General features: G+C 37.2%; 4 protein-coding genes across 4 annotated transcripts; all 4 read left to right on the top strand.

Annotated features, from left to right (window-relative positions):
• The first annotated feature begins 23,492 nt into the window (after positions 1-23,492).
• Positions 23,493-24,473, top strand: LOC121476111 (putative olfactory receptor 52P1). Its single transcript, XM_041729853.1, has one exon. It carries the CDS (start codon positions 23,493-23,495, stop codon positions 24,471-24,473), a length of 981 nt encoding a protein of 326 aa, XP_041585787.1.
• Positions 24,474-28,873: 4,400 nt separating this feature from the next.
• Positions 28,874-29,838, top strand: LOC121476608 (olfactory receptor 52N4-like). Its single transcript, XM_041730705.1, is given in 2 exon segments — positions 28,874-29,186; positions 29,189-29,838. Coding segments are annotated over 2 exon segments (963 nt in total).
• A 17,715-nt stretch (positions 29,839-47,553) lies between these two features.
• On the top strand, positions 47,554-49,313 carry LOC121476110 (olfactory receptor 56B1-like). The gene is made up of 2 exons (XM_041729852.1): positions 47,554-47,562; positions 48,342-49,313. Exons 1-2 carry the CDS (start codon positions 47,554-47,556, stop codon positions 49,311-49,313), a joined length of 981 nt encoding a protein of 326 aa, XP_041585786.1.
• A 16,225-nt stretch (positions 49,314-65,538) lies between these two features.
• LOC121476614 (olfactory receptor 52N4) lies at positions 65,539-66,504 on the top strand. The gene has a single exon (XM_041730715.1). It carries the CDS (start codon positions 65,539-65,541, stop codon positions 66,502-66,504), a length of 966 nt encoding a protein of 321 aa, XP_041586649.1.
• The last annotated feature ends 5,585 nt before the right edge of the window (positions 66,505-72,089 follow it).

The following is a 72,089-nucleotide window of genomic DNA, read 5'->3' as shown; positions in this document are numbered from 1 at the left end:
AATTCCCCTTTAAGAAGAAGTTCAGTGGAACAATCCACAAAAACAAGGACTGAATAGATATGATGACACTAAACTCATATCTATCAATAGTAACTCTGAACCTGAACGGACTTAATGACCCCATCAAAAGGCGCAGGGTTTCAGACTGGATAAAAAAGCAGGACCCATCTATTTGCTGTCTACAAGAGACTCATTTTAGACAGAAGGACACCTACAACCTGAAAATAAAAGGTTGGAGAACCATTTACCATTCAAATGGTCCTCAAAAGAAAGCAGGGGTTGCCATCCTTATATCAGATAAATTAAAATTTACCCCAAAGACTATAGTGAGAGATGAAGAGGGACACTATCTCACACTCAAAGGATCTATCCAACAAGAGGACTTAACAATCCTCAATATATATGCCCCGAATGTGGGAGCTGCCAAATATTTAAACCAATTAATAACCAAACTGAAGAAATACTTTGATAATAATACACTTATACTTGGTGACTTCAATCTAGCTCTCTCTATACTAGTTAGGTCTTCTAAGCACAACATCTCCAAAGAAACGAGAGCTTTAAATGATACACTGGACCAGATGGATTTCACAGATATCTACAGAACTTTACATCCAAACTCAACTGAATACACATTCTTCTCAAGTGCACATGGAACTTTCTCCAGAATAGACCACATACTGGGTCACAAATCGGGTCTGAACCGATACCAAAAGATCGGGATAGTCCCCTGTATATTCTCAGACCATAATGCCTTGAAATTAGAACTTAATCACAACAAGAAGTTTGGAAGGACCACAAACACGTGGAGGTTAAGGACCATCCTGCTAAAAGATGAAAAGGTCAACCAGGAAATTAAGGAAGAATTAAAAAGATTCATGGAAACTAATGAGAATGAATATACAACTGTTCAAAATCTTTGGGATGCAGCAAAAGCAGTCCTGAGGGGGAAATACATCGCAATACAAGCATCCATTCAAAAACTGGAAAGATCTCAAATTCAAAAGCTCACCTTACACATAAAGGAACTAGAGAAAAAGCAACAAATAGACCCACCCCCAGCAGAAGAAGACAGTTAATTAAAATTCGAGCAGAACTCAATGATATCGAGACCAAAAGAACTGTGGAACAGATCAACAGAACCAGGAGTTGGTTCTTTGAAAGAATTAATAAGATAGATAAACCATTAGCCAACCTTATTAAAAAGAAGAGAGAGAAGACTCAAATTAATAAAATCATGAATGAGAAAGGAGAGATCACTACCAACACCAAGGAAATACAAACGATTTTAAAAACATATTATGAACACCTGTACGCCAATAAATTAGGAAATCTAGAAGAAATGGACGCATTCCTGGAAAGCCACAAACTACCAAAACTGGAGCAGGAAGAAATAGAAAACCTGAACAGGCCAATAACCAGGGAGGAAATTGAAGCAGTCATCAAAAACCTCCCAAGACACAAGAGTCCAAGGCCAGATGGCTTCCCAGGGGAATTCTATCAAACGTTTAAAGAAGAAATCATACCTATTCTACTAAAGCTGTTTGGAAAGATAGAAAGAGATGGAGTACTTCCAAATTCGTTCTATGAGGCCAGCATCACCTTAATTCCAAAACCAGACAAAGACCCCACCAAAAAGGAGAATTACAGACCAATATCCCTGATGAACATGGATGCAAAAATTCTCAACAAGATACTAGCCAATAGGATCCAACAACACATTAAGAAAATTATTCACCATGACCAAGTAGGATTTATCCCTGGGACACAAGGCTGGTTCAACACTCGTAAAACCATCAATGTGATTCATCATATCAGCAAGAGAAAAACCAAGAACCATATGATCCTCTCATTAGATGCAGAGAAAGCATTTGACAAAATACAGCATCCATTCCTGATCAAAACCCTTCAGAGTGTTGGGATAGAGGGAACTTTCCTCGACATCTTAAAGGCCATTTACGAAAAGCCCACAGCAAATATCATTCTCAATGGGGAAGCACTGGGAGCCTTTCCCCTAAGATCAGGAACAAGACAGGGATGTCCACTCTCACCACTGCTGTTCAACATAGTTCTGGAAGTCCTCGCCTCAGCAATCAGACAACAAAAAGACATTAAAGGCATTCAAATTGGCAAAGAAGAAGTCAAACTCTCCCTCTTCGCCGATGACATGATACTCTACATAGAAAACCCAAAAGCCTCCACCCCAAGATTGCTAGAACACATACAGCAATTTGGTAGCGTAGCAGGATACAAAATCAATGCCCAGAAATCAATGGCATTTCTATACACTAACAATGAGACTGAAGAAAGAGAAATTAAGGAGTCAATCCCATTTACAATTGCACCCAAAAGCATAAGATACCTAGGAATAAACCTAACCAAAGAGGTAAAAGATCTATACCCTAAAAACTACAGAACACTTCTGAAAGAAATTGAGGAAGACACAAAGAGATGGAAAAATATTCCATGCTCATGGATTGGCAGAATTAATATTGTAAAAATGTCAATGTTACCCAGGGCAATTTATACGTTTAATGCAATCCCTATCAAAATACCATGGACTTTCTTCAGAGAGTTAGAACAAATTATTTTAAGATTTGTGTGGAATCAGAAAAGAACCCGAATAGCCAGGGGAATTTCAAAAAAGAAAACCATAGCTGGGGGCATCACAATGCCAGATTTCAGGTTGTACTACAAAGCTGTGGTCATCAAGACAGTGTGGTACTGGCACAAAAACAGACACATAGATCAATGGAACAGAATAGAGAACCCAGAAGTGGACCCTCAACTTTATGGTCAACTAATATTAGGCAAAGCAGGAAAGACTATCCACTGGAAGAAAGACAGTCTCTTCAATAAATAGTGCTGGGACAATTGGACATCCACATGCAGAAGAATGAAACTGGACCACTCTCTTTCACCATACACAAAGATAAACTCAAAATGGATGAGAGATCTAAATGTGAGACAAGAGTCCATCAAAATCATAGAAGAGAACACAGGCAACACCCTCTTTGAGCTCGGCCACAGTAACTTCTTGCAAGATACATCCACAAAGGCAAAAGAAACAAAAGCAAAAATGAACTATTGGGACTTCATCAAGATAAGAAGCTTTTTCACAGCAAAGGATACAGTCAACAAAACTAAAAGACAACCTACAGAATGGGAGAAGATATTTGCAAATGACATATCAGATAAAGGGCTAGTTTCCAAAATCTATAAAGAACTTATTAAACTCAACACCAAAGAAACAAACAATCCAATCATGAAATGGGCAAAAGACATGAAGAGAAATCTCACAGAGGAAGACATGGACATGGCCAACATGCACATGAGAAAATGCTCTGCATCACTGGCCATCAGGGAGATACAAATCAAAACCACAATGAGATACCACCTCACACCAGTGAGAATGGGGAAAATTAACAAGGCAGGAAACCACAAATGTTGGAGAGGATGCAGAGAAAAGGGAACCCTCTTACACAGTTGGTGGGAATGTGAACTGGTGCAGCCACTCTGGAAAACTGTGTGGAGGTTCCTCAAAGAGTTAAAAATAGACCTGCCCTACGACCCAGCAATTGCACTGTTGGGGATTTACCCCAAAGATTCAGATGCAATGAAACGTCGGGACACCTGCACCCCGATGTTTCTATCAGCAATGTCCACAATAGCCAAACTGTGGAAGGAGCCTCGGTGTCCATCGAAAGATGAATGGATAAAGAAGATGTGGTTTATGTATACAATGGAATATTACTCAGCAATTAGAAACGACAAATACCCACCATTTGCTTCGACGTGGATGGAACTGGAGGGTATTATGCTGAGTGAAATAAGTCAATCGGAGAAGGACAAACAGTGTATGTTCTTATTCATTTGGGGAACATGAATAATAGTGAAAGGGAATATAAAGGAAGGGAGAAGAAATGTTGGGAAATATCAGGAAGGGAGACAGAACATAAAGACTCCTAACTCGGGGAAACGAACTAGGGGTGGTGGAAGGGGAGGAGGGCGGGTGTTGGAGGGGAATGTGTGACGGGCACTGAGGTGGACACTTGACGGGATGAGCACTGGGTGTTTTTCTGTATGTTGGTAAATGAACACCAATAAAAATGAATTTAAAAAAAGTTCTTCTTTAGAATAGAAGAAAATATTCTTATCTTTGATTAAAGGATGAAAGAATCTGATATAAGATCCATGGTCTTCTTCTTGGGAAGCTTCTCAATTAAATAAGAAATAGACTTACTTACCCCTTGTTGCAGGAGGGCTGAGCTATTGGGGCAAATTTCCTTTGAGTTTCTTTGCTTTTACATGCTGTCCCTCTTTCAGAGATCTACTCTCTGGTCATGAAAATGTTTCTCCTTCTGGGGTCCTCTGCTTTTCAGATAATATATTAAGGAAATATTATCCAAATAAGGACGCCATCAGATGGCTGCTTCTGACTAGCTCTCAAGTATTTATGTACTAGATGAACAGTCCTTTGAGTTTTTTGCATGAATTGTGCATTTGTCTTTCATTTACAACTGACCCTCATTCATTAATAGATTGAATTGCCTTTAATCATGAGGCATTTACTTCAAATTAGAGCTCACTGTCTCTTTCATTCTTCAGTTCCTATCATGAATTAGCAGGATTTATCTTTATTTCCAAAGACCTGTACGCAATAAAGAAAGAACATCTTCCACAAATACCTGCCTGTATTTTATCTATTTTTTCATTTCTCACATGTTGTCCATTTCATCTATTTTTTAGGTTATGTATATCCAATTTGTGCCTATAGCCTCTGCTCATAGTCTTATATTTTAGGGAACTTAACATTATATAAAATAATATTTAAAGTCCCTTGAGCTGTTGAAGTCATGGAGATGATTAGTGATTCCTATATGAAATATGTGTGCATATGTTTGCATTGTGGTGGAAATTTGTATTAAACTTAGGCATCTAAAAGGAAGCTAATCTTTTTAAGAGTGTATATGGGGGCAGGAAGGAAATCAGGATCAATAACACAAATAGAAGAATTTTTGTCCAAATGAGGTTAACACTGTCACTAGCATTTTGTAAAATATACTAGATAGAATAATTCTCCTTGGAAAGTAGTCATACAAGGTGCACTTTTTTTTTTTTTTTTTTTTTTTTTTACAGAAGGAGAGGAGCAGAGGGGAGGGAGAGAGAGCATTTTAAGCAGGGTCCAGAACCTGTACAGAACCTGACACAGGACTAAAATTCATAACCCTGAGATTATGGCCTGAACCACAACCAAGACTCTGACAGTTAACGGATTGGGCCACCCAGACATTCCATTCAGGGTGCACTTTAAAGGGACTTTGCGCTCCTGCCTGTGAAGATACAAGAGAGAAGCATCCCAGATGGGGTTTGTTGAAGAGGGTCTGTAGATCCTGTACAACACAAGGAGAAGAGCTTAAGATGAAAATAAAGACATTTCTCTAGTCATAATGCTAGGGGCTTCTTAGAAGCTCACTGTAGGGAACATACCTGAGAATTGTGTGATGTTACTGATTAATGCTATTGCAGGATACCACTTTTATTACACAATTCGGGGGGAATTTCTGGATATTTGAGGTACTCCTTTTTATAATGATTCTAGAAATATATGTCTCAGGTTATCTAAAGGATTATTAAAATGCTTAAAATTCTCCACTTAAGTCTTTATCACACACCAGGATCCCAGTTTTGCCTAAATGTAGTAGGGACATAATTAAATATGCTTATACTTGTAGTGCCTGGGTGGCTTAGTAAGTTAAGCATCCAACTCCTGATTTAGGATCAGGTCGTGATCTCAGGGATGGTGAGACTGAGCCCTGAGTGGCGCTCTATGCTCAGTATGGAGTCTATTTGAAATTCTCTCTCTCTCTCTCTCTTTCTCTCATCCCCTCCTCCCATTCACTAAATAAATAAATAAGTAAAATCCTTTAAAAAAAACTGCTTATACTAAATATTATATGCATGATTTAAAAAACAATAGACCTGCCTTATTCTGGTTCCATTCCTAAAATTCGAGTTCATTATTATTACTCTTGTTTTTATACAATTATTCGTTAAAGATTTCCTTTGCTTTTCATGTAGTTATCTAATCCTAACTGAATACAATTTATTCCTGCAATTATTCTACCCCTTTTGTCAATTGACTTTCCTTTTTCTAGTGAGACTTCTGACTATTCTCATTTATACCACCACCATTCTAGCCAATACACATTTTGTTTTCACTTGGATCACTAAAATAATCTCCTCACTGATCCTTCTGCTTCTCTTTCACAAACTACATATTGTTTATTGCCCGTAGAGTATTATCTATGGGAAATATCTATTATCTTTAAAAACACAACATGATATTACAATCCTCAATAGCTTCCTATTATATGAGGAATAAAATCAAAAGTCTTTGCCATGATGTACAAGGCACTCTAAAGTAGTCCGATCATGAATACTCATGGCACTCATGATACACAAAGTGTCCTTTGGCCTCATCTCATCTCTTCAGCTCCAAGCTTCTATCACTCCCTCCCCTGCCTCACTTGATCATTTGGTTCTTCCTAAAAAATCCTAAGTTTGTTCTTGCCTTTTGGTGTTTCCTCTTGCTGTTTCATCTCCCCACACGCCTTCGTATCACTCACTCCCTACCTTTATGTGCATCTGTGAAGAAAAAAACTCTTCTTCAACTTCTATTTTTATTTTATTTTTTAATTGAAGTTTGATTTGCCAACATATAGCATAACACCCAGTGCTAATCTCATCAAGTGTCTTCCTCAGTGCCGGTCACCCAGTTATACCATCCGACACCCGCCCTCCCCCCCACTCCCCTTCCACTACCCTTTTTTCATTTCCTAGAGTTAGGAATCTCTCATGCTTTGTCATTCTCTCTAAATTTTCCCACTCATTTTCCTTCCTTTCCCTTATAATCCTTTTCACTGGAACTTCTATTTTTAATCATACTTCTATTATTATCAACTTCTATTTTTAATAAATGTCTATTTTATCAACAGCTATTTTAATTGACTTCTATTTTTAGTCTCCCTGAACAAAATGTAGGCCGTTTTTCTTTTTCTCCCTCTCTTCATACTTCATAGATGACTGGCTCAGAGTCCTAGGTTCATATTAGAAATATCTCAGGAGTTTAAAAATTACCAATATTTAGAAAACTTAGGTATATTTAAGTAATAGTGAGAATTTCAGTGTGATCTTGATGTCAAGTACATGGAATTCTGGAGACATGACTAACAGTTCCTTTTGTATAAAATGATTTCCATATTCCTTTCTTCTTTTCTTGGCAAACTCTTATCCTCACTTCTCTGTTCTTGTGCACATTGTGGCTCTGCTCATATCTGTGTTCTATTTCATAGCACAACTAAATTTCCTTTCTTTAGGCAACTCTTCATTTAACTCGCATTTATTTAGTACCCACTATTACCCAGGTTTTTTTTTTTTTAAGATTTTTAGGGATCCCTGGGTGGCATAGTGGTTTGGCGCCTGCCTTTGGCCCAGGGTGCGATCCTGGAGACCCGGGATCGAATCCCACATCGGGCTCCCGGTGCATGGAGCCTGCTTCTCCCTCTGCCTGTGTCTCTGCCTCTCTCTTTCTCTCTCTCTCTCTCTCTCTCTCTGTAAGACTCTCATAAATAAATAAAAAAAATTAAAGATTTTTATTTATTTATTCATCAGAGACACAGAGACAGAGAGAGGCAGAGACACAGGCAGAGGGAGAAGCAGGCTCCATTCAGGGAGCCCAATGTGGGACTCGATCCCGGGTCCCCAGGATCACACCCTGGGCTGAAGGTAGCGCTAAACTGCTGGGCCATCAGGGCTGCCCTATTACCCAGGTTTTGTAAATCAACTCATATCTGACAGTGTTTCTACATTATTTCAAAACCTTTTTATTCTTGAATATTTAGTCCTTCACCCCTTACATCCTCTGTAAACTTGCACAATTTTCAGAAGCAGGGCAGTATTTTTAGGTATCTGGGATAGAGGTTGCAGCTGGAAAATTAATGCCAGTTAAATAGAATTAGTGAGGGCTACAGATAGAGGGCATTTGGGGAAAATACTCTAATTGAAAGAAGATGTAGGGGTAGTTTTAATGATTAAAATCAGAACTTACCTAGAAATGTTCTACTATATTCTTCTTACCCCTCTTCTCTTCTGATAACCAGAGCCTAATTATTCTAAGTCACAACTTGCATCTGCCTATTTCATGTTTAATGGCACACTATTTTTCCTTTTTTTGCTGAGCTGATCTTAGCTCCTGGGAAGGGACTTCCTGTCCACCCTGGCTCTCCTCTTGAAATTATTCCCAGGACACAACTGAACAAGCTTTTTGTTGCAGGGGACCAAAACTCTCACACTATATGAGGTAAATTTTGAACTCTAATATTTCATCACCCAAGACCTCTGGGCACAACTACGATTCTCCAGGAGCCACATAAAAATGAAAGGTAAAAGAAACAGTTCATTAGGAGATCCCATTGGGCCCAGTACTCAACAACAGTACCTGAAAAGCAGTTCTCAGAGGAAAAGGGACAATTGTGACCACTCCCAGTTTTCACATAATGATGGTGTTATGTGACTTCCCTCTGTTTGGTGGATGCCTATAGAAAGAGCTTTAACCCTTCACATAGGGGTTTCTGAATAAAGTTGTCTTTCAAATAGATGATAGTTTATAATCCTCATGCAAAACAATACCTCTTTTGAGGAAATTCAGGTACCTCTGTGTCATTATAATAGGTGCACAAGTGCTGATTTAGCAAACGTTAATTTCCTATCAAAAAGAGAATAGAATTCTTTAAATGGACACTAACTTTAGAAGACACAAAGATAAGCATTTTGGTACTCAAATGCCTCTGTAATGACTTTCTCTACTGCTGGAAGAATATAGCCGTGGTTCTCAAATTTCCAAAGGGCTTTTAAAAACACAGGTTGGGTATGTCTAGGTGGCTCAGTTGGTTAAGCATCTGACTTCATCTGACTTCAGTTCAGGTCATGACCTCAGGGCCCTGGAATAAAGCCCCATGTCAGGCTCCCTGCTCAGCAGAGTCTGCTTGTCCCTCAGCCCCTCCCCGTGCTTATGCACTCTTTCTCTCTCTCTCTTAAATAAATAAATAAAACCTTAAACACACACACACACACACACACACACACACACACACACGCACCAGATTGTTGAGCTTCATCCCCAGTATTTCTGTTCAGTGGGTCTGGGGTAGGACCCAGTAATTTGCATGTCTATCAAGTCCCTAGGTGATGTTGATACTACTGTTCTGAGGACTTCATCTTGAGAAGCACTGGGTTAATGTATGGTCAGTTGTGTTCCAGGAACTGCACATGGAGAATATTTACAAATTTTATCTGATAACACACTTGTGGTTAGTTGCAACTGATCGCAGATTCTGAGCAAGCTCTCAAGATTAACATTTTAAAAATATAAGTCTTCACATTTATTAAGTTGTGTTTCTTCCGACTTCTGTCAAAATAAGAACAGTTTTTGGTAATGCCTTTACTCTAAGAAGCTAAAGATTCCTTAGAAAGTGGATTCTGCAGTTAAACTATTTTCCTCTTTGATAAAGATGCAAGGTAATATTGTTTTCTATTTTGAGATGATGCAGGCAGGGTGTAATTCTTGGTGGAAATCTTGAAGGTATGGAGAAGATGTTGCCCTATTTGTATTAATGTGTGTTTTACTCTAGGGTAGTTGTTGTATCCCTCTCAAACCAAGCATGTCCTTACACAATTCTTAATTATGAAATTATATGAATAATCTTCCTAATAGATCTAAAATCTATATAATATCCCAATTGTAATACAAAGGATAAAAATACTTTGCAATAGATGTAAACAATTGTACATATATTATGTGATACATACATATAAGTGATAAGTGTATGTATAATACACACAAGTATGTATAATACATGTATGTAATAAGGACAAATGTCTTCTAATATAAATATTCAGGAATGACAAGAAATAGAAATCTAATGAAGTTCAAAATTAGTGTTTCATGGGGAAGAAAAATAATTTTCCCTTCACACTACTAGGTTCTTGGCTGAATACACCCCTGAAACAAAAAGAATTACAGGAGGAAAACAGAAGTTTGATAACATGTATATCTCCTGTATACATGGGAGAGACTGAAGAAACTGATTAATTCCCTGAAATGACCTAAACCACCCACCGTCTTAGATAATATCTCTAGCTAAAGACAAAAGAGGTTGTTCGTGGGTGGTCAGAGGAGAGAAGAAGCAATTATGGGAGAATATTAGCAAAAGCACAGTAAACAAGAGTAAGGTTTTTTTGGTGTTTTCTTTTCTTTTTTTTTAGGTAAACTTTGCACCCAATATGGGGCTCAAACTTATGACATTGAGACATAAAGATCACCTGCTCTACTAACTGAGCCAACCATATGCCCCAAGAAAGTTAAAGTTTTTAATGGAGATTTAAAACATTTTTTTCTCTACTGATAAGAATGTCCAGTGAAATAGGCTCTTCCTTCTCTTCCTGGAACAGAGAGGGAGACCCTAAAACAAATATTTCCCTTACAAGTACATAAGTCTCTTACAAGAGGCTAACTTCTATTCAGTTTTCAGAGCTTATCTTCTGTCTGAATTATCAAGCTAAAGTAATTCCTAGGACAAAGAGGCATATTTTGGAGTGACGAATTTTGTTTCCCTTTGGTTGCAAATATAGATGGATAGCAGTCAGTGGTGTAAGGCACTCAAATACAACATGCTTTATTGCCATCAATAAAATCAGTTCTAGGTAAAGTCCTAAATAAATTGAAGTAGAAGCAATTTTCAATTACTTCTCAGAGAAATTGAAATTTTGTGTTTGTGTTGTTGAGCATGGCTCTTTGTGTGCTAGGGATCTATTCTGAGAAAAGCATGCCCCAGGGGGCTTCTATCTCAGCCTGGGTTCTAGGATGAAAACACTTGGAGTTGTCATGACTTCCCATGAATTCAGTTTGATTCTTAAAACCAAGCTAATATAACCTGCCTAATGTACAGAACCATCCAGCTGTGCCCAGTTTAGAATCTGCCTAACTTTAGAAGTGAAACAAAATTCATGTTGCTTTAAACTGTATTAGTTTCCTACTGCTATAACTTGTACCAAGTTATCAAACACTTATAGGCTCAAGACAACACAAATCTATTACTTTACAATTCAAGTGGTCAGGTGTCCAAAAGGATCTCAGTGGGTGAAAATCAAGATGCCATCAGGGCTATGTTCCTTCTGGAAAATCTAGGCAAGAATCTGTTTCCTTGATTTCTCCAGATCCTAGAGGTTACTCTCATTTCTTGGCTTTTAACCTTCTTTCTCCATCTTCAAAGCCAGTAAGAGCAGGTCCTTGTAATCCTACAATCTTTCTGAGTCTCTCTCTTTGGCTTTTCTTTCACTTATAAAAAGACCCTTTTGATTACATTGAGCCCACTTGAATAATCCAGAATAATCTCCTCATCTCAAGGTCAGCTGTTGACCAAATTTTTTTTTTAAAGATTTTTATTTATTTATTCATGATAGTCACAGAGAGAGAGAGAGAGAGAGAGAGAGAGAGAGGCAGAGGCACAGGCAGAGGGAGAAGCAGGCTCCCTGCGGGACTCGATCCCGGGTCTCCAGGATCGCGCCCTGGGCCGAAGGCAGGCGCTGAACTGCTGCGCCACCCAGGGATCCCTGTTGACCAAATTTAATATCACTTTTTTATTTTATATTTTATTGTTTTTATTTAATACATTTAATTCAGTTTTTCATTAAACCATACCATGTACTCCAGGCAGAGGTAAAGGAGCAAGAAGCATATAGAGTTATGGGGTTTTATAGGCTTGTAATTCCAATTTGAAATTAAAAACAAAAACAACCCAGGATTCTCTGTGATAAGAAAGAGGTTTTCACTTAAGAAAGGAAAGGAAAACTGTTAGTCCCCATGGATTTAGGTACTTGAAGACATCTGTCCCCTTAGAACCCACATGTGTCTTAGGTTTCTAGCTACAGTGCCTTTGTGTCTCTTGGAATCTCTGTGAACCTCACTCTCCTAACACATCCATCCATACCCCCTGGGCTGAGATGTTGTTTGCTTGGTGTTTTGTTTCCTGGGTGCTTCTGCCATCTGGACGGTGCTTTGTTGGCTGCACCTAGACTATACAGTTGGGTTGTTTTTTGTTTTTTGTTTTTGTTTTTCAAATAACTATTGCTTCAAGGCTCCATCCACCTTCACTAGCCTACTCTTCCCTGGTAATTGTGGTCCTAATATGAGCTCTGAGCACCACACAGGGGTTCACTCATGTGATCCTCATGCTAGACTTGGAAGTTGTGTCAAAGGTCTTCTTGTCTTATGAAGATAAGGCAGTGAAACTGGACAGGTCTCATCCACTAGGTTAGATGGGGTTGGCATAGCATCGGCTTCATGGCCTTATCTTATCTTCATGGCCATTTATAACTTCTTCTCCTTCTCGTCAGCTTCCCCTTGCCTTCTTCCATTTTCTTTCTCCTCCTCCTCACTCCTTATTTCCTTGTCTACTTTTTCTCCTCTTCTTTCTCACCAACATAATTATAGTTGCTCATTTCTGCATCCATTCACCCCATTAGTGTTTGACTCTTGAAGGCTAGAGGCCAAGTCTTGTCACTGTGCCAGTTCTAGGCTGTCCACATGGAGGGAGAGGTGATGGAGGCTTGGTGAAGAGAATGGGCTCCAGAGTCCAAGACCAAACTTAATATCACTTATAACCTTAATTGCCCCTTGCCATGTAACCTAACAGATTCCAGGTATTAGGACTTGGAAGATTTTGAAGGGTCTGGGGGCATTATTCTGCCTACCACATAAACCATTAAGTTTTGGGTTGCTTTGTTCTGCAGCATTATCATGAAAAAAGGCATCTAAAGCTAATATACTTTGTTTCATATTTCAATTTTGGCCTAGATAATCAAGAGATTTTTATGGTTTCTCATTCTGTAGAACTCCATCATCTCTGCCTTCCATCCATTAAATACCAGAAGGCCACAGTCCTCATTCTCACTTGAGACTCAATTGATGATGTAAATTTAGCATATATTCTTCTCACACACTTTGTTTCTTTAATAATTATGAATAAGTTATCAAAATGTATTGTCTGACTTTATATGCATGTTTAAACATAGAAGACTTACTCTACAACTTTCTCATGCAGTATTTTGCATAATCTAGCTCTATATTTTATCTGTGAAATAGTATTCTATCTTTTTAATGTAATGCAATTTAAAAAAATTTTCATGTGAATATTTTAACTTTTGCTATCACAGATAAAGAACATCCTTTTTCTGTTTCCTTTTACAAGAGGTTTTCTGGGACACCTGGGTGTCTCAGTGGTTGAGTGTCTGCCTTGGGCTCAGGGTGTGATCCCATAGTCCTAGGATGGAGTCCTGCATCAAGCTCCCCCGCCCCGCGCCCCGCCCCCCCCAAGGAGGCTGCTTCTCCTTCTACCCAAGTCTGTCTTTCTCTCTCTATGTCTCTCATGAATAAATGAGAGACATATTTAGTTTTCATGAAATAAAGACAATTAAAAGCAGAAAAAAAACCACAAGAGATTTTCTGCATTAGTATCCTAATTGACCTGCTATCCTGTTATAATATGCCTTTTGTGATAATAAATGAGTTACAGATACGCTGAGCTATTGATCTCCTCAGTCCTAATGGCAGCTGGAAGTGGGGTGGGGTGGGAGTGGGGTGAGAGTAGGAGTGAGGGGGTTAGGATTGGGAGTGGGAGTAGGAGTGGAACATTTTTATGGAGGTGGGCTGCCTCCAGTTACGAGGAGCCTCATTTCTTTATAATGTAATGCCATCGTTTTTCCTTTCTTTGAAGTTCCATCTTGTTGTGATGTTGGAAATATCCTATAATATAATATATACAAAGAAACAGAATTGCTTTACTCAGGTTTATGCATACTTTCACCTTTACTTCATATTGTTAAATTTCTCTCCGAAATATTTCTATCATCTTGCACATTTTTATATACTATTTGAGAGGGTTCATTCCCTGTATTCTTATTAGCACTTGGTGTGACTTGCTTTTCTTAATCTGATGCATATGAAATGGCATCTTATTATTATTTACAGTTGCATTTTTCTTCTAAATTTATTAACCATATAAACTTTATTTCTTTGTATGTTTCCTATTTTCTTAAATGGTTATTAGTCTCTTTAAAAACTGGTTGAGTTATTTTTATTTTATGTTTATAAATATATTGTCAATTATATCTGTTTCAATAGTTTTCTCCTAACCTATTGAAGGTTATTATTCCATATCACACTAACATCAATCATGAAAAAGTGAAATGTATCAATTGCTCTGTAGGAGCAAAGGCGGGTTGCGCCCAAGATGTGCCATTTCAGAATGCAGATTATGCTGATCTGAAAACAATGAAAGCCTGGAAGACTTAAGAAGAAACTTTGACTTTCCCCTATGAAACTTAGACATTCGCCTAAAAGAATTTAGGTAGAACACCTTCTCTAAGGAGAGATATCACCATAGATTATAATCACATTATAATATGAATTATGTGTGGCACACAGGGAGGAACCTAGCAAGGCCTGTTTGATTAAAATCTTTCAATGTTGTTTTTTTTTCTTTTTTTCCTGAGTGGTCCAGCAAACCTTTGTTTATCAAACATTTACTCTTCAATCTTCCTATGAATTGCATTCTTTCCCTTTTAAGTCCCAGACTGCTATCCTGTTCTTCTTACTTCAGGATGACATATATATCTCATTTTACCAAATATCTTTGATATTTCAAGTCTGTGTATTTCCCATATGCACAAAATTAAATTTGATTTCTCCTGTTAATTTGTCTCATATCAGTTGAATTTTTAATCCAGCTGGAAGAATCTTGAAAGTTAAATTTGTTCCTTCCCCACCACCCAGTGTCATTTATGACAACAAATGCACATATATGTACTTTTTAAAAAAGATTTTATGTATTTATTCATGAGAGACACAGAGAGAGAGAAAGAGAGAAACAGGCAGAGAGAGAAGCAGGCTCCATGCAAGGAGCCCAATGTGGGACTCGATCCCAGGACTCCAGGATCATTCCCTGGGCCAGAGGCAGGGGCTCAACTGCTGAGCCACCCAGGTGTCCCTGATATGTACATTTTTGCCTTACTTTTCTTAATTGTCCAGGATCATCAAGCAATAAGTCTGCAATATTTTAAGAATTTAATCCATCTAGAATGTTTATTATCCATGGATCATGAAATGATCATATTATGTTTTAAAACTGGAGGGTAGGGGATCCCTGGGTGGCGCAGCGGTTTGGCGCCTGCCTTTGGCCCAGGGCGCGATCCTGGAGACCTGGGATCGAATCCCACGTCGGGCTCCCGGTGCATGGAGCCTGCTTCTCCCTCTGCCTGTGTCTCTGCCTCTCTCTCTCTCTCTCTCTCTCTCTCTCTGTGTGTGTGTGTGACTATCATAAATAAAATTTAAAAAAAAAAAATAAATAAAACTGGAGGGTATTATGCTGAGTGAAATAAGTCAATCAGAGAAGGACAAACATTATATGGTCTCATTCATTTGGGGAATATAAAAAATAGTGAAAGGGAATAAAGGGGAAAGGAGAAAAAATGAGTGGGAAATATCAGAAAAGGATACAGAACATGAGAGACTCCTAACTCTGAGAAATGAACAAGGGGTGGTAGAAAGACAGGTGGGCGGGGGGTGGGGGTGACTGGGTGACGGGCACTGAGGGGGCACTTGATGGGATGGACACTGGATGTTATGCTATATGTTGGCAAATTGAACTCCAATAAAAAATAAATAAATAAATAAATAAATAATACATATCTTTTTATTAAAAATTTTATTTATTTATTTGAGAGATAAAGAAAACACAGGGGGAGGGACAGAGGGAGAAACAGACTCCCCACTGAGCAGGAAGCCAGATGGAAGGCCAGATCCCAGGACCCAAGATCATGACCTGAGCTAAAGGCAGATACTTAACTGACTGAGCCACCCAGATGCCTTTGTTTTAAAATATATTAATATCCCACTACTGATTAGTACATCCTGTCCTTTCTGGTTATTAATGGCATATATGTCAAAGAAATGTCCAGGCCTGTTTCCGGGCTTTTCATTATTTTGCAATTGTTATTTAATAATTTTTAATATTTGGTAGAGCAAGTCTCCTCATCTTGCTTTTGCAAACTTGGCTATTACTAAATTTTTATTTTTTCATAAAAATGTCACTGACAATTTCTACAGAGTTCCTTTTGGAATTTTAAGTGGGCTTTCATCTAATTTATAGATCTATTTGAAGAGATTAGACATCTCTAGGGTGTCAGGTCTTTCATCCAAGATCATGGCATGATGTTCTCTTCAATCACACGTAAATAAAATATAAATATATAACAATAAATATAAAATTCATTAATAATCTCTTACATTGCTCCATAATTTCTCAAAATTTTTTCCATTTATGTTGCTTTTGTATCTGTCAATCTTGTTGAATTCTCTCAATAGTCTACAAATTCTCTGTAGATTCTCTTACTTTCTACACAAATATTAATATTCACACTTCTTACTCTTTTTAAAAAGATTTTATTTATTTATTTGATAGAAAGAGAGCACAAGCGGGGGAGAGGGGCAGAGAGAGAGGGAGAAGCAGATTCCCTGCTGAGCAAGAAGCCTGCAGTGGGGCTCAATCCTGGGACCCTGGGATTGTGACCTGAGTGGAAACAGAGGCTTAACTGACTGACCCACCCAGGTGCCTCTTTCATTCCTTTCATTATTAGTTGTCTTTCTGATTGAACGGATGTGACCTCCAGTACAGTGTTCAGTATGGAAGGAGTAGGGATACTAGTGGATTCCTTTGTAGTTTTACTTTAGAAGCATTTATAAATACTTTCAAATTGTCATGACTTATTATACACTTCTAATTGTTTGACTACTTGCTCCCTGTTATATTTTCTTGAAAATGTGTTATTGGTCTAAGATTTCATACCTATTTTCATTATGTTTTTGTAGTAACATCATGTAATGCTTTACTATTTGCTATATGTGATTTTTGTCTTGTTTTCCATTTCTAATACTTACTTCATTTGTCCTTTTTCTTTTCCCAAACACCCCAAATTCCTGGAAAACATACATTCAATAAAATAATGAGATGAAAAAAACACATTGGTTTCTGTCTTAGCCAAGGTTCAATCAGAAAAAAAAAAAACATAACTACTGAGACTATAAATACAGATTTAAATGTAGATACAGATACAGTTCTATTCAGGAGAATGACTTATTCAGTGCTTGGGCTGGCCCAGAAAGTCTGAAATCCATAAGGCAGATAGTCAGTAAGAAGAGTTCAGAGCCACTCAAGGCATGGACTGAAGCTGTTTTCCATGATACAGTCTTTTTTTTTTCTCTAGTAAAGTTTAAGCCTCCTTTAAGACCTTCCAAGTGATTAAGAAAGACCCACTCAGGATAAATCCCCTAACTTAGAGTCAACTGATTGGGTTGTATTAGTACATCTATGAAATCCCTTTGCAGTAGCACCTATGTGGGTGTTTGAATCACTGAGAGGTGCATGTGTGCCACACCATGGCTGCTACTTCTCTTCCATCTTCTTACTCTCACTAGAGAGTATAGCTAGTGTTCCCCCCCCCAAAAAAAATGGAACTGCTAGAATGGTAATTCTGAGGGATGTAGTTTAGCCTTCCCAAGTTGACACACCACAGAGCTATAATAGCCTTCACAGAATGCACCACCTGGGACTTTCCCAAGAATTTGCTGACTTGTTTGAGGAAATGAACAAAGACATTATTTGTTTCTTCCTTGTTTTATTTTTATTTTTCCCTTTTACCTACAGAAATGTAATGAATTGAAGGGTTCCTGGAGGAACTTTTAGTTGTAGATAAAATAAGATGTTTTAGGGAATGTTTCTGCAAAAGGAAATTTGCTGCAACACTGTTCTGCTCTAGGCTTTTAAGGTGACTTATTAAAGATGTTTGCAGTAGCTACATAGTCTAATAGAACCCATCAGAAGTGCAGACCTCATAGCAGTTTGGGGAGAAAAACCCAATGGAAATTTAAAATAAAAATTTAATATTTCTTTCCTTAGAGCAGTGATTCTTAAAATGGGATCTCCTAGCCAGTTGCATCAGCATTAATTGGGAAGCCAGCTGCTCCAAAGTGACTGAATCAGAAATTCTAGCAACTTATTTTCATAAGAGCTAGAGGTAATTTTGAAGCACCCTGAAGTTTAGATACTGCTGGCTCAGAGAATCTCAGAATCAATAATATGTAGCTAACCAGAGTTTAGATCTGGTCCAGTTGTGGAGATTTCCCACAGTAAGGATAGGTCCATTTAAATATGGTGTGATTAGAAGAGAGAATAACCAAAAGACTATTTAAAAAGGTGATGAGAAGACCAAGTCTTGCAGTAAATTGTGGACAGAGAGGATAATTTTGCAAATACAGTTTTTGGACTTGCATAATTTGGGGTCCTAGATGATAAATGGGCTGGTTTTCGGGGACGAGGAGTTTAAGACATTTATTTGTTCATGATCTGAAAGAGGTTTGTGATGCACAATGGAGTAATGTATATGAGTGGTGAGACTATACCAAATAAACTCTCTGTGTATGGAAGTCTTGGTCAAGAGTGAATTAGACCCAGGAAAAACTGGGTTATGGATTTAATGCAAAGAAAATCTCTGACAGTACAGTTTACTGAGATAAACACAATGAATATAGATTCTCAGCAAAAGACACCAGAGATACAGGTTTGGTAAGTCTGCTCAATATAATTACCTCATATGGTAAAAAACTGCCTTTGACAATTCACATCTTCTACCTATGAGTGTAATTTCCAATTGAGTTCTATTACCAGCTTGCTACATGTTACATAGGTAATATAAACAAACTGATAGGACATCTCACAAAGCCAGTCACTCTGCAGTTGTTTAACAATGACCAGTCCAGGGACATATACAGTAATAGTGGAGTCCCAGGAAGGAGTAAACATAGCATAACAGGCCAGAGATAATTCCTGAGGGCAAGACGAAGGAAAGCATGTCCTGGGATCCTTGGGGAATGGGGCTATATGAAAACAGAGAGGGATCCAGATAAGATACCCGCAGTCCCTAAAGCCACAGTGCCTCTAAAATGTTAGGTGACCTTAGATAAATAGTGCCAGCCTAAGATGTGGAGGATTAAAACCAAACCAAAACAAAAATAAAGTGTTCCAAGAGAGCAGACTGCAAATACTTTTTTCCAGCCTCTTAAACAAATGCCTCTGCCTTCACTTCTACATTATCATCTGGTCCACCAAAGGACAAAGCTTAGCTGCTCAATTTCCTTAGGGAACATAGAAACTCCCTAGACAGCTCCAGGCATACATCAAGTGCAATCCTGAAAAAACTGAAATCTCTGGGGGTCCTGTAAAATAGGTTTCATCATTATAACAACCTCTCAACTCAATATTGAGATAGTTGAGGGTGGGAGACTAGTAATGTTCTCTCAGTCTTCTGAGGATGCTTCCAAACTGCTGTGCCTTCTCATTTCTGCTGTCCTGGAGTCATGTGAGTTTCAGCTAGGGGACAAGTCTGGGAAAGACATTTCTCAGCCCTCAGGAGAAGTCTATCTGTGCAATTGGTGATATAATGTTTACTTCAAAGCAGGGAAGATATGTAGAGGCTAGGAAAGAGCAGTTTGCAGAATAACACCCCTATGTGGTCTGAATTAGAGTTTTAGTTAACAGGCTTCCTACAGTAGAAGTTTTAGTTTGGTATTAGGCCAAATAGAAAGAGGAACATAGTGAGGAGTTGCCAGCAAAGAAAGGAGCAAGTGATATGTTAGCCAGACCAGGGAGATGGGAGGCATTTTGAAGAAACTTCAAGACATTTACTATGATATTCCTGAAATTACTAACAAGAAATAATTACCCACCCACTAAGTAAGCATTTGGGAGAATTTGTATGCCTAGTGAAGTAGACAGAAACTGTATCCATACCAAGAAATTGAGAAGGGGAATCAGCGGGACCTTAATGATGACGTTAAACATATTCATGATCTTGGATTCCAAAATGATTATCTTGAGCTCTTTTATGGCCCAGTGTTCTCACACTGGGCAGAAGTAGCCCACATTTACCTGTGCAGACACAGTGACAGCCTTTGATCTGTGGTGCAGTTTCAGGCATTCTCTATTCCTAATCTTCTCCCCAGAGTCTGCTGTTATAACTTTTATCTTACTGAGGGCATTGGCTCTAATATCACAATAAGAATTAGATTAGAGATGGAGTCAGAGGGGCAGGTTCACACTGAAGTGTGAACATGTTTATCAACCTCATAAACTATTTTATACAAGAGATGCTGTGAGACTACAAAGTCATTCTTGTGAATTGGATGGGGTGGTGGTGAACTTGAACTGTGATTCACATTGTTTTTTTCCTTGCATTTTCCTGATATACCTTTACTGATCACTTTGCTGTGAACCTTATGTAATTTCCATGTGTCAGGTGGGTTCTGTGTTACCAGATTCCAAATGGAGATTGCCTTGGCACCTGGTCTAACTTTTGGTCAACAGTAGAGTCACCCAATTGCATGGAAAATTGTAAAGTTAATAAAGCAATTAAAAAGCAAAAAAAAAAAAAAGGGGAGTCTCTCAGTCCAGCTTCTGCAAGAAAAATGTCATATAGCATAGGATCTGAGACTTAAAACACAGAAAGGAACCTCACTGAAGAATCATCAAGTGAAGTGTCCTGGCTATAAATGAGTGAATTTGTGAGACAATTAAAAACTGTAGAAATGTCTGGCAAAAACTAAGTGGTTGGGTGGTATAGTCAGCAGGGCTTTGCTGCTTGTACCTCTGACTCCAGCTCCATTATTTATGTTGAGTCACTCAGCTGAGCAGAGACCCACTTTAGCTCATCAAGCAAATCTGTGTCATAGCAAGCAGAGCTGAGTACATCCAGGTTAGCTGAAAATGGCCAAGGAGGTTGTTTTCCAATCTCCTAATGTTTGCAATGTAACCTGAGAGCATACAGAAAAAATTATAAAGAACACTTATTTTATCAGCAAGCTTTCTCTACAACTGAACAATTCTCATTACAAAAATGTTCATGCTAAGACTAGATTTCAGATGGTTTAGGAAAATGAGTGAGGATTCTGTATTATATATGAGATCACTTTTGTCTTAAAGGCAATTAAGTAGTAAATGACATTTATTGATAACCTTCTCTGGGCCACAAACTGTACTAGGTACTTTGAAAGTTTTTCAACAACTTTACAAACTATTACTACTATTATATATTAAAAAAAAATAGTCCAAAAAAAAACTATAGGATCTTATAGGAGGATTGATTTGTACAAGGCAGCACTGGCAGTAAGAGTTGTAAATACAAATATTTTTTCCCAGTTCCATGGATTCCAATTTCTATACTTTCTTTTAACCACTGCACTTTATGCTTTAAAAACTCCCAGGTCCTATGCTTCCAGAATATCCTGCCTCTTGAAAGAATATGTCAAGGCAAGCATGCAATCTGAGTGTACTCTTGCCTTAATAATAGGTGGAGATCTAAAGTAAGCTCAAATCACTTCAATAATAATCATATTTTAATTTTTTTATATTTTTAGACAAGATTAAACTTTTACCTTGTTATGTTTTTCCTTAGAGAAGATAAGACTCTTGGTCAAATTGATCAGAAATTTAGATCTTTGCTATCTTTGCCCTCCTAGACATAAGCTCACAGAGCCCTGTGACCAATAATACTGTATGTATCTGCTGGTAAAGCCACAATTGGCTGTCTACTGTGGAGGTTATTTGGTTTATTGTCCCTGAGCTGTGATTAGCATAGCATTTGTCACCAACATCTTCTCCTTCTATTAGTCCTTATTTCTGAAAACAAATAGTTGATTTTGTTTACCAAAAGTTTGGGTTATCTGGTGAGTCTCTCTCTCTCTCTCTCTCTCTCTCTCTCTCTCTCTTTCTCTCTCTCTATCTGTGTGTGTGTGTGTGTGTGTGTGTGTGTGTCTTAAATCCACCTAAATGATCATGAAGGATCTTCCCTGCAGAAGACAGAGAAGCTTCTCTGATTTTTTCTCTAGTGATTATACACACATAGTATCTGTCCATTAGGGAAGAGGAAAGTTTACTTCTCATCTGACATATACACAAAAGGAGCAAGAAAAAGTTATAACAAAGAGTTGATTCCCCCATTGGTAGCTATTTTGTAACTCCTCAAATTTCTTAGAATGAGTGGCTTTTTTTGTACTGATTATTTCAGTACTGGTTATCCAGTTTCTAGAATAGGGCTCATTAAAGAGGAGGTTCATATTAAATGTTTGTTGTTGTATACATAGAACAGATTTCTGGGGAGTAAAGTTCTCATTCTTACTTTGAAAACTCTAGTTAAAGTGATTTTTCAGCTTTTATCTTAATGACTATATTTTTGTTTCTATCTCATTACCATCATGGTTTCACATGTTCTGCATAGTTCCTTGGAGCTTAAGTACTCCCCACTATAGGCTGCGTCCTCCTGGGGAGGGGAGGTATGGGAAAGGTGGGATAATGGAGAGTAGTATAAGATTGTTCCTCAACAAGAGATGAGACATTGCCATTCAGACACAAGTCAAATTAGTTACAAAATCACTGCTTGACATTGTGGAAGAATGAAATTGAGAATTTGGCTACATCCTTTCTTTGAAATCATCACGAAACACAGGTAGAATGTGAATGAAGGATTAACCCAAGAGTGGACTGTAAAAGGTTGGAAGTTTTTATTTCAGGAATTGGATGAAGTCCAAGAAGGGTTAACTTGAACATCTTGGGAAGTGAAAACTAGGCATGTGAGGGTGGGTGGAGCATCCTATAAAATTGCAAATGTAGCTTGATCAGAAATATGTAAAAATTTCTCTTGGTTAGTGGAAAGAGTAGAAACAACTATGATAATAATAAAATCAGAAATAGTTTCCAAGCACTGGGTCCCAAACCATAATCCATTCTAAGTTGAAAAGCAAGAAAAATATCCAACTCCATCCAGTGAACTGCATTAACAGTTTGTGTTCTGGTATGACACAAAGTCAGTCTGGACTGATACAAGTCCCATCGTATCTCTACCAGTACTTCAGAAAAGAGTACGAGTGTGTGTGTGTGTGTGTGTGTGTGTGTGTGTGTGTGTGTGTGTTATATTCCTGGGAAGAATGAACGAAGTTCCTATCTTTCTTTGACAACAAAAGATTTTAGCTGGAAGACAATTCTAATTTCTTCAGATGCTTGGTTGAATCATTTTTTCAGATTCATTTATTTTATCTGACAAGTATTATGTACCAAGTACTACTCAAAGCTCTGTACAAATATTAACCAATGCAATTCTCTTAACAACTCTGGGGGACATTACTTTTAGTTTTCCCATTTATAGTTGATAACACTTATCTAACATTATATAGCTAGTAAGTGTCAGTCAAGGCTCATTCATATCTCTCTTCTGTGTTTGTCTTTCCAGGTGATGTGATACTGTGTGGTGGTTTCTGACTAGAGAAGATGCCTAGAGCTTTTGTCCAGTCTCCTAATCACACTAATCTGGACCCTTCTGTTTTTCTCCTCCTGGGTATCCCAGGTCTGGAACAATTTCACCTGTGGCTCTCACTCCCCGTGTGCTGCCTGGGCACAGCCACAATTGTGGGCAACATTACCATCCTGGTTGTTGTTGCCACTGAACCAGCCCTGCACAAGCCTGTATATTTATTCCTCTGCATGCTCTCTACCATCGACTTGGCTGCCTCCTTCTCCACAGTTCCCAAGCTATTGGCCATCCTCTGGTGTGGAGCTGGACACATCTCTGCCTCTGCCTGCCTGGCACAGATGTTCTTCATTCATGCCTTCTGCATGATGGAGTCTACTGTGCTTCTGGCCATGGCCTTTGATCGCTATGTGGCCATTTGTCACCCACTCCGTTATGCTACTATCCTCACGGACACCATCATTGCCCGCATTGGAGTGGTAGCTATGGTGCGGGGCTCCATGCTCATGCTCCCATGTCCCTTCCTCATTGGGCGTTTGAGCTTCTGCCAAAGCCATGTGATCCCCCACACATACTGTGAGCACATGGCTGTTGTGAAGCTAGCATGTGGAGATACCAGGCCTAACCGTGTGTATGGGCTGACAGCAGCACTGTTGGTCATAGGGGTTGACTTATTCTGCATTGGTCTTTCCTATGTCTTTATTGCACGGGCTGTCCTCCGTCTTTCATCCCATGAAGCTCGGTCCAAGGCCTTGGGGACCTGTGGTTCTCATGTCTGTGTCATCCTAATCTCTTATACACCAGCCCTCTTCTCCTTTTTTACCCATCGCTTTGGCCACCATGTTCCACTTCATATTCACATTCTTTTGGCCAATGTTTATCTGCTCTTCCCACCTGCTCTTAACCCTATGGTATATGGAGTTAAAACCAAAGAAATCCGGGAAAGGGTTATCAGGGTGTTTCACAGGGCGCAGGGAACTGGGTTCAAAGTACCAGAGTGATCCAGAAGTACAGAAGGGACTTAGTCCAAAAAAGATTCTCAATATTAAACAATATTCAGTATTTGGGACTGAAAAGAGGTCTTAGTCAGGTACCAATGTCCTTCACAGTACCTCCTAGACCACTCCCAAGAATAATAAATCACAGAGGAGGTCAAATTAGTTCAGCATCCTTAACTTCCATCCAGGGAAGTATAACTTATTGAGGTTCTTCCAACTTATATTAGAAGAGCCTCTGATAATCATAGGACTTCTCTCATTTTCTGGCCTTCTCCTTATACAGCAGACATGGATTTCTAACTACATACTTCACACTAGAGCTGATGTGTCCCATCTGCAAGGACCAGAATATGGGGCATACAGCCACAGTTAAAGAAAATAGAACTGTCAGGGACTTACATGCTTTTGCATAAATCTTATATTTTCTCCATTAGCTCTTGAAGCCAAAAGAAGAGAAGGACTCACCAATACCTACAATATTAGCAAATTGGAGAGCAAGAATTTGAAACCTAGAATCCTCTGGCACAGAATAATAAGACATCTATGGATGAGAGCATAGGATAGGTCAGGAATAGCTCTTCATTTCTAAGTTTGGAATATTCATTCTACAGATATATTATTGTCTCCACCCTCTAGGGAGCCAACTTAATTTCAATGACTAGGATATTATTCCTTGAAAAGCAATGTCCAAATACCTTATTACAAGGTCCTCCCAGAGGTCATTGACTTCTATCACTAAACACACAAAGAACAGTCACTTACGTGAACCAATCAGATGAGCAAGTCCTAACCATTCATTCATTCATCCATTTATTTAGAAAAGAAGAAAGAGAACCATCCACAATGCCAAGTAGAGGAGATGTAAAAGGCCCTGCTGGAAATTCATAGGCTCTTGCTCCTTTGGAGAGTATCAGTCCTGAGAGCTGAACACTAAAGGACTAGCTTTTTAAAACTTCCTTTCCCAAGAATATGAATATTTTGACCGTGATACTTCACATAGAGATAGTTTTAAATATTAGAATTCAATAAAGTATGCTGAATATGTTTTTCAAAGGAAAGAAAATCATTATGTTATTCTATAGGAGGATTATCAGTGCATGGGTGATACTAATTTAATTAATTTTTCATTCTAATCCTCAAATTGAGATATTCTTAATCATTTTTTAAGAATTTTATACAGTTCTAAACACCATAGTTCATCAGCTGACTTTCAATTTTATACTTCAAGTTTATAATCTTGCCAGCTTATAAACCCTATACCCCACTCTGGGACACTTCTGTACTCTGTGTTTTAACTTCCTATCCTCAGAGTGTGGAGCAGTTCCAAAGAAAGTATATAGACATGCATATTGCAAGTATAGTTTGCTCACAATTTTGGATATTAAGTAAGAGCCTATTTCTACGTGGCTATGCTTTTACCTGTTGCATAGTTTGAAAATGTGCTTACCATTTTCAGTTTTCTTATGCACCCTTTGCCCTTCATGGTTGCCTTAGTCCAGTTATTTATATTCCATAAAGAAAAATGATAACAATTAGAAGTAAACTACCTCAAATTCTAATCCTCACATTAACTTTGACATCTATAAGCATTGTTTCCTCCTTTACTACTGTACACATTTATTACTAATTCCTTTTTCTGATTAAGCAAGCTTCTCAAAATATGCTCAAGAGAGCTCAGACCACCAGTCACTTCTTTTATTTATTTCTATAACTTGTTTGAATGTATTGGTACATTGACCAATAGAAAAATTTCCCTTGACCTTAGTTATTTTTTTATGCAAGTTTCTGGAAAATATTTTTGGAACTAATTATTTTTTGCTTTCTTGACTCCTATTCCTTTCTACATTATAATCTGACTTCAATCACAAGCTAAAGTTTCCAGTGAACCACCTGCCATCAAAGCCACTGGTAGTCTTTTCTAACTAGATTTCAGTACAGCATGCTGTATTATTAACCATATCTGCCCCAGAATCTTTCTGTTGTGATATCTGCAATACCACACCATCTTAGTTTTTCTTCTATGCCAATAATGTTTTCTTCCTTGGTCTCAAAAAAAAAAAATCGTATTAGTTCAAAAAGGAAGCTTCAATGAGGTCCAAAGGGAAAGAATAATTTAAAAAAATCAAAACTGAGGCTAATAAGGTTAGAAATAAAAAAAATCAAAGTCAATATCTTTAGCTATACAGCACTTATACATTTAAATGTCATTGACAAATCCATTTCTTCAATAAAATTAGTAAAGATGTTCTGAAGATAAACTTGTCCTTGGCATGATAGAACGAAAACTATTTGTTTTATTTTATTTTATTTTATTTTTTTAAAGATTTATTTATTCATGACACACACACACACACACACACACAGAGAGAGAGAGAGGCAGAGACACAGGCAGAGGGAGAAGCAGGCTCCATGCAGGGAGCCCGATGTGGGACTCGATCCCCGGACTCCAGAATCATGCCCTAGGCCGAAGGCAGGTGCTAAACTGCTGAGCCACCCAGGGATCCCCTTCTATTTGTTTTAAATAATAGAGTGTCTTATATGATTTACAAACAATTACATTATTGCAGTATTTTTATTAAATCAAAAAGCCCTGGATATCAAATTACAGAAAAAATATTCAAATAAATTATATTATTTTATTTAATAAACACTTTACAGTCTTAACCACATCAGTCTATGGGCAAGTTTTTAACTTCTTGATACGATGACTATTGACTTGAGCCTGAAGGAAAATGAATGTTATATACCCCAAATATCCTAAGGGAACATTTCAAAGCTTCAGAGACACACTTAGTATTGGAATCAAGCTAACCTCCAGGGAGCCCAAATGATAATTGACAAATATCTAAACATGTATCTGTATATACATGTGAATGCATGTGTGTGTATATATATATATATTGATATGTGAACATGTGTGTGTGCATGTAGATAGATACCTGGATATAGATCAGAAATGAGATATTTTAATAGAACTTAATGATGTCACTATCCTAGAGGTTTGGCTCCATTTCCTATGAAGTTTTGCAAAGACCTCAAGGGAACCAAGTTGGATATTAAGTGAATTATATGAATGATTTACTCACACATTCATTAAATTACTCTTTTAAAATTACTTTTTTAACACGTATTTGTCTCTCCATCAAAGAAATGTGTACCAATATGTATTTTAAAATTTATTAACATGAGCATATGCCCAGGTGTTGCTTTAATAGAAGTGGAATATTATGGGGCACCTGGGTGATTGAGTTTTTGAGCGTCTGCCTTTGGCTCAGGTTGTGATCCCAAGGTCCTGGGATGGAGTCCCACATCAAGCTCCCTGATGTGTCCTTCTTTGTTAACCTCCATAAAAAAGGTTGTTAATATGTCTGCTCCAAAGTTTATGTGTATTTTATCTAAGGATTGTACATTATTTTACTTTGTTATTTAGTTTTCTTTATCATATGGCCCTCTGTACTTCTTTATATACATTTTTATAAAATCAACAGATTTATGTCCATTTAATAGGGCAGTTTAAATAATTTATCCTAATAGTCTAAAACAAAGTATTTTATTTGCCCTTTGTCTTATTCACATTTTATTGATGTATTTAGGAATCATTTGCTTTCTCTGTTTTATAAGAATGTTTTGTTTAGTTAGTATTTTTACAGTGATTTATGCATTTACATTCTGCTTTTATTCTTAGAGGTTCCTTTTGTGTTTTCCAAATAATAGTAATTAAACTATATTTCAATAATTTTAAAAACATTCTGACAGCTGTACTTTTCAGTATGATATATGAGAATCAGGTGACCGTCAGCCTATTTCCTTAGGAGAATTTTGCTATTAAGAGTTGATTAGAAATATAAAGAGTTGATTAAGTATTTCATGATTGGCTCCTATTTCTATCCCCAAAACCAACTTCCTAATGCCCACTTGCAAAAGACATTACTATTTTTTTTCAAAATATAATTTATTTAAAGTCCCATGATTTTTCATGTTTATTTTTTGGGAATATATATGTAGTCATCAATATTTAAATAATACAGTTTAACAAAAATAGCTTCAGAAAAATAATAACCAAACTGTCTTTTATAAGTGAATGACATTTGTCTATTAAAAAACTAGGCAAGTATTAAGCACTAAAAAAGTATTTGTTGTCTATATTGATAAATGAATAAAATATAATAGACATATAAAATAATCTATTTGAAAAAAAATAATCTATTTGATTAACACAATATTTATACTCCTATTCCCTGGAAGTCAGAAAAATTGGTTGTTTGGCCAATTGAAATGTACCTAGAGGAAAAAAGGCAAAAGAAATTAAGTCAGTGACTATGACCAAATATTTTCTTCATTTATCTCTATCTAGGTGGACTCACAAATTCTATAACATGATTAATGATCATTCTAGCTTGATGATGCTAATGCTGAACCAAACAGACCTGACTCCAGGTTCATTCATTCTTAATGGGATCCCAGGACTGGAATACATGCATATGTGGATTTCCTTCCCATTCTGCTCCATGTATATTGTGGCCATGGTAGGGAATTGTGGGCTTCTCTATCTCATCTGCTATGAGGACTCCCTGCACAGGACCATGTACTACTTTTTAACTATGCTTTCCCTAACTGACCTTTTCATATGCTCTAGTACAATCCCTAAAGCCCTCAGCATACTCTGGTTCCATTTCAAGGAAATCAGCTTTGATGGATGCCTGGTCCAGATGTTCTTTTCCATACTTTCACAGGGATGGAGTCTGGGGTTCTCATGCTCATGGCCCTGGACCGCTATGTGGCCATCTGCTACCCTCTGCACTATTCTACTGCTCTCACCAATTCTGTTATTGCAAAGGCTGGGCTCTCTACCTTTCTCAGAGGGGTGTTGCTCATCATTCCCATCACTTTCCTCACAAAGCGCCTGCCCTACTGCAGAGGCAATATAATTCCCCACACCTACTGTGACCACATGTCTGTAGCCAAATTATCCTGTGGGGACATCAAGGTCAATGCCGTCTACGGTCTGACAGTTGCCCTCCTGATTGGAGGCTTTGACATCCTGTGCATCACAATCTCCTACACCATGATCCTCCGGGCAGTGGTCAGCCTCTCTCCAGCAGATGCTCGACAGAAGGCCTTCAGCATCTGCACTGCCCACATCTGTGCCATTGTTTTCTCCTACAGTCCAGCCTTCTTCTCTTTCTTTTCCCACCGCTTTGGGGGCCACACAATCCCTCCCTCTTGCCACATCATTGTGGCCAATGTTTATCTGCTCCTGCCTCCCACTATGAACCCTATTGTTTATGGGGTGAAAACCAAGCAGATACGAGACTGTGTTGTAAAGATCCTTTTGGGTTCTAAGGATATCAAATCCCAAAGCATATGAAAGGGATATTTGCCTGAGTTGGGATGTGAAGGGAAAAAACGTTTCTCTTCATCTGTTTAGGCAGGAGAATTTCCGAGAATAGGTGTATGATTTTTCCACATAAAGATGATGAATAATTCATTCCCATTAAATTTTCTGCAGAATACCAAAGTAATTTTTCATGCCATATCACCGTCCATGTGAGTTTTTTTTACCTCTAAGTCTTCTGTGTAATTCAGGTCTCAGTAATATTAGGTCCCAAAAATAAAAAATCCTAATAATAAGCTTGGGCAATTATCCAGAAGATTGAATCAAGCGAAACTAATGTTCTGGAGCAGATGACCCAAATCATCTTTTTTTTTTTTTTTTAATTGTAAATGGAATTTCCATATGGATAACTGTAATTTAACCTTGGAAAAATGTATTATATATTCTCATTACTCACAAAAGTCTTTTTTTCTTAGCAACTTTTAAAACATGAAACGAACAAATGTTCTCTGTATGAGGTGTAAACCTCTGTGGTCCTTTGAGAAACTTGACTTGTACCTGACAAGGTCTGTCCCAGATGAGACATTAAGTTAATTACTTACTTCCCAACTGGTAAGTTGTCTTTTGTCTTCAAGGTGGCTTTCAAAAAATAAGCAGTTTGAAAGGAGCTATGAATAACAGTTATGACATTTATGAAATATAATATGAATGACCATTATTTAAAAAATACAGTAAATGTATATTTCTATAAGTACAGGACTATGAGGAGCATTAGTTACTTTTCTTCTTTTGAACTGAGACTTGACTTAAGAATTGCTTAAATATACAAAACAAAACAAAAAAAAAGAATTGCTTAAATATTTTTTGTACAATATTCAAGTTATTTCTAAATTAATATGAAGTGAAAGATTCAAAATAATGATAGTTTTACAGCATTGTCACAGATAGCATAAAGGAGATTGCAAAGTTGGTTTTTCCTGCCCAACTTCTAAGAATTACTTCTCTCTGATGCTGGTAATTTATGCTCATTAATTTCCATTAAAAACATAACCTCTAGTATTTTTCATTTTAAAAAATATATTTTATTTATTTATGAGGGGGGGGAGAGAGAGAGAGAAAGAGAGAAAGAGAGGCAGAGGGAGAAGCAGGCTCCATGCAGGGAGCCTGATGTGGGACTTGATCCTGGGATCCCAGGATTATGCCCTGAGCTGAAGGCAGATGCTCAACCTCTGAGCCACCCAGCCATCCCTAGTATTTTGCATTTTATAAAGGCATAACATAAATAAACATTCATCACAAAAATCACCCTCTTTTCATATTTTATTTCTCTGCATTTTGATAGTAGAATTTCCTTAAAGATTACCAGTACTCATTATCTCTACTTATACATCTTGAAATAATTCTTACCCATTCCTGGTTTTCTTCAGAATATCTTTCATCTCATTTTTTTTCACTGTAATTGCTTTTGTCAATTTCACAAATGATTTTCATATTACTAAAGTTAATAGGTCCTTCCCTATTCCCATCTTGCTTGCCCTGCCTCTCCACAATAGTGAATATAATTTATTAGTCCCTTTGTCTAAAAAACCTCCCTTTTCTTGAATTCTCGAACACATCACACAGTCTAAGTCACTTTTCATTCTCATTGAATATTCCTTATAGTTCTATTTTCTTTCCCTATTCCTCTGGATTTTTTTATATTAGGATATCCCTGGGTTCAACTCTCTTTTCTTTTTGCACTCATTCCCTAAGCATTCCAGTATACATAGCCATAAATGCCATTGTATGCTAATGACCATAGATTGATCAACTCTTTAATGGATTCATGGAAGCTCAAGTGCAAGTTCAAGGTGAAATAAAATTCATGATTTCATTTTTTTAATGACACCTTGTTATTTCTAGGTCTTTCTTTTTTTTTTTTTACTTTGATCTTATTTCACATCTAATTTTCAGGCCTATTATTCATTGATATTGTCCATGTTTTGACATATATTCTTAAACATATGACTATGAAGTCATTTGCTAATATTTATTTTAGAAACTTACATCCATTTTATTGTGCTAAATTAATATATTCCTTACTTTTAACTCAATTATTTTTAAAAATGTATTTTTAAAAATTATAGATACTTCACTTATTGCTTCTGATTATTTTTATAGACTTTCCTTGCATGCAACTAACAATATTTTCCCTGATTATAAATATACAAGTTTTTTCAGTCTCTATCGACACAAATAGTACTATACTGGACATCTTTACTCACATGCGCACATACACACATGCAAGCCCTTATGGAATTGGGGATATTTTATTCAGAACATGGAGTGGGTTTGCAGAGTCATAATCTCTACACACTATCTTTAATGAAACAGCCTTTAGACTGCTGGTCAACTTTTCAATAGAAACAATGGAAGCCAAAAGAAAATGAAATGTTATATTTGAAGTGCCTCAAAAACACTTGCAACTTAGAATTCTGATCTAATGAAAAATACTTCAAAAAAGAAGATAAAACAAATATCTATTTGCATAAACAAACACTGAGTAGAAAAACTAAGTTAAGTATGTTATTCAGAATATAGAATAATGATTATCTGATGGAAGCTCAGAATGAAATATAGGAATGCACAACAAAACTAACATCGAAGAAAAAATACAACGACAACAGTAACACCTATTTTATTGGCCCAGAAGTGGCAAGAGGAACAAAGGAAAGAACAGATGAGACATGGTAAAAAAGACTATAAGAACATGGTAGACTTGACAAAAATTATGTTAGTAACAACATTAATATAAGCTGATTAAGCAATTCAGTGAAAGAAAATGAAATGAAAAAATCCTAAGAAAATCTATTATTTTTAGAAGACATATTATGAATATATGTAACATATACATTATATATAATATAAGAATATTATATAAGAGAAAGCTTGTGTGGCTATAGCAGGCAAAGTAAATTTTAACACAATAAATATTAGGAGTCATAAAGTACAAAATTTTGTAATGATTACAGTAGCAATTCAACGGGAAAATATACCTAACTTTGTATGTGCTTAATATCATTATAGATACATGCACACATAATCATACTCACAAAAGAGGTGGATAGAACTAGAAGGGGAAATTGAAATCATAGTTGGATATTTTAACATATCCTCTCAGCAACTGAAGAGCAGAGTTAGAAAAATCTAAATAGTGTCAGAATATCTGAACACAAGCAACTTAAACTGATTGGCTTGCACAGTAAACAACATCTACCAGGTTTAAGTATAATTTTATTTCTCAAACTAATATGAAACATTTACCAAAATAAACAAAAAGAGGATGTCAAGAACAATGTATCCCATACATTTGAAAATATAGATGAGATATACATATTAAAAACACTATAAGCAATCTAAGAAGGAATGTAAAGTTATAGTTGTCATGCATTTATTAAGAAAATGAATTAGTTATATAAAAATCTCGATAAGCATGTGAGTGTGTGTGTATGTGTGAATGTGTGTAAGGGGTTGTATGATAATATATTATGACCAAGTGGGATTTATTACAGGAACTCAAAGTTGGTTGGTTAAGCACACACATAAAAAAAGTTATCAATTTAAATACCACAAAATGGATTTAAAAAGGAAAAAAAATCTTATGATTATTATACTAGATTAAGACATTTGTTTTAATCAAACATCTATTCATGACAAAAACACACAGTAAAAAAGTGAATTTAGAAGGAAGTTGTCTTGAGAGGGGGCAAGATGGCAGAAGAGTAGGGTCCCCAATTCACCTTTCCTCACCAAATTACCTAGATAACTTTCAAATCATCCTGAAAACCTATGAATTCAGTCTGAGATTTAAAGAGAGAACAGCTGGAAAGCTACAGTGAGAAGAGTTTGCACTTCTATCAAGGTAGGAAGATGGAAAAAAATAAAGAAATAAATAAAAAAGCATCCAGGGGGGAGGGGCCCGAGGAGCAGGGCTAAGGCTGGGGCGAGTGCCCCCAGGACAGGAAAGCTCCGTCTCAGAGAAGCAGGAGCTGCACCAATCTTCCGGGGTGGAAAGGTGCTCGCAGGGAGTTGGAACAGGACCCCAGGAGGGCGGGGATGCCCTCGGGCTCCCTGGGACACTAACAGACACCTGCGCCCCAGGGAGAGTGGCCGAGCTCCCTAAAGGGCTGCAGCGCATGCCTGGTGCGGCCCCAGGAGCATCTCGGAGGTGGCTCGGACATCGGCTCCACGCGGAGGGGGCTGTGGGGCCCCAGGAGCACAATTCCAGCAGCTCAGGCCGCAGAGCCCAGGGCGCTGGGGACACAGCCCAAGATCCGGCGCTCCCCCCGGGACAGGCAGAGGCCGGGAGGACACTGGGCGGCCCCGAGCTGTGCAGATCAGCACGCCACCCCCCACCCCCCCCAGCATCCATGGACTGGGAGCTGCGGTAGTTACTACGGGAGCTGACTCCAGGGCTGGAGAGCTGGCTGCCGCCACTGTTGTTGTTCCTCCTGGTGTCACCCTGTGCCTGGGACTGAGCAGGGGCCTCAAAGGATAAATAGCTCCCACTGAGCCGTGCACCTGTCAGGAGGCTGGGCAGCTCCCTGCCAGGTGCACACACCTGAGAATCAGCACAGAAGGCCCCTGCCCCAGAAGACCAGCTAGAAAGAAGGACAGGGGAAAAGCAAGTTATTGACCAAGTAGCACTGCAAAGTTCCAGGGGAAGTCGAGGGATTTACACTATAGAGAATCAGAGGATACTCCCCCTTGTTGTTTTCTGTTTGTTTCAGCCCCCCCCCCCTTTTTTCTTTTTTCTCTCTTTTTCTCCTTTTCCCAGTACAACTTTTTTTTGTCACTCTGCATGGAGCAAAATGACTAGAAGGAAAAACTCACCACAAAAGAAAGAATCAGAAACAGTCCTCCCTCCCACACAGTTACAAAATTTGGATTTGGACAATTCAATGTCAGAAAGCCAATTCAGAAGCACAATTATAAAGCTACTGGTGGCTCTAGAAAAAAAAGCATAAAGGATTCAAGAGACTTCATGACTGCAGAATTTAGATCTAATCAGGCTGAAATTAAAAATCAATTAAATGAGATGCAATCCAAGCTGGAGGTCCTAACGATGAGGGATAACGAGGTAGAAGAATGAGCGAGTGACATAGAAGACAAGTTGATGGCAAGGAAGGAAGCTGAGTAAAAAGGGAGACAAACAACTAAAAGATGATGAGGATAGGTGAAGGGAAATAAATGACAGCCTCGAAAGGAAAAATCTACGTTTAACTGGGGTTCCCAAGGGCACTGAAAAGGACAGATGACCAGAAAGTGTATTTGAACAAATCATAGCTGAGAACTTCCCTAACTTGGGAAGGGAAACAGGCATTCAGATCCAGGAGATAGAGAGATCACCCCCCCAAAATCAATAAAAACTGTTCAACACCTCGACATTTAATAGTGAAACTTGAAAATTCCAAAGTTAAAGAGAAGATCCTTAAAGGAGAAAGAGACAAGAGATCCCTAACCTTTATGGGGAGAAGTATTAGGTTAACAGCCGACCTCTCCACAGAGACCTGGCAGGCCAGAAAGAGCTGGCAGGGTCCTAATTGAGAAGAACATGCAGCCTAGAATACTTTATCCAGCAAGGCTCTCATTCAGAATAGAAGGAGAGATAAAGAGCTTCCAAGATAGGCAGAAATTGAAAGAATATGTGACCACGAAGCCAGCTCTGCAAGAAATATTAAGGGGGACCCTGTAAGAGAAAGAGGAAGTCCAAGGAAACAATCCACAAAACAGGGACTGAATAGGTATCATGATGACACTAAATTCATAACTTTCATAAAAACTCTGAATGTGATGGGCTAAATAACCTCATCAAAAGGTGCAGGGTTTGAGACTGGATATAAAAGAAGACCCATCTATTTGCTGTCTACAAGAGACTCATTATAGACAGAAGGACACCTACAGCCTGAAAATAAAAGGTTGGAGAACAATTTACCATTCAAATAGTCCTCAAAAGAAAGCGGGGGTGGTAATCCTTATATCAGATAAATTAAAGTTTATCCCAAAGAGTGTAGTAAGAGATGAAGAGGGACACTATATCATACTTAAAGGATCTATCCAAAAAGAGGACCTAACAATCATCAATATATATGCCCCGAATGTGGGAGATGCCAAGTATAACATCAATTATTAACCAAAGTTAAGACATACTTAGATAACAATACACTTATATTTGGTGACTTGAACATAGCGCTTTCTACAATCTACAGATCTTCTAAACACAACATCACCAAAGAAACTAGAGCTTTATTATTTTTTTTAAGTCATGACTTTTTTAAAAAAAGATTTTATTTATTTATTTATTCATGAGAGACACAGAGAGAGAGCAAGAGAGACAGAGATGCAGGCAGAGGGAGAAGCAGGCCCCATGCAGGGAGCCCTACATGGGACCCAATCCTGGGACTTTAGGATCATGCCCTGGGCGATAGGAAGGCGCTAAGCCAGCTGAGCCATCAGGGATCCCAAAACAAGAGCTTTAAATGATACACTGGACCTGATGGATTTCATGGATATTTACTGAACTTTGCATCCAAATGCAACTGAATGCACATTCTTCTGAAGTGCACATAGAACTTTCTCCAGAATAGACCACATGCTGGGTCATAAATCAAGTCTTAACTGATACCAAAAGATTGGGATCATAGCCTGAATATTTTCAGAGCATAATGCTTTGAAACTAGAACTAAATCACAAGAAGAAGTCTGGAAAGATTTCAAACACGTGGAGGTTAAGAACCATCCTGCTAAAAAAATGAAAGGGTCAACCAGGAAATTAGAGAAGAATTAAAAAAATTCATGGAAACTAATGAGAATGAAGATACAACCATTCAAAATCTTTGGGATACAGCAAAAGCAGTCCTAAGGGGGAAATACGTCACAATACAAGCATCCATCCAAAAACTGGAAAGAACTCTAATACAAAAGCTAACCTTGCACCTAAAGGAGCTGGAGAAAAAACGGCAAATAGATCCTACACCCAGCAGAAGAAGAGAATTAATAAGGATTCGAGCAGAACTCAATTAAATAGAGACCAGAAGAACTGTGGAACAGTTGACCAAAACCAGGAATTTGTTCTTTGAAAGACTTAAGATAGATAAACCATTCACCACCCTTATAAAAAGAAGAGAGAAAAGACTCAAATTAATAAAATCATGAATGAGAAAGGAGAGATCACCACCAATACCAAGGAAATACAAATGATTTAAAAACTTATTATGAGCAGCTATATGCCAATAAATTAGGCAATCTAACAGAAATGGATGCATTTCTGGAGAACCACAACTACCAAAAGTGGAACAGGAAGAAATAGAAAACCCGAACAGAACAATAGCAGGGAGGAAATTGAAGCAGTCATCAAAAACCTCCCAAGACACAAAAGTCCAGGGCCAGATGGCTTCCCATACCTATTCTACTAAAGCTGTTTGGAAAGATAGAAAGAGATGGAGTATTTCCAAACTCGTTCTATGAGGCCAGCATCACCTTAATTCCAAAACCAGAGAAACACCCCACCAAAAAGGAGAATTATAGACCAATATCCCTGGTGAATACAGATGCAAAAATTCTCAACAAGATACTAACCAATAGGATTCAACAATACACTAAGAATATCATTCATCATGACCAAATTGGACTTATCCCCCAGACACAAGGCTTGTTCAACACTCGTAAGGCAATCAACGTCATAGATCATATCAAGAAGAGAAAAAATGAGAACCATATGATCCTCTCATTAGATGCAGAGAAAGCATTTGACAAAATACAGCATCCATTCCTGATCAAAACTCTTCAGAGTGTAGGGATAGGGGGAACATTGCTCAGCATCTTAAAAGCCATCTTCAAAAAGCCCACAGCAAATGTCATTCTCAATGGGGAAACACTGGGAGCCTTTCCTCTAAGATCAGGAACACGACAAGGATGTCCACTCTCAGCACTGCTATTCAACATAGTACTAGAAGTCCTAGCCTCAGCAATCAGGCAACAAAAAGAAATAAACAGAATTCAAATTGGCAAAGAAGTCAAACTCTCCCTCTTTGCAGATGCCATGATACTCTACATAGAAAACCCAAGAAACTCCACCCCAAGATTGATAGAACTCATACAGCAATTTGGCAGTGTGGCGGGATACAAAATCAATGCACAGAAATCAGTGGCTTTTCTATACACTAACAATGAGACAGAGAAAAAGAAATCAAGGAGTCATTCCCATTTACAATTGTACCCAAAAGCATAAGATACCTAGGAATAAACCTTACCAAAGGGGTAAAGGATTTATACCCTAAAAACTACAGAATACTTCTGAAAGAAATTGAGGAAGACACAAATAGATGGAAAAATATTCCATGTTCATGGATTGGAAGAATTAATATTGTGAACAAGTCCATGCTACCCAGGGCAATTTACACATTTAATGCAATCCCTATCAAGATACCATGGACTTTCTTCAGAGAGTTAGAACAAATTATGTTGAGATTTGTGTGGAATCAGAAAAGACCCCAAATAGCCAGGGGAATTTTAAAAAAGAAAACCATAGCTGGGGGCATCACAATGCCAGATTTCAGGTTGTACTACAAAGCTGTGGTCATCAAGACAGTGTGGTACTGGCACAAAAACAGACACATAGATCAATGGAACAGAAGAGAGAATCCAGAAGTGGACCCTCAACTTATGGTCAACTACTATTCGACAAAGCAGGAAAGACTATCCACTGGAAAAAAGACAGTCTCTTCAATCAATGGTGCTGGGAAAATTGGACATCCACATGCAGAAGAATAAAACTGGGCCATTCTCTTACATCATACACAAAGATACACCAAAATGGATGTAAGATCTAAATGTGAGACAAGATTCCATCAAAATCCTAGAGGAGAACACAGGTAACACCCTTTATGAACTCGGCCACAGTAACTTCTTGCAAGATACATCCACGAAGGCCAGAGAAACAAAAGAAAAAATGAACTACTGGGACTTCATCAAGATAAGAAGCTTTTGCAAGCAAAGGATACAGTCAACAAAACTCAAAGACAACCTACAGAATGGGAGAAGATATTTGAAAATGATCTATCAGACAAAGGGCTAGTATCCAAGATCTATGAAGAACTTATTAAACTCAACAGCAAAGAAACAAACAATGCAGTCATGAAATGGGGAAAAGACATGAAGAGAAATCTCACAGAGGAAGACATAGACATGGCCAACAAGCACATGAGAAAATGCTCCGCATCACTGGCCATCAGGGAAATACAAATCAAAACCACAATGAGATACCACCTCACACCAGTGAGAATTGTGAAAATTAACAAGACAGGAAACAACATATTTTGGAGAGGATGTAGAGAAAGGGGAACCCTCTTGCATTGCTGGTTGGAATTTGAATTCGTATAGCCACTCTGATAAACTGTGTGGACGTTCCTCAAAGAGTTAAAAATAAATCTGCCCTACGACCCAGAAATTGCACTGCTGGGATTTACCATAAAGATACAGATGCAGTGAAATGCTGGGACACCTGCACCCCAATTTTTCTATCAGCAATGTCCACAATAGCCAAACTGTGGAAGGAGCCTCGGTGTCCATCAAAAGATGAATGAATAAAGAAGATGTGGTCTATGTATTCAATGGAATATTACTCAGCCATTATAAATATTACTCAGCCAAATACCCACCATTTGCTTCGACGTGGAGGGACCTGGAGGGTATTATGCTTAGTGAAATAAGTCTATAGGAAAAGGACAAACATAATATGGTCTCATTCATTTGGAGAATATAAAAATTAGGGAAAGGGAATAAAGGGAAAGGAGAGAAAATGAGTGAAAATATCAGTGATGGTGACAAAACATTAGAGACACCTAACTCTGGGAAATGAACAAGGGGTATTGAAGGGGAAGTGGGCGGGAGGTTGGGGTGACTGGGTGTTGGGCACTGAGGTGAGTACTTGGCAGGATGAGCACTGCGTGTTATGGTTTATGTTGGCAAATTGAAGTCCAATAAAAAAAAATAAAAAGAGAAGGAAGTTCTCTTGATAAAAGTATGCACTGAAAACTTACAGCTAATTTCCTACTTAATGATGAAATATTAAAATATTTTATCCTGAAGATGACAGTAAGACAAAGATGTCAACTGTTTTCACTTCTATCCAACATTGTACTAGAGGCCAAACAGTGGAATAAAAGAAAAAGGGTAGAGAAAGTCATTAGAATAGAAAAAAATTGACAAAAAAAAAATGAAACCAGATACCTAACAAAAAACATAAGGGCTGTTGCAAAACAGCTCTTACATGGAAACTTATAGTAGTAGCTGAAGATATTAAGAAAAAAAGAAATATTTCAGAAACAATTTCACTTTATACCTTAAGGAACTAGAAGAAAAAAAAAAACAAATTGAAACCAAAGAAAGCAGAAGGTGGAAATCACTAAACCAAACTGGAACTAAATAAAGTGAAGGCCATAAAAACAGTGGAAACATGAATGAAAGTGAGACCTAGTTTTTTGAAAAGATGAACAAAATTGGGAAACTTCTAGCTAAACTTACTAAGAAAAAAAGAAAGAGGACACAAATTAACAAAAGCAGAAATGAAAGAGGAGACATTACAACTGACACCATGGAAATACACTCGATGTTGGAGACTACTATGAAGATCATGAAGATCATATGCCAAAAAATAGCCTACATAATATATTCTATATTACAGTAATTGTCAAGTAATATTTTGTCATTCCAGTTTTTTTCCTTCAGATTTTATTCTGGGAACTGAGTATGTAATACATACAGAAGTTTTAGAACACAATCATAAAAAGATAAACCGATTAAAAACTGGGCAAAGGCTATGAATAGATATTTCTCCAAAGAAGGTGTAAATAATCCATTATAAGCACATGAAGAGATGCTCAACATTAGTCCTTAAGGAAATGTGAAACAAAGGCACAATGAGATACTATTTCACATCTACTAAAATTGATATTATTATTATTATTATTATTAATTATTCATAAGAGACTCAGAGAAAGGCAGAAACATAGGCAGATGGAGAAGCAATCTCCCTGCGGGGACCGAATGTGGGATAAAATCCCAGGACCCCCGGATCATAACCTGAGTCAAAGGCAGATGCTCAACTACTGAGTCACCCAGGTGCCTCTCAATAAAGTAGTTATAATAAAAAAGATAATACTCATGTTGGCAAGTATGTGGGAAAACTGGAACATTCAGACACTGCTAGTGGGAATGTAAAATGGTTAAAAAATACTATTTTGCTCTCTGGGATGACTTTTCAGTGTGCTGAATAAGCAGGCTTTACATGGATGCTTCAAAAGTATCTCATGATTGTTGTGACCTAATCTGAATTCATTCTCTTCCCCTATAACCTGGTCTTTATCCAATCTTCCTTAAATATGTGAATACCATCACATACCATCAAACTACATAGATCAGAAACTTAGAATTCTTCTTTGGTCATATAAATGTGAAGCCTTCAAACCATAAGGCATCTAGAAAAGAACATGAGCAGTAATTTCTTTGACATCAGCCATAGCAATATTATTCTAAATACGTATCCTAAGGCAAGGGAAACAAAAGCAAAAAAAATGAACTGTAATAAACCAAAATAAGAATCTTCTGGACAGTGAAGTAAATCATCAACAAAGTGCAACCTACTGAATAGAAGAAAATATTTGCAAATGATATATCCAATAATGGGCTACAATTCAAAACATATAAAGAACTTCCTACAACTCAAGACCAAAAAAGCCCAAATAAACCAATTAAAAAATGGACAGAGGACCTGAAAAGACATTTCAGAAAGGAGTCATACAGTTGTCCAAAAAATACATGAAAATATGCTTGGTATTACTAATCATCAGGGAATCAAGACTACAACGAGATATCCCTATGACAATGGATACAATCAAGAAACAAGAAATAACAAGCATTGGTGAAAATGTGGACAAAAAGGAATACTCATGCACTGCTGGTGGGAATGCAAATTGGTGTAACCACTATGGCAAACAGTATGGAGGTTCCATGAAGAATTAAAAATGGAATACCAATAGTTCATTTTTGCTTTTGTTTCTTTTGCCTTCGTGGATATATCTTGCAAGAAGTTACTGTGGCTGAGTTCAAAAAGGGTGTTGCCTGTGTTCTCCTCTAGGATTTTGATGGACTTTTGTCTCACATTTAGATCTTTCATCCATTTTGAGTTTATCTTTGTGTATGGTGAAAGAGAGTGGTCTAGGTTCATTCTTCTGCATGTGGATGTCCAATTTTCCCAGCACCATTTATTGAAGAGACGGTCTTTCTTCCAGTGGATAGTCTTTCCTCCTTTATCGAATATTAGTTGACCATAAAGTTAAGGGTCCACTTCTGGATTCTCTCTTCTGTTCCATTGATCTATGTGTCTGTTTTTGTGCCAGTACCACACTGTCTTGATGACCACAGCTTTGTAGTACAACCTGAAATCTGGCATTGTGATGCCCCCAGCTATGGTTTTCTTTTTTAAAATTCCCCTGGCTATTTGGGGTCTTTTCTGATTCCACACAAATCTCAACATAATTTGTTCTAACTCTCTGAAGAAAGTCCATGGTATCTTGATAGGGATTGCATTAAACGTGTAAATTGCCCTGGGTAACATTGACATTTTCACAATATTAATTCTGCCAATCCATGAGCATGAAATATTTTTCCATCTCTTTGTGACTTCCTCAATTTCTTTCAGAAGTGTTCTATAGTTTTTAGGGTATAGATCCTTTACCTCTTTGGTTAGGTTTATTCCTAGGTATCTTATGCTTTTGGGTACAATTGTAAGTGGGATTGACTCCTTAATTTCTCTTTCTTCAGTTTCATTGTTAGTGAATAGAAATGCCATTGATTTCTGGGCATTGATTTTGTATCCTGCCACGCTATCAAATTGCTGTATGAGTTCTAGCAATCTTGGGGTGGAGGCTTTTGGGTTTTCTATGTAGCGTATCATGTCATTGGCGAAGAGGGAGAGTTTGACTTCTTCTTTGCCAATTTGAATGACTTTAATGTCTTTTGTTGTCTGATTGCTGAGGCTAGGACTTCCAGTACTATGTTGAATAGCTGTGGTGAGAGTGGACATCCCTGTCTTGTTCCTGATCTTAGGGGAAAGGCTCCCAGTGCTTCCCCATTGAGAATGACATTTGCTGTGGGCTTTTCGTAGATGGCTTTTGAGATGTCGAGGAATGTTCCCTCTATCCCTACACTCTGAAGAGTTTTGATCAGAAATGGATGCTGTATTTTGTCAAATGCTTTCTCTGCATCTAATGAGAGTATCATATGGTTCTTGGTTTTTCTCTTGCTGATATGTTTTGCACAGCAAAGGATACAGTCAACAAAACTAAAAGACAGCCTACAGAATGGGAAAAGATATTTGAAAATGACCTATCAGATAAAGGGCTAGTTTCCAAGAACTATAAAGAACTTATTAAACTCAACACCAAAGAAGCAAACAATCCAATCATGAAATGGGCAAAAGACATGAAGAGAAATCTCACAGAGGAAGACATAGACATGGCCATTTTCTCATGCACATGAGAAAATGCTCTGCATCACTTGCTATCAGGGAAATACAAATAAAAACCACAATGAGATACCACCTCACACCAGTGACAATGGGGAAATTTAACAAGGTGGAAACCACAAATGTTGGAGAAGATGTGGAGAAAAGGGAACCCTCTTACACTGTTGGTGAGAATGTGATCTGGTGCAGCCACTCTGGAAAACTGTGTGGAGGTTCCTCAAAGAGTTAAAAATAGACCTGCCCTACGACCCAGCAATTGCACTGTTGGGGATTTACCCCAAAGATACAGATGTAATGAAACGCCGGGACACCTGCACCCCAATGTTTCTAGCAGCAATGTCCACAATAGCCAAACTGTGGAAGGTGCCTCGGTGTCCATCGAAAGATGAATGGATAAAGAAGATGTGGTTTATGTATACAATGGAATATTACTCAGCCATTAGAAATGACAAATACCCACCATTTGCTTCAACGTGGATGGAACTGGAGGGTATTATGCTGAGTGAAGTAAGTCAATCGGAGAAGGACAAACATATGTTCTCATTCATTTGGGGAATATAAATAATAGTGAAAGGGAACAATTCAGACACTAATAAAGTGGCCCACTTTTATAGGGCCATTTTGGTTTTATAAATGAAGGTATTCTTCTGTTTATGTAAGCTTTCAGATTACACTGATAAGGGAAGGGAGAAGAAATGTGTGGGAAATATCAGAAAGGGAGACAGAATATAAAGACTCCTAACTCTGGGAAACGAAGTAGGGGTGGTGGAAGGGGAGGAGGGCGGGGATGGGGGGAATGGTTGAGGGGCACTGAGGGGGGCACTTGACGGGATGAGCACTGGATGTTATTCTGTATGTTGGCAAATTGAACACCAATAAAAAATAAATTTATTTAAAAAAATGGACCACCATATGATCCACTAATTCTGCTCCTGGATTTTCACCCAAAGAAAATGAAAACACTAATTCTAAAAGATACATACACCGCTATGTTTATTGCAGTATTATTTACAATAGCCAAGATAGGGAAGCAACTAAGTATCCAAAAATAGACAAATGAACAAAAAAGTAGATATGTAGAAGATATGTTTTATATATATATATAACATTAGAACATTAGCCATAAAGAAAATGAGATCTTGCTACTTGTGACCACATGGATGGACCTAAAGGGTACTATGAAATAAATAAATTAGATAAAGAAAAACAAATAAGATAAGTAAAAACAAATACCATATGATTGAATTTATATGTGGAATCTGAAAAAGAAAGCAAATGATCAACAATTCGAAAGTAGAATCCGACCTAGAAATACACAGAACAAACTGATGGTTACCAAAAGATAGGAGTGTGGAGCCTGGATGAAATAGGTGAAAGGGAGTGGGAGATACAGGCCTCCAGTTATAGGATGAGTAAGGGATGGAGACAGAAGGTACAGCATAAGGAATATAGTCAATGGATTTTTAATAGCATTGTACGGTGACGTACAGTAGGTGTACTGGTAGTGAGCATAGTGCAATACGTAGAGTTGTTGAATCACCATGCTGTATACTTGAAACTAATGTAACATTTTCTGTCAACTATACTCAAAAAAAGAAAGAAAAGAATTTTTAAGAGAAAAAACTTTAATAATAAAATATTCTTCAGTTGTAGAAATGATCAATTTAACCTCTCACTCTCTCTATATATACATACATATACATTATTCACTATATATAGTGAATAAATACTCCCCTAAGAGTTTTTTTAAAAGCATGCCTTCACAACTACAGAATTTAGAATGCCCTGAAGTTTGTACTCAAGAACAATTCAGACACTAATAAGTGGCCCACTTTTATAGGGCCATTTTGGTTTTATAAATGAAGGTATTCTTCTGTTTATGTAAGCTTTCAGATTACACTGATAAGAAATATATCTCTGAATTAATCTCCTCCAACCTTTTGGGATTTAGTATCTTAGGATTTCTTCTTTCTCTATGAGCCGTTCTCTCTTCATGTCTCCAAGGGAAGTCTATTATGCTTAGATCACTGAGCTGTTTACTACTCCCCATAAATTTCAGAAGCTCAGTTTTGGTGCCATGGGTCACCTGAGAACACATCCTCATCTCATGTGAAAGCTCTTTTCTCAGAGAGTTGTGTCTTTTTTCCAGGAAGGAAACCACTGTCATTGCCAGGACCTCAGACTGAGTCTCTGCTCTGCTCATAACCACGGTTAAGTACTAAAATTTTGGCATCTCACGTTGGCTAAATCCCAGAGCATCCAATGGCTCACCCTTAACCTTTCCTTATGTTATTTTGGCAATATCCTCCACAAGAAATGGAGTCTTTACTCTACCCTAGCAGGAAATAGAGGCTTGGAAAAACCTCTCAAGGTGGCTAGGGCTAGAATTAGAGAATATAAGGTATACGGCACTCTAGAAGTGGCTTGTTTATCAAACAGCTGCTAGATTAACTTTAGAACGAATATATGAACTGTTTTCCATAGCAAGATCACACGCATGTATTGGTAATCTCTAACTCATAAAAAATACTTAAACTATTTTTTTTCTGTGACCTCAAATATGCTACTTTTCTTAGCTGTATTGCACTAGTATCAATCAGGGGAAAACATCAAAGATCCAAGGCTGTGTCTTTTATAGGAAGATGTGTAATAATATATGAGTATTTGGCAAAAATATCAGGCCTCATACAGTCAAGTGTGTCACACACTTTCAAGCTCTCAGGATGGAGAGAGGGAGCTGAAGTCTTCAAAATTCTGACCTATAACTCCAAAGTCAAACTAATATCATCTCCAAGATTCTTTGTGTATGTTTTGTTACAATTTGCTGCCAATATATTTAGAAGATTTTAGTGTTCATAAAATTATATTACCATGAAAAAAGGATGATTTGCCCCATGATTAGGCAGTACATGCTTATCCAAACATAAAGATAGCAAGAAATTTCTGGAAAAAAATGCTTCTAATTGCAAACAGGAATCATCTTTTGTTGGTGAAACATGAGAGAATTTTAATTTCTTTCAGATATGTTTTCCTATATTTATAAGTAATTATATCAAGAATAATTCCTGGGTATATTATGAAAGGGATGAATCACTAAATTCTACTCTTGGAGCCAGTGTTACATTATATGTTAACTAACTAGAATTTACTTATTTATTTTCAATATTTTATTTATTCATTCATGAGAGACACACAAAGAGAGGCAGAGACACAGGCAGAGGGAGAAGCAGGCTCCATGCAAGGAGCCCGATGTGGGACTTGATCCCAGGACCCCATGATCATGCCCTGGGCCAAAGGCAGATGCTAAACCGCTGAGCCACCCAGGCATCCCAACTAACTGGAATTTAAATAAAACCTTTAGAAATGGAATAAATCCATAACTATCTTATGTGTTATAAAGGAATTTAAATTTTACTTAAAAGAAAGTGTGAGGTCTTAGGTCATTTTAAACAAGAGAATACCAGTGTTACGATGATGGAATTGCTGACAAAGGAAAGAAGCATGGGGAAGGAAAATGAGAACAGGTAAGGCTGCAGAAGCAGGGCTCAAGGGGAGGGCTTCTGACTGAAGTAAAGGGGAGAAGGCAACAGGACAAGGAAGCAGTGGTTTGCCAAAAGGAAACATGGTTTGTTAGTCTCAGGCTTGGGTGGTGGGCTCCTAAACAGAATAAAAAGTACATGAGAAACAACAATGCAATGAAAGATGAGTCTAGTTTTTTGTTTGTTTATTCATAGGAGGTACAAAGAGAAAGAGAAGCAGAGACACAAGCAGGGGGAGAAGCAGGCTCCATGCAGGGAGCCTGATGTGGGACTTGATACCAGGTCTCCAGGGTCATGTCCTGGGCCGAAGGCAGCGCTAAACAGCTGAGCCACCTGGGCTGCCCCGGTGAGTCTACTTTTAAACATGAATCTGAAGTTACAGTCTTCAGCAGTATGGACAAATAATTCTTGTTTATTAAGTAAAATCAAAATCATCGTATTACCTTTGCCTAAATCCTATATTTACAAGCCTTTTTAGATTCTCTAAGACTAATCTAGAAAAAAATTTCAATAGTTTTCTCTTTTATGTGACTCCTCAAATCAACAAATTTGGTCATGGTCACTTCACTTTTCAAGCTATTTTTTTGAGACTTTCTCAAAAGTCCATACAAAGTAGGACATGAAAAAAAGTTATTCCTTTTCCAATATGCACCATGTGTATGTTTGCATTTCTAAATATCTATCTACCTAAATATATATCTAAATATCTATCAATCTAAACATTTTTGGAGGATAGGGATGCCTGGGTGGCTCAGTAGTTGAGCGTCTGCCTTTGGTTCAGGGCGTGATCCCAGTCCAGGGATCGAGTCCCACATCAGGCTCCCTGTGAGGAGCTTGCTTCTCCCTTGCCTATGTCTCTGCCTCTCTCTGTGTGTCTCTCATGAATAAATAAATAAAATCTTAAAAAAATTTTGGAGGCTATATAAAACATTAGTGGACATCTAAAGTAACTGGGGATGGTACAGCTACAAAATATAATCTCCCATAATTCTACATTTTAAAAAAATCTCCTTATTGTTAGTTAATAAAAGTCTGAAGCAAGATTAAGACAAATATGAAGAAAACAAACACATTGATTCCACAAAATTTCTGAGGAGATGATGAAATTTTAGAAAACAATAACAAAAATAATATTTATGTGATGGTCTCAAATTGAGCTGGCTGATGACAGTGCAAATAGAGATTTGAGATAAATGCTGAATCTTCCCTGAATAGTCGAGAGTGATAATTGCCCCTCGAAAGTTTAACTTCTGCTGAAAAAGCCTCAGAAGTCATTGCAATTTATTTTAAGTTGCTGTAAGGAATGGACTGCATAATTCATCTTATTACAGCACAAAATTATATTTTGTAGCGACAGGTTAAAAATAATGTTTGATGATAATTCTGATCAAAGAAAGTAACTTTGAAAATCATTTTTTTTTCTCTTAGGAAAAGATGTCTGCATTTCTGAAAGGCTCTAATAACTCCAAATTGCAGGTCTCTGAGTTCATCCTGTTGGGATTCCCAGGTATTCACAGCTGGCAACATTGGCTTTCCTTACCATTGGCAATACTCTACGTCTCAGCAATTGGTGCTAACACCCTCATCATCGTCACCATCTGCCAAGACCCTGCCCTTCAGCAGCCTATGTACTATTTCCTAGGTATTCTCTCTGTGGTGGACATTGGCCTGGCCACCACCATCATGCCCAAGATTCTGGCCATCTTCTGGTTTGATGCCAAGATCATCAGCCTCCCTGAGTGTTTTGCTCAGATTTATGCCATTCACTGTTTTCTTGGCATGGAATCTGGTACCTTCCTCTGCATGGCTTTTGATAGATATATAGCAATTTGTCATCCTCTTCGATACCCCTCAATTGTCACCAATGGCTTAATCTTAAAAGCTACTGTGTTCATGGTACTTAGAAATGGCTTATTTGTTATTCCAGTGCCTGTTCTTGCAGCCCAGCGTAATTATTGCTCCAGGAATGAGATTGAGCATTGTCTGTGCTCAAACCTTGGGGTCACCAGCCTGGCTTGTGATGACAGGAGGCCAAACAGCATCTGCCAATTGATTCTGGCATGGCTTGGAATGGGGAGTGACCTAGGTCTTATAATATTGTCATATACTTTGATTCTGCGCTCTGTGCTTAAGTTGAACTCGGCTGAAGCTGCATCCAAAGCTTTGAGCACTTGTAGCTCCCATCTGATCCTTATCCTCTTCTTCTACACAGTTGTTGTGGTCGTTTCAGTAACTCACCTGGCAGAGCCTAAGGCTCCTTTGATTCCAGTTCTACTCAATGTGCTGCACAATATCATCCCCCCTTCCCTCAACCCTATGGTCTATGCACTTAGGACTAAAGAACTTAGGACAGGCTTCCAAAAGGTATTTCGTTTGAGCTTAGAAAAGAAAACAAGGCACCAGTGACCTTCTCCATGATGTACACAAACTTTGGTTTCTTTTAGAATGGATAGTAGTAGAATTTCAAATATGAAGGGGAAAGTGAAAGCCTTTGAGAGATCTTTTTCACATGGTAAAAACATCTGAAAACAACAACAACAAAAATTAACAGTAGCTCCAAAATATTCATAAGAGCTTAATATATGTGGGAAGGAAGGATTTTCTACCAAATCAAATGGAATAGAAACTAGAGCTTATGATTTATGTCTCTCCCCTAAAATAAAAATGAATAAAATAATACACGCACACACAACCATAGAACAAGTGAGTGATATTTGGGTTATAGATCATGACTGTTCATTGGTAGCTGTAACTTGGGACCAAAGTCTATCTGTCTGAACAAGTTCATTCCAATAATGTGCATGCAGAGGCAGGAATAGAAAACACTTCAGATGAGCATAACCTACCAGCCTATAATGGGGCTCTGGATAGAATAGGGCAAGATGACCAGACGTGGATAAACAGAAGCCAGAAGATACAGATAGACTGGCAGAGAAGAGAGGGAGAAAAGAGAGAATGAGAAATAGAGAGAGAAATGGATGCACAGAGGATTTATCTTTTGCTCCATTCACTTCTTTGGATCTGCTGTCTGCCCTTACTGCACTGTTCTGTACCTTAGAGGTCTGGAGTTCATAAACTGTGTAACCTGAGCTTCTTTGTTTTCTAGCATCTGATTAGATTGTGCCAATGGTAATCACTGACAGGAGGTTTGAGTGCAAGAAGAGTCTGGGTTATTTATTCTTCTCCTAGCCCCCAAAAGACTTGCTAGGCAGCTCATCTGCAACAGCTACAGCATATGTTTTACTCATGAACATTTTTAAAGGGTTTTTTCTTTTGTTTTGTTTTTTACTTTAGACAGAGAGAGAGAGCATGAGCAGAGTGGTGGGCACTGGCAGAGGGAGAGAGAGAGAGAGAGAGAGAGAGAGAGAGAGAATCTTAAGCAGTTCCAGACTGAGTGTGCAGCCTGACATGGGGCTTGATCTCATGACCTGGGATCTTGACCCAAGCTGAAATCAAAAGTCAGAAGTGTAACCACCAGAGCCACCCAGGTGCCTCCCAAGAACATTTTTAAAATATTCTCTCTCCTTCAGGACAAGGGAGTTGTCAAGTCATTATATTGGTCTTCAGGTACCAAACATCACTATTTTTTTTCAACATCCATTTTTTGTTTCCTTAACCCCAACCACAGCTCAGTTAATGGCAACTTCATGAAAGTCTCCTCAGAGTCACAGTTGTGTGTACCTTTTATTTCTTGCCCAGAACCTGACTGACTCATGATTTACCTCTACCCACCCCCCCACCTCTACTGCAACTACTCCTCTGCTGTGACTAATGAGGATGTAGGCAGCATGAGTGGGTGAGAAGCAGATCTATAGAAGGACAGAAATAAAAAGTCTGTAAAGCAAGAGGCAGGTGCAGGATGGTTATGCCCTGAAAATGTTTTTGTTTTTTCCATGATGCTAAAACCAATGAATAGAAGAAATAAGACTTACCCTACTAGTGTTGTGAATTTCATTATGATCTGGGCTGGTTTCCACTGAGCCCATGTAATTAAAGTATTTCATTAAGTAGCTGGCATATTTTATGATGGATTATCTCTTGAAAAATGAGGATTAATTTAGGGTGTAGGCCTACCTCATGCTAACTGCTCTATCACACATTGTATACTGTCACTCATCTTCCAGTTAGATGTAAAAGGTAAATTCTACAAGTTTTCAGGTATAATGAAAATAATGTGAAAGATCTTCTTTATTAGTCTGGCTTCCCACACAGAAGGCAGAATATATATATTCATTATCTTATCCTGAAATATATAATTATTAAAGAAAATGTTACGTGTCCATAGGACAATGGATATTTTTTCTTTACTAGCCTTTAAGTGAAAATAAATACACTGAAGCTTAAGTGGTGGACAACAGATTTCCAGAATAAACCATTCTCCTCTTTCACTGAAAAGAAAACCACAACAGATACCAAGATTCTAAGGGCAGAAATTGCCTAGGGGCATTGGTCACAGCTTTTGGGCCAGATCAGGTGCCCTGTGACATTCTATCCTTAATAGCTCTGAAAATGGTGTTTAGCCACATCTAGTGACATTTTAGTACCACAGATCTTCGTTAAGTGGATGAGATGGATCGACTCAGATTTCTGAAGATGAGCCTAATGAACTCAAAGAGACTATGACAAAAGTTGATCCCAACAACAACGGCTTAATGTATGATTGAATGTCAAGAGCTCAAGGAAGGGAATATGCAATTAGTGGGATACAAAGTGAGAGAAAGTACTCAAAACCCCATGCTGGATGGTGACAGTAATAAATATAGGAAGAAAAAAATATAGGAAGATAAAATTTGACAAATTTATTTATATTTTCCAAGAGATTAAAAAGTACCGATATTGTCAAAACCTCCCAGAAAGTAGTTAGCACGAAAGAAGGGATTTGCACTGTGGGTCAGGGTGGGGAGGGGGCACCTCAGAGCTGTCTAGTAAAAGAACCATTGTCCTCTCTGCTTCTGAATTGCTGCCCTTGACATTTCCCTGTATGTTCTAGGTATCTTTTCCCCTGTTATAATGTCCACTTCTTGGAACTCGCTTAGGTGATTGGAATATGAATGTTATCAGACAATAGCTATGCTTTCCAGCCAGTGTTCTAGTTCTTATTTGAGAATCAGAGGGTAGGTGGTTATGAAAGTCCTTGACTTATCATTAGAGTAACTAAAATTTTGTGAAATTCAGCATGTAGACTATAATTGAAACTTTTCACATTGGGGAAAAGCTTTTCACATTGGGGGGAGATTTTCCCCCCTCCCCCACCCTGACCCACAGCACAAATCCCTTCTTTCTTGCTTACTACTTTCTGGGAGGTTTTGGCAATATCGCTACTTTTTAATCTCTTGGAAAATATAAATAAATTTGTCAAGTTTTATCTTCCTTTTATCTTTCACATTCTTTCACTATTACAATCAGTGTATCTTTATTCTTTCTACCTATCTTTTCTGTATGTTAACAGTATTTTTATTACATTAAACAAGACTACCGATTTTGATACTTTTTAAAAGGGGTGAGTAAAAACAAGTAAAACCATATAAGATGTATGTAAAAGGTAGATAAAAATCATACATGAGGGGCATGCCTGGGTGGCTCAATGGTTGAGCATCTGCCTTCAGCCCAGGGCACGATCCTGGAGTCCCAGAATCGCGTCCCACATCCCACGTCGGGCTCCCTGCATGGAGCCTGCTTCTCCCTCTGCCTTTGTCTTTGCATGTGTCTCATGAATAAATAAATAAAATCTTTAAAAAAAAATACATTACAGATAGAGGGGAAAAAAACACCTTTCTTTGCATCTTCCTCCTCATACCAAAGATGTAAACAATTGATGTATTTTGTCTTAAAACATTTGATTTGGTGTCTTATCAGATAGTATCCAAAATCTATAAAGAACTTATCAAATTCAATAACCAAAGAACAAATAGTCCAGTCAAGAAATGGGCAGAAGATATGAACAGACGCTGCTCCATAGAAGACATACAAATTGCCGACAGACACAAGAAAAAAATGCTCAATATCACTTGGCATCAGGGAAATACAAACCAAAGCCACAATGAAATATTGCTTCACACCAATCAGAATGGCCAAAATTAACAAGCCAAGAAACAACAAATATTGGCAAGGATGTGGAGAAAGGGGAAATCCTCTTACACTGATGGTGGGAATGCAAGCTGATACAGTCACTGGAAAACAGCATGGAGGCTCCTCAGAAAGTTAGAAATAGAGCTACCCCATGACCCAGCAGCCACACTATTAGGTTTTTACCACAAAGATAAAAATGTAACGATCTGAAGGGGCACCTGCACCTCAATGTTTATAGCAGCAATGTCCACAATAGCCAAACTGTGGAGGGAGCCCAGATGTCCATCAACAAATGAATGGATAAGAAAAGATGTGAGATATATAGAATATATATATGTATATATGGAATATATATGTATATATGTAATGGATATAATGGACTATATATGTATATATATAATGGAATATTAGTCATCATAAAAGATGAAATCTAATCATTTACATTGATGTGGATGGTACTGGAGGGTATTTTCCTGATCCAAATAAGTCAATTAGAGAAATGAAATTATCATATGACTTCATTCATATGTGAAATTTAAGAAACAAAACAGGGGAATAGGAGAAGGGAGGGAAAAATAAAACAAGACTAAATCAGAGAGGGAGACAAACCATAAGAATCTCTTAATCATAGGAAACAAATTGAGGGTAGCTGGAGAGGAGATGGGTGGGAGGAAGGGCTAATTAGATGATGGACATTAAGGAGGGCATGTTATGGAATGAGCACTGGGTATTGTATGCAACTGATGAATCACTGAACTCTACCTCTGAAACTAATAATGCATTATATGTTAATCAATTGAATTAAAATAATAAAAAACACTTGATTTGATACATGTGTGTTTGTTTTAAAACTTGTATCATCTTTTATATTCCCCAAATGAATGAGACCATATAATGTTTGTCCTTCTCCGATTGACTTATTTCACTCAGCATAATACCCTCCAGTTCCATCCACGTTGAAGCAAATGGTGGGTATTTGTCGTTTCTAATGGCTGAGTAATATTCCATTGTATACATAGACCACATCTTCTTTATCCATTCATGTTTCGATGGACACCATGGACACCGAGGCTCCTTCCACAGTTTGACTATTGTGGACATTGCTGCTATAAATATCGGGGTGCAGGGGAATAAGGGGGAAAGGAGAAAAACTGAGTGGGAAGTATCAGAAAGGGAGACAGAACATGAAAAACTCCTAACTCTGGGAAACGAACGAGGGGTGGTGGAAGGGGAGGTGGGCAGGAGGTGGGGGTGACTGGGTGATGGGCACTGAGGTGGGCACTTGAAGGGATGGGCACTGGGTGTTATTCTTTATGTTGGCAAGTTGAACACCAATAAAAAATAAATTTATATAAAAAAAAGCAAAACAAAAAACAAAAAAAAACTTGTATCATAAAACTCACTCAAAATGAAAATGATGTTTAATTTTTTTAAATTTTTTTTTTTTATTTTTTTTTTTATTTATTTATGAGAGTCACAGAGAGAGAGAGAGGCAGAGACACAGGCAGAGGGAGAAGCGGGCTCCATGCACCGGGAGCCCGATGTGGGATTCGATCCCGGGTCTCCAGGATCGCGCCCTGGGCCAAAGGCAGGCGCCAAACCGCTGCGCCACCCAGGGATCCCAATGTTTAATTTTTTTAAATAGTTTTTTAGGAATTTTTTTTAAAATGATAGACATAGAGAGAGAGAGAGAGGGGCAGAGACACAGGAGGAGGGGGAAGCAGGCTCCATGCCAGGAGCCCGACGTCGGACTCGATCCCGGGACTCCAGGATCACGCCCTGGGCCAAAGGCAGGCGCTAAACCGCTGAGCCACCCAAGGATCCCCAATGTTTAATTTTACACTTTTGAAGAGAGATATGCTTAGAACCCAAACAGGATACAGCAGGCCAAGTATGATAGATATACTATATATATATATAAATTATATATTTAAAGTTTATGCCTAAAAAAGGAGATTTGGGCACTAAAAAATAAAAATATACTTAAGACTTAATGTATTCTTGTTTTGGTCTAGCTACTTGATATGGTTTCCAATATCATAGTGTTACTCTAATTCAGAAAAGTGAGGTAATCCAGTAGCAATTTAGTAGTCCAAATAAAGACTTTAGATAATAAAGAAAATCAAGCAAGAGAATAGAAAAATGAATAAAGATATGAGTACTTTCTTGCAGGGTGCCATGTCGCCCAGTCAGTTAAGTGTCTGACCCTTGACTTCAGATCAGGTCATGATCTTAGGGTCTTGAGATCAAGCCCCAAGGTGTACAGGTCTGCTTGAGATTTTCTCTCCCTCTCCCTCTCTCTCTCCTGCTCATGCTCATTCTCTTTCTCCCTCTGTCTCTTTCTAAAATACATAAATACATAAATAAATCTTTAAAAAAATAAGAGTACTTATTCTGTACAAATATAGTTGAGTATGGGATTCAAGAGGTTTTCTTCTGGCTTTAAGAAGCATAACATTCCTTAACCACTATTGGCCAAAAGTATGTGATTTAAGACAATAAGAGGAGCATATAGAATCTAGGGAGAATGTGAAACTGGCTTTCCTGAGTCAGAAATTTGAGGTTCATAATGAAATAAGTATTCCTGTTCCTCTGAGCTACATGGCTTCTTATCTCCTGTGTGTGTGTGTGTGTGTGTGTGTGTGTGTGTGAAAAAGAGAGAGAGTACAGAAACAGAGACAGAGACAGAGACACAGAAACAAACAGAGAGACAGACAGGAAGAGAGGGAATTGGCACTATTTTTTCTCTTTGTGTAGGTCAGTCTTCTCTACATCTCTATGCATGTGGTTAGGTGTGCAATCAGATTTTTAGGTGTGAAAGATATGCAAATTTAGGAGTTAACTTAAAATATAATATTACTTACAAAATAAGTATTTACTTAGAATGAAGGAAGAGGGATCCCTGGGTGGTGCAGTGGTTTGGCGCCTGCCTTTGGCCCAGGGCGCGATCCTGGAGACCTGGGATCGAATCCCACATTGGGCTCCCAGTGCATGGAGCCTGCTTCTCCCTCTGCCTGTGTCTCTACCCCTCCCTCTCTCTCTCTCTCTATCATAAATAAATAAAAATTTTAAAAAAATTAAAAAAAAAGAATGAAGGAAGAATTAATAACACAATTTCAAAAGCTGACAAATTACATATATATTATCCAAATCCTAAAAAAATAACTTTTTAATTAATTTACTGCTTGATAAATACCTATAACAAAAGTCAAAGAAGCTTTAATTCTGATATAATTTGAAGCTGATAGAATAGTTGTAAGACTACAAGAAATTCTGCATAATATTTACACAGATCCACCAATAATTTAATTGTGCCCCGCTTGCTTCATCTTCGGGTATGCCATGATACTCACAGATAGATCACACTTCCTTGGATGCTCCCAGATAATCACTGGGCCCAGCAGGGGAACTTGAGCTGGGCCTTTCCTGCCAAAAACAGAACTCCTTTAATGGTCTAACTTTGCCCAAGGATTCCATACCAGCCTGGCCTAGGCATTCTCAGCGTTGCAATAAGGGCTCGTTCAATCCTTGCTTACTGTTGCCTTTTCAGGGATGTCAGACCAGCATCCAAAGCTAAACCCTCTTTTCATCTTCTCTTGCTTCCTTCACCTTCACACTTCATAGCTGTTTTCCCTAATACATCTATTTAGTGTCTAATCCTATCTTGTAGTCCGCTTTTTAGAAGTCTATAACTATGGGGTGATTCAAGAAAACAAGTGGTTAGAAAGGGTTCTGAAATTGATCTCGCACTTCACACAGATAAGAAGAACCCCAATCTGAGTGGGGAAGGGGTCACCATTAGTCCCTAGCACAGGGGTTGATGTGGGAAACAAAGACAAAAGAAATTCACCTAACAAAATCTCCTTACAGCTTGCAGCCCACTGATAGGTCCCTGAAACATTCAGAGCATGGCCTTACTCAAGGAACTCATGGCCACCTTCATGCCTTAATGCTTAAAAGTAACCTTATCTTGGCAGCAGCTGGCCCCTCAAGGTCCTGAGGACCTTGCTTCCAGATTCCTTGGAGACTTGTGCTATCCTTAATCCCCATTAATTAACAAAATATACAATCAGTCATTCTTCATAATCCCTGTATAGTTCATTCTGCCCACAGGTCCTGTCCCATGAGTAGGAAAGGGGTTAAGTTCTAGGCAGGAGAAGAGGAGGTCCCTGGCTTCCCTGACAAGGCTCTGAAACTATTCCTGGCAGGTGGAAACACTGACACAAAGTGGAACAAGAGATAAGGGGACAAACCAAGATAGCATAAGAATTTCAAGGCCACAAGCTTCCTAGTCAGTTCTCAATAAAGGACTGCCACTAAAAATCCTCAGCGGCAACCCATTCAGGATCTCCTTTCACTCTAGAGAGCTTTTTCCCTTTCCTTTCTGTTCTCACCTCACTTAATAAACTCACTTCATTTCACCTATTTGTGTCCATGAGATTCATTCTTCAACTCCATGAGATAAGAACCCTGCAATCCTGCAACAGTGATGGCCTACTTGTTGAAGAGTTTACCAATGGTGAAGTGGAAAAATGTCCTGTGGAGGAATGTGCCCTTTCTAGTGCAATAATTTCAACATACTAAGGTCTTATCCCTGGTTTGGAAATCCTGGGATTGTGAAACATGGGATGTGGGTGTTTGGATGGATGCCCCTGAGGATTTGGCTCTGGAGTTCAAGGATATGCTTACCTAGTATGTTTGCCATTGTATGCTTACACCTGAACCCTCAGAGTTTGTTCTATCCCTTTATTGTAAGAGCTAATGCTACCTTAATGCAGGAAGTCAATGAAGAGGCCCCTCCTATACAAGGTTATTGTCATCGCCCTCTCCAGGTTGCTATGCTACTAAGGTTAAATCTCAATGCGATTACACTATGAATGAGTTACAAGAGAAAGACAAGTGTATTAACAGGGCCTGGGTGTTGGAATTTCAGGGTGCTCAGTCAGGAGGCCAGAACATGAGACAGAAGAATATAGGGAATAAATAAGAATTCATCAACTTGAGGAACTTTCTTTAGACACTCTATTGAGCACCATGGTAAGAATTCTGGGATATAAAACAAACACACTCACAAAATGTCTCTTTGAAGCCTAGAGAAAGAGTTGCCCTGGCAGCAGGTAGAGACAACAATGATAAGGTAAAGAAAGTGAGAATGTTGGAGTTGATATATTATGTAAATCCAGAAGCCATCAGAGAACTGTGTTCTATGGGAAAGCCTGAAAGATACATTTACCAAGGAATGTACCCATAAGAGCGGCACCAGTATCACTAAAATGTTGAGATATGATTGTCCTCTCCAAGAACAGATCTGAGGTAGGAGAAACAGTCAGAGTTCTGGATTAGTAGCTGTGGGGATGATGGAAGAATAAAGTAACAGGGAACAGGTAGGCACAAGCAACTGCCAGAAACCAGGAACTTGTGACTACTTGCACAGCCAGCAAGTTCAAAGGGGTGGCTAAAAAGACTTTATCTGTATAGAATTATAGAGATAGTTAACATAACATGGTGTCATTAGGGACAAACGGATGGGCAGCCAACAGGAGTGCTGCCTAATACCTATAGTCAGAAGAAAACAAGAATGGGGAAGCAGAGGGTGTGAGTAGTGGCTTCAAAAATGCCATGATTCGGGCAGTCCAGGTGGCTCAGCAGTTTAGTGCCTCCTTCAACCCAGGGCCTGATCCTGGAGACCCAGGATGGAGTTCCGTGTTGGGCTCCCTGCATGGAGCCTGCTTCTCCCTCTGCCTGTGTCTGTTTCTCTCTCTCTCTCCCTCTTTCTCTCTCTCTCTCTCCCTGTGTCTCTCATGAATAAATAAATAAAATCTTTTTAAAAAATGCCATGATTCCTTGCTCAGTTCCCAGATTTGAGTCAATTTTCGTACTCAGAATCTTTTAACTGAAGAAGTGGCCAGGTCCCCAGGGGAGGAATGACTCTATGTGCAACAGTGTAACTAACATATCTACATATTTTCTAATATTTCTTTTGGTCCTTTCACAAAATGTATTTTACAGTCATTGACCTGGGTGACACTACCTGGGGAAGTGACAATGAGACAATCTCATCAAAATGACAATAACTACTGGAATGAAAGAAAAACAACCTAATACAGGATAGGAGTTTATTTTGAGAAATAGTCTGATAAAAACTGCTATGTAAGTGTCACATACATGTTCATTTATTATAGCCTTTTTTTTTAGATTTTATTTATTTATTTGACACAAGAAAGAGAATGCAAGTAGGGGAAGCAACAGGCAGAGGGAGGGCGAGAAGCAGGCTCCCCACTGAGCAGGGAGCCTGATGTATTTTGAAGCTCCATCCCTCGACCCTGAGATCAAGATTACTCAGCCATTAGAAATGACAAATACCCACAACTTGCTTCAACATGGATGGAACTGGAGGGTATTATGTTGAGTGAAATAAGTCAATCGGAGAAGGACAAACATTATATAGTTTCATTCATTTGGGGAATATAAATAATAGTGAGAGGGAATAAAAGGGAAAGGAGAAGAAATGTGTGGGAAATATCAGAAAGTGAGACAGAACATGAAGACTCCTAACTCTGAGAAACGAACTAGGGGTGGTGGAAGGGGAGGAGGGCGGGGGGTGGGGGTGAATGGGTGACGGGCACTGAGGGGGGCACTTGATGGGATGAGCACTGGGTGTTATCCTGTATGTTGGCAAATTGAACACCAATAAAAGTAAATTTATTATTATTATTTTTTTTTTTTTTTTTTTTTTTTAGTAAATTTATTAAAAAAAAAAAAAAGACCTGCGCTGAAGGCAGACACTTAACCAAGTGAGCCATCCAGGCAGCCCTAATATAGCTTTTCTTTTAAAAGGATACTGAAGTATAAGATATGTTTAAATAAATTATATAGATCCACAATGACTTTTATTCAATCTTATTAACCCCATTTTGGAATGATTATATAATATTAGATGAAAATATCAGTCTACATTATGACCATTTTTTGTTAGAATATATAATAAATGCATATTAATACATTTACAGTTATGCATTTTTAAAGTGAGGATAAAAACACACCAGATTCCTTCTAGGTTGTAGAACTATGACCGTTTTTGATATCCTTTAAAATACCTTTTTAATTTCCCAAATTATTCAAATGTACATTAGTATTAGTTTCATCTATTTTAAATAGATAAGAAATTAAATCAGTTATGTGTTTTTAATTATTGTTATCATCATGAATATTTTGGCTTTATATATTGATCTAAATTTTTCCTAACTTAATATATAGGTATAATAAGCCTAAACTTTTGATGACTTTCTTTTTTAGATGGCCATAATAGTCACCATTTTCCTCCCTTAAAAGTAAGCTTTTAAACCAGGGGCAATGCTTACATAATTCCTAGCATAGCTTGGAGACTAGAAAGTTTCCAATAAACAGTAATCACATGAAGAGATGAAACAATATATGAATAAAAGAAGAATTAGAAAATGAATCTGTGTGAAGTGTAGAAATTTTCTGCATAAGTGCTTTTGATCTATTTTTCCACAGGGAAGTGGGAAAAAATGAAATACAAAACTGTGATAACTATTAATTTCTAGTTTTAATTAAAAACAGCTTGTGAAAAAAAACAGCTTGTGTTCATTTTCATTCTCTACTTTCCTGCACATACATGCTAACACACAAGCATACACATATGAGATTATACACTTATTTATTTATCCATATTTGGGCACTAAGAATGGAAATTTCTTGCTCTTTTTCCTCATCCCATTGAGGTTATCATGATCCTCACACTAGCATGTGTTTTTCCAGGACTCTGTATGTTCCCTTGGGACATACAATGCACATTTTCTTTTAAAGTCTCAGTTCAATAGTACAGATATCAAGGAAGTTGGAGGTTGGCTCAACACATGCACATTTATTCTAGGATTATGATTTTCTTTGAATAAGACCCTAAATATCTGGACCAGACTGCATTCAGCTCACTATTTTGCTATCCAGGAACAAAGGTATTTAAGACATATAATAGAGAGGATAATGACAGGATTTTGTTTATCTTTTCTCCTTACAATTTTTTTTTTTTTTTTGTAGGCAGTAACAGAAAGTGGACAGGGGCTTTATATCAATTGCTTATTATTTTTCCAGAAATAAACCTGGCTTCATTCACATGATTAGAAGGCAAAAGTATTGTGTGGGATGGGTTGTTCTTATTAAAGGTGTATTTTTCCAAATATTGCACTAAAATTTAGCATAATGTTATTGTGATTATGATCATCTGTGTTATTTCTCTACCTAATTAGGAATCCTTATTCAATAGTGATGGAAGTTAGGTATGAATCACTCCTATGACAAGGAAAACTGAGAGAACGGTTAGAAAATAGTTCTCTACAATTAGATCAATTACCAGATTACTCTTGCTTCTTACTTGTCTGCTCCCACTGGTCCTCCAAATCATAATGTAATTTTCCTTGATTATTTTCTAGAGAACTGAGCTGTGACTTTGTTTCATTGACTTTGAGTATCAAAACAACAAAAAGGAAACTATCCTCATACAAAAAAAATATATGTATATAAAGATTGAAAATGTTCTAAAGAAAAAAACAAATTTTCTAAACAAAAGGGTAAAAAATGAGGATAGACAGCAGGTGACATCAAGATTATGTTTTACAAGCTTGGTGCTAGTCATGTGTTTAATATTACTATTCCAGTAACCCTGTCTACATGCCAGCATAATATAAATCAAATTTCCTTGCAGAAAAAATTGAATTTTGATGCATCAAAATTCTTTTAAATTTGTTTTGAAAAAGAAACTGCTTAAGTTTGTAGTTAATATTTAGATCTTTAACTTAGATCTTAGAAAGTGTTGCAAATATATTGAAGATAGGACCCAAATTATTGTGTAATCTTGAAGCCAGTTTTAGTAACTACAACTATACAGATTTTTTTAAAAAAGGAAATTGAGGAGTATAAAGAGAATGTTTATCTAGTATTTTTAAAAATACATCCTTCAAAATAAGTGCATTTGTAGACCCAGAAAAATATTTTCAGTTTTTAATTTAGTGGTTAGTATTTATGTTTTTCTTAACTCCTCTACTTGCTTCTTATACATGGATGAAGTTAAAATGCAATAGAACTAAGGAAACATACTTGGATACAAAAATATACTGTATTTTTCTCCAACCCAAGTAGTTCTTTCTTTGCAGAAATCAGGACACTGAACTAATACTGCCCACTCTTGCTATGGGAATCTAAGTCCAAATCTGCAGTATTGTATTGTGCACATGCTATTTACAATATAAATGTATAAGCAATGATGAACATCACATTCAGAGACACTGTTCAATGTACTAAAATGGGACAGAAGGGAAAATAATAGTGATCCTATTGACTAGTTAATGCTAAGTTTTAATGTAATTAAAATGATTTTATGAATCTTTTTACTGCAACCATAATTGTGTGTGCATATATACATTTTTAAACGTATATTTCTCTTAAATATATATATATGTTTATGTATATATATATATTATATATATATATATAAAACAAAACTCAGAACATATAATGCTAACTGTAGATATAAATTGTGAATATACCAAGTCTAAAGATAAAAGCTTATCGGGAATTTTGGTCTTCAAAAAGAAACATTTTCTTTATATTGTTAAGGTCATATTTTATTCTTTTACACAAAATGAAAATTAACACACTGCTTGGAATTCCAAAGCTAAAATTTTAAATTATAAATAACATCTTACTTTATTTTAATTTTTTTTATAAATTTATTTTTTATTGGTGTTCAATTTGCCAACATATAGAATAACACCCAGTGCTCAACACCTTACTTTAAATAGAAAATTGCAAGTCAGCTTAACAAGCTACCATATGATTTAAATGTGAATTTCAGAAGCCGTCCTTTTAAAACTTTCCCTTTGTACTAATAAAGTGAGAAAGTGAATTTAAGTGTTTTTATGGTTTGGATTGTAAAAAAAAAAAAAAAAAGAAAAAACCTTATCAAACCTGGAAATAAAACAATTTGATGCAATTAAGTTTAATGACACATCATCAAGACTTTTCTTTCCCCAAAGTCATCTTGACCTAAGTGTTTTACTTTGAATTCTCTTTTTCTGATATTAGTATCTTCTCCACAATTCTTTGGTATCCTATTTACTTAAAAAATGTGTGTGTGTGTGTGTACACAGTTTTAAACTTTTGTGTATAGCTTTCATTCTATATACTCTTTTGTATTGCATATATAATTTTAAAAAGTTTTTTGAATTATGTTTAAATTAATGGGTAGTTTGCATAATCTGTATTTACTGACTAATTGATATATTTGTTCCACCTTTGTAATCTGACTTTTTCTTCCCATTCCTTTATGATTTCTTTGTTTTCCTAGTCTATCATAAGAATGTTTTATTTATTTATCTTCCCTAGTAGTCTTGAGGAAGATGTCTTGTATTTTTTTTCCTGTAGTAGTTTCTAGTATGCATTCCAAGTAATAATATTTAGATTATAGTTTACTAATTACAAAATTCATGTATAAAATGTTATTTATTTATTCATTAACTTATCCATTTATTTTTAAAATTTATTATCTTTCATGTACCAGATGGTTTGCTAGACACTGGGGATGTAACTATAAATACAAACTGACCTTAATATCACCTAGGAAGGTGGTTAATGGAAACCAATGAGGTTGTTTGGGAAACTTGACCAGAGTTCCTTTCCTTTCAGGAAGAAGAAATCTTTCATAAATTATTTGTTTATGAAGCCCGCTAACTAAATGATTATTTACCATTCTAATCAGTTTCCATCTCCCCTTAATTCTTACTTTGCTTACTTTTGAGCAGAGATGATAATATCTCAAAGTTTTCCACATCTTTTTTCTGCCCTCTCTGCTGGGTGCTGGGGAATATTCCCACTGAGGAGCAGAAGGAGGATTCTGACTTTTTCACTGCTTAGTAAGTCTTCCAAACATCCCAGAGTTCACTCCTGACCCTCAGGATTCTTGTGAATTCTTTATTATTTACTCTCCATTACCAAGGAATTTCCTAGTATCTGATAACTACAAGATTCTTTATGATCTAGCCCCTGGTCACTGTTTCATACTTACTATTTATTCCCTTAAATAGTGATGAATTCTCATGGACTTAATTTATTTAATTTTTGTTTGTTTCCTTGTTTTTGTTTTTGATTTGATATATACACTTTTATATATTGACTTTTTCCTCTTGAATTCCTTTTACAAATGTATCACCCTTACACCTTATCTTACTTCTAGATGTTAATACAGAATTTCAGATTAATTAATTTTTCTCTTGGATGAGAAATGAATTTGATGCGTGGCTAGAAGTATTAAAATTTCATTTATATTGGCTAGTTTCATTACTAAAGTTATGAAAAAATGTAAAGCAAGTCAGAAAGAACAGATGGGTACAATCTACCAGTGATGGATTCAGCATCCTAAGCAACATTAGCTGTTCGTTAGGTATAACTAGAAGTTTATTCTGCATGTAAATTCAAAGCATTCCTATAAATGCATATAGCCAAGTATGGGACAAAAATGAGATGTCTTAAAAGTGAGAAGAGTGAATTAAAAATTTTATTGAATTGGGAGACTCCAAGTTCCATTGAGGATTAATATTTTAATATTTACAAATGCTGGGGATCCCTGGGTGGCTCAGCGGTTTGGCGCCTGCCTTTGGCCCGGGTCGCGATTCTGGAGTCCCTGGATCGAGTCCCACGTCGGGCACCCGGCATGGGGTCTGCTTCTCCCTCTGCCTGTGTTTTTGCTTCTCTCTCTCTCTCTCTCTCTCTGTCTATCATAAATAAATAAATAAATAAATAAATAAATAAATAAATAAATAAATATTTAAGAAATATATTTACAAATGCTTCAAACAGTACCTTAGTAATAAAAAACAATTATTGACTAATTAACAGTATGAATAAAAAATAATCATATCTGTTGGTTCATTGGTGACGTAAACAGAGAATTCCTTTTAGATCACATCAATAGAGAAACACATATAGTTATAAATTGGTAAGTAGAGAATTCTTAAATAATCCCTAGAAGTCCTAACAGAGTTATACTTGATTTTAAAACTTTGACAATGGGAATCTTTATTTTTTAAAGATTTTACTTATTTATTTATTCATGAGAGACACACAGAGAGAGAGAGAGGTAAAGACACAGGCAGAGGGAGAAGCAGGCTCCATGTAGAGAGCTGGACGTGGGACTCGATCATGGGTCTCCAGGATCAGGCCCTGGGCTGAAGGTAGCACTAAACCTCTGAGGCACCGGGCTGCCTGACAATGGGAATCTTTAAAAAAAAATGTAGGACCAGTGTCTGTGATGAGAACTTGGATTGTTTAACAAGAATTTGTTAGATGAACATATACCTTAATTAATAAACAACAAATAGACAAAAAAACCCTACTCTGCAGACCTCAGAAAATTTGGCTGATCATTAAAATGCATCATGGAATTTTAAAATGTGGGTGTGAGAGGGAGACAGTATCCATAAATTATATTTTTCTTTTCTTTTTTTTATTCTAGGAAAACACACATGAATTTTAGGCCTAATTAATCATGATAATATTGAATAAAACAAACTGGACCCTGGTCTCATTCATTCTTAATGGAGTCCCAGGACTGGAAGATATACACATGTGGATTTCCGTCCCATTCTGCTCCATGTATATTGTGGCCATGGTAGGCAATTGTGGGCTGTTATACCTCATCTACTATGAGGATTCATTGCACAGACCTATGTATTTCTTTTTAGCCATGCTTTCTCTTACTGATATTGTCATGTGCTCTAGTACAATTCCTAAAGCTCTCTGTATCTTCTGGTTTCATCTCAAGGACATTGGCTTTAATGAATGTTTGCTCCAGATGTTCTTCATCCATACCTTCACAGGGATGGAGTCTGGAGTGCTTATGCTCATGGCTCTGGACCGCTATGTGGCCATCTGCTACCCTCTGCGTTACTCAACTATCCTCACCAATCCTGTCATTGCAAAGGTTGGGCTTGCTACTTTCCTGAGAGGGGTGTTGCTCATCATTCCCTTCACTTTCCTCACGAAGCGCCTGTCCTACTGCAGAGGCAATATAATTCCCCACACCTACTGTGACCACATGTCTGTAGCCAAATTGTCCTGTGGCAATGTCAAGGTCAATGCCATCTATGGTCTGATGGTTGCCCTCCTAATTGGTGGCTTTGACATCCTGTGCATCACAATCTCCTACACCATGATCCTCCGGGCAGTGGTCAGCCTCTCTTCAGCAGATGCTCGACAGAAAGCCTTCAGCACCTGCACTGCTCACATCTGTGCCATTGTTTTCTCCTACAGTCCAGCCTTCTTCTCTTTCTTTTCCCACCGCTTTGGGGGCCACACAATCCCTCCCTCTTGCCACATCATTGTGGCCAATGTTTATCTGCTCCTGCCTCCCACTATGAACCCTATTGTTTATGGTGTGAAAACCAAGCAGATACGAGACCGTGTCATAAGGATCCTTTCAGGGTCTAAGGACATCAAATCCCATGGCATATAGAAGAGACATAAAAAAAAGACAATTTCATGACAGAGTGGAGCTCCTATTTAGTCAGGAGCTAAAAAATATTTTGAGAAGTACTATTTTGGTCATGGAGTTGGAGCATATTGATTGATGCATTTCTACATACATATCCTGAAAATCTTAAATGGACTGCCAAACAATCTTTCTATGAAATATTTTTCCTTCCCAGCTTTGTGGGAAAGAATACATATCCTTGAACAAACACTAATTACCCCATTTTCATTAAAAAAACAAAAACAAAAACGAAAGTAGGTGTTCCTGTTTCTAAACAAATTACAATTTCTATATTTAAAGCCAGTTGTTTTCTTCCCCTGGAAAATATATGGCATATACTTTTAATCACTACTAAAATATTTTTAATGACTCCTCCCTGAAAGAGAAACTATAAAGTATCCTATGCATGAAGTCATTAATGTAATGAATTTTAAGTCTCTGGGTGTCTGAGAGAATCTGGCTGAATAGGTCTCTCCTAGCAATGACACACACATTTTTCTACACACAGACTGATCTGCTATCCAGTTTTCTTCAAGAGGATCTTTGAAAGAACATAGTCTGGAGGTTGAGGTTGATAGATGTCTTAACAAATGTAACAAACAATATAATGTTTTGTAAGCAGCATGAGAAGGGGTCAAAATCAACTGCTTATCTTATCTGCAATTCTGCAATTGTGAACATAATAAATAAAACCAAATATTTCGTTCTAATATTTAAGATTCTTTTAAATTAATGAACAAATGGAAGACTGAAGGAAATAGTACTTTTATATTAATGTTTCATGATCTAAGCCAATTTTGTAAGAAATATAGAATAAACTGAATAATTATTCTTATATCTCTCTGTCTAGCTTAAAAGAATACATGTTATTTTTGCCCAGTTTAGTTAACTATACCAATGAAATTGCATTTAATTATTTAATTAGTCCTTCTTTACAACCTCAAATTTTGGAATCTTACAGAATACGATATAAGATATAAGATATAACCACTTTCCACTTTTTACCCTGTTTCTCTGCTTTACTCTGATATCAAAACTTCTAGAACAAGTGTTGTTTCAATTGTATTTTATACATACAGGGCAAGCAGAGACTGAAGAGAGAGGCAGACCACCCCAGATTGGTAGGTGGCAGTTTAAATAAGCAAGGGAACATACATACAAGACTTGTCTTGCACGATGAGTAGCTCTCTGCACCTGCTTGCTGGAATCTTAGGAGTTTATATGGAGGCCTTCCCTGTGTTCAGTCACATATACCATCCAGAATGGTCTCAGCAATATATAACTGTCCTAATTTTGTGTCCTTAAGGTAGCATCTAGTGTGGGAGAGGTAAGTGGAATGCACAGTCCAAGGACAGGGGAAAGCATAAGGAGCCTACAATTGCCTGGGTCCAGTGCTCAGGTCAACCTGGGATCATGCCCTCTTGACAACCTCTTCAAAGAACAAATTAGCATTTTCTTTCCCTTTACTTTCTCAACCTGAAATCATTCTCCCCCTAATTGGTCAGATCCATCACCTGAAATTGATTTTTTCAATATCAGCAGTGGCTTCCATGTTAACAAATTAAATAGGCCTCTTTCTGGTCTCATCTAACTCTATCTCCTAGGAATATCAAATGCAATTCCGTATTCTTGATAACTTGAAACATTTGCACTATTTTACTTCAAAAGAACTTTACATTTTATGATTTTCATCACTCCTGTTTAATAGGAAGACACACAAATAGCCAACAGATATGAAAAGATGCTCAGCATCACTAATCATTAGAGAGACCCAAATCAAAACCACAATGAGATTTCACTTCTTATCTTGTTAGGATAGGAATTATAAGATCAACCAAAGAGTTGTAGGTGAGGTTGTAGAAAAATTAGAACCCATGTCTGGAAATGTCAGTGGAAATGAAAAATTTTACAGAAACTATGGAAAACAATATGGAGGTTCCTCAAGAAATTAAAAAATAGAATTACTGTATGATCTAAAATTCCACTTCTGAATGTTTAGCCAAAAGAATTGAAAAACAAGATCTCAATGACATATATGTATTCTTATGTTCATTGCAGCATTATTCACAATATCCAAGGTATTGAAGTAACCTAAAAGTCCACAGATAGATGAATAGGTAAAGAAATATAGTATATACATACAAAAGAATATTATTCAGACATAAAAGGAAACTGTCGTATGCTGCATCATGGATAACTCTTGAGGATATTATGCTTAGTGAAATAAATCAGTCACACAAGAATAAATATTTCTATGATTCTATTTAAATGAGGTATTTTAATATAGTTAAGCCCATAGAAGTAGAAAGTGTAATGGTAGTTATCTTTATTATAATAATATATATAATTATATATAAAAATATTAATTGCCAATAAAGAAATTTTTAAAAATCCAATTAAATGAAGGGACATACAATATTCATGGATGAAGAGATACCAGTTTTCCCCAAAGTGATACACAGTTGTGTTGCAATTCCTATAAAAATTTCAGCAAGACTTGTGTTGATATACACAAAATTATTCTAAAATTTACTTGAAATATCAAAGGAATAACAATAGCTAAAACAATTGAAAGTACATAATGAAATGAGGAAGGAGTCTTTGCAATTTCAAGACTTACATAGCTACAATATCAAGACTGTGGTATTGGTAGAGGATAGGTACTTCGATCGATGGAACAGAATACAGAACCTAGAAATAGACCCTCTCATATATGTCCAAACAGTTTTAGACACAAAACAAAAAAAATCAATAAAGAAAATGTAGCCTTTCAAAAAAGTTTGCTGGAAGAGTTGGACATCGATAGGCAAACAAATCAAAAAATACTATTGACCTAAATCAAGATTGGACATTGATTGTACCTACACACTAACTCAAAATAATGGATCATGGACTTAAATGTAAAAATTGAAGCTCTAAAACATTTTAAAAAGCAATGGGATAAATCTTTAATATCCAGGGCTAAGCAGAGTTCTTAGACTTGACATCAAAGCACAATGCAAAAAAAAAAGTGAAAAATTAAACCATATTAAAATTTTTAACAAACATTTTGCTCTGTGAAAGACCTTATTAAGAGGATGAAAAGACAAGCTACAGAACAGGAAAAATGTTTTTAAGATATTTTCCAACATACACACACACACGCACAGTTACACACAAACACACACTCATTCATGGTAAAAAAAAAAAAAAATCCAGTTAGAAAATAAGCAAAAAATATACATAGACATTTCACTGAAAAGGACATACAAATGGCAAACAGACACATAGAAAACCTGAATTTTATTTCACTCATATGTAGAATTTATGAAACAAAAGAGATAAACATAAGAGAAGGGAAGGAAAAATAAGATAAAAAGTGAGAGGGAGGCAAACCATAAGAGACCCTTAACTATAGGAAACAAAGGGAGGTTTGCTGGAAGTGAGATGGGTGGGAGGATGGGGTAATTGGATAGAATGATGGGCATTAAGGAGGGCACCTGATGTAATAATGTGCAATGCATGTTATATGCAACTGATGAATCACTAAATTCTACCCCAGAAATTAATAATACACTGTATGTTAACCAATTTTAATTTTAATTAAACATTTTAAATGGTCATCATTGTTAGCCATATACAAATAAAATTTAAATTGAGATAGAATTTCACTATATAACCATGACACAGGATAAAATTAAACATACTAACAACATGAAATTCTGTTAAAAGTATGGAAAAAATGTATCACTAATATATTACTGGTAGGCATATAAAACAGGGCAGCCATTATGAAAATATTTGGCAGTTACTTAAAAAGATAATACTGGAATAATTATTTAACTAATAATTTAGTTATACTCTAATAATTTAGCAGTTATACTCGAGCATTTATCCCAGAAAAATACTTGCATTCACACAAAAACCAATAAACTGTGAGTGACTTGAGTGACAATGGCAAAATAGCAATATTAAAAAGTTTGTCCAATAAAAGAAATGGATAAGCTAGATATGTAGCCATAAGAAGAAGATGAGATCTTGCCATTTGAGGCAATATGGATGGATCTAGAGGGTATTACACTAAGTGAAACAAGTTAGACTGAGAAAGACAAATACATATGATTTCACCTATATCACCTAGATGTGGAATCCTAAAAAAACAAATGGGAATAAAAGGTACAAGATAGGGAATGTAGTCAATGTTATTATAATAAATAGTGTTGTATGGTGACAGAGGGTAGCTACAATTGTGGTAAGTATAGCATAATGTAATAGAAATATTGAATCACTATATTGTACATCTGAAACTTATACAACATTGTGTGTCAACTATTCGAATTAAAGAAAGAAAAAGCAGTAAAAAACAAAGCACTTGCACATATATATGTAGAAGCATATGGGAATAGCCCACATACTTAACTCATTAAAACTCAGATAAATTCTCTTTCAACTAACATCTTTTTTTCATTAAGATCTGGGGTACTTGGGTGGGTCAGTAGTTGAGCACCTTTATTTTGATCTCAGTTCGTCTCAGGGTTGTGAGATCAAGCCCCATGTTGGGCTCTACCCTGGGTGTGAAGTCTAACAAACAAACAAACAAAAAACAAACACCCTGCCCCACAAGATCTAAGTGTATGTAAACTTACATTTAAAAGCATATGGTATTGGCCCTATGGTTAACTCAGTGAAACTTACATTGGGTATAGACTGTCTTTCAGGTAACATCTTAATTGGTTAAGATATAAGTGTTTTGTGTGTCTACTTCTGTGTAGAAGCCTGGGGAATAGATCTATGCTAAACTCTAAAACTACACTGCACAGGGGCACCTAGGTAGTGGCTCATTTGATTAAGCAACTGCCTTTGGCTCAGATCATGATCCCAATGTTATGGTATCCAGTTCCCCCACATAGGGCACTCTCCTTAGTGGGGTGTCTGTTACTCTCTTCCTCTGACTCTCCCTGCTGCTCATGCTCTTACTCACTCATGCTCTCTCTTAAATAAATAAATAAATAAATAAATAAATAAATAAATAAATAAATCTTTACAAAAACAACCCATGCTGCACAAAAACAATTTATTTATTTACAAATAAATAAAAAAAACAACTTAATATCAGTAAGAGCATTGTGACTTTTCAAAAATTGTCATAAAAGTCATTCAATTAAAATCTACCATTTAGAAAAAAAAGATTTATTTATTTTAAAGAGAGAGAATTAGAGAGAGCATGAGTGGTGGAAGAGGTAAAGGGAAGGAATCTTCAAGAAGACTCCCCTATGAAGGCAGAGCCTGAGGCAGGGGTCAATCTCAGGACCCATGAGATCACAACCCATGTGATCATGATATGAGCCCAAACCAAGAGTCTGACACTTAACCAACTGAGCCACCGAGGCACCCCCAAATTTACCATTTTACTTATGTTAAATATACCATTCAGTGGTTTTTAGTGCATTCATAGTGCTATGCAACTATCACCCCTAATTCCAGAATATTTTAATTATCTCCCCCCCAAAAGCCTATTTATTTATTTATTTAATTTATTTATTTATTTATTTATTTATTTGAGAAACAGATAGAGGGAGGTAGAGACA

This window comes from Vulpes lagopus, chromosome 15 (assembly GCF_018345385.1).
Source record: "Vulpes lagopus strain Blue_001 chromosome 15, ASM1834538v1, whole genome shotgun sequence".
NCBI lineage: Eukaryota > Metazoa > Chordata > Mammalia > Carnivora > Canidae > Vulpes > Vulpes lagopus.
Note: the sequence above shows the minus strand (reverse complement) of the source record. Positions and strands in the feature narration are given on the sequence as shown.

Coding starts and splice junctions, on each gene's coding strand:
- LOC121476111 (XM_041729853.1), top strand. CDS start 23,493: ATGCCTAGAGCTTTTGTCCAGTCTCCTAATCACACTAATCTGGACCCT.
- LOC121476614 (XM_041730715.1), top strand. CDS start 65,539: ATGATAATATTGAATAAAACAAACTGGACCCTGGTCTCATTCATTCTT.